At 33.2% G+C, this 53,710-nt stretch overlaps 5 protein-coding genes and 2 pseudogenes across 6 annotated transcripts; 3 read left to right on the forward strand and 4 right to left on the reverse strand.

The window, feature by feature from the left end:
* Window positions 1-13,586: 13,586 nt before the first annotated feature.
* On the forward strand, window positions 13,587-17,305 carry LOC120213392 (annotated as a pseudogene).
* A 499-nt stretch (window positions 17,306-17,804) lies between these two features.
* LOC120213175 (transcription elongation factor SPT6 homolog) lies at window positions 17,805-26,765 on the reverse strand. Of its 2 annotated transcripts, XM_039211315.1 has the most exons (19): window positions 26,607-26,765; window positions 26,419-26,502; window positions 25,849-25,981; window positions 25,610-25,676; window positions 24,999-25,149; window positions 24,780-24,909; window positions 24,443-24,689; window positions 24,164-24,349; window positions 23,950-24,075; window positions 23,453-23,839; window positions 23,277-23,384; window positions 22,406-23,185; window positions 21,874-22,015; window positions 20,576-21,753; window positions 19,897-19,956; window positions 19,619-19,828; window positions 18,770-19,265; window positions 18,070-18,362; window positions 17,805-17,984 (listed from the first exon to the last, which is right to left on the reverse strand). In XM_039211315.1, exons 1-18 carry the CDS (start codon window positions 26,635-26,637, stop codon window positions 18,070-18,072), a joined length of 4,809 nt encoding a protein of 1,602 aa, XP_039067246.1. In that variant the 5' UTR covers window positions 26,638-26,765; the 3' UTR covers window positions 17,805-17,984. The 2 variants fall into 2 exon arrangements, with proteins under 2 accessions (XP_039067246.1, XP_039067247.1); XM_039211316.1 differs by lacking the exon at window positions 19,897-19,956 and having other exon boundaries at window positions 17,806-17,984; window positions 26,607-26,763.
* Window positions 26,766-27,824: 1,059 nt separating this feature from the next.
* On the reverse strand, window positions 27,825-31,392 carry LOC120213176. The gene is made up of 9 exons (XM_039211317.1): window positions 31,337-31,392; window positions 31,166-31,261; window positions 30,934-30,979; window positions 30,751-30,805; window positions 29,672-29,767; window positions 29,163-29,216; window positions 29,031-29,096; window positions 28,115-28,193; window positions 27,825-28,035 (listed from the first exon to the last, which is right to left on the reverse strand). Exons 1-9 carry the CDS (start codon window positions 31,388-31,390, stop codon window positions 27,958-27,960), a joined length of 624 nt encoding a protein of 207 aa, XP_039067248.1. The 5' UTR covers window positions 31,391-31,392; the 3' UTR covers window positions 27,825-27,957.
* Window positions 31,393-36,381: 4,989 nt separating this feature from the next.
* LOC120213393 lies at window positions 36,382-40,169 on the forward strand. Its single transcript, XM_039211555.1, has 3 exons — window positions 36,382-36,799; window positions 38,356-38,498; window positions 40,059-40,169. The coding sequence occupies exons 1-3, from the start codon at window positions 36,610-36,612 to the stop codon at window positions 40,167-40,169; spliced, it is 444 nt and encodes a 147-aa protein (XP_039067486.1). The 5' UTR covers window positions 36,382-36,609.
* Window positions 40,170-40,306: 137 nt separating this feature from the next.
* Window positions 40,307-42,500, forward strand: LOC120213394 (probable serine/threonine-protein kinase PBL23). The gene is made up of 6 exons (XM_039211556.1): window positions 40,307-40,490; window positions 40,566-41,213; window positions 41,321-41,469; window positions 41,560-41,787; window positions 41,958-42,143; window positions 42,342-42,500. The coding sequence occupies exons 1-6, from the start codon at window positions 40,307-40,309 to the stop codon at window positions 42,498-42,500; spliced, it is 1,554 nt and encodes a 517-aa protein (XP_039067487.1).
* A 375-nt stretch (window positions 42,501-42,875) lies between these two features.
* Window positions 42,876-46,759, reverse strand: LOC120213177 (transcription factor MYB33-like). The gene is made up of 4 exons (XM_039211319.1): window positions 46,629-46,759; window positions 45,431-45,842; window positions 43,842-44,847; window positions 42,876-43,414 (listed from the first exon to the last, which is right to left on the reverse strand). Exons 2-4 carry the CDS (start codon window positions 45,791-45,793, stop codon window positions 43,107-43,109), a joined length of 1,677 nt encoding a protein of 558 aa, XP_039067250.1. The 5' UTR covers window positions 45,794-45,842; window positions 46,629-46,759; the 3' UTR covers window positions 42,876-43,106.
* A 2,457-nt stretch (window positions 46,760-49,216) lies between these two features.
* On the reverse strand, window positions 49,217-53,171 carry LOC120213178 (annotated as a pseudogene).
* Window positions 53,172-53,710: the final 539 nt, after the last annotated feature.

The following is a 53,710-nucleotide window of genomic DNA, read 5'->3' on the forward strand; positions in this document are numbered from 1 at the left end:
AAGAACTTGCCCTTGAAACCATTTCATCCCATGTCAAGATTGAAGACTTCATCCCATTAAGATTCAAAATAGAGTTCCAGAGTCCTACTGCTAGGGGACATTGCGAGAAGATGTGATCCCTTGTCTCTTGAGAAGTACTGCAGTTGACACAAAGATCTTCTGTGCATATTCCCATTCTAATAAGTCGATCTCTAGTAGGCAACCTGTATAAAACAATATATTAACTGATTAAAATCAATTACACAAAAGTTATAAAAAATGTGTAAAGTTGTATTTCTTTACACCAAAATAAATGAAATTATCTGTCATATAATTTAATAATAAATATAAAGTTATATACGAACCTATAGTTAGGAAATTATTGATATTTTTTAATAATAAGAAGATTCAGTAAAGTAATATATTATAATCAAAGAACTATTTGTATACTTTATTTTTAATTTAATTAATTAATAAACTGTTTTATACAGGTCTTGGGACCTTGACGGTATTGTAGTGTGTGAACACTACGTAACCAACCAAAAGATCTAGGAGGATCTATCCATAAAACCAAATAGTTAAAGGAGCATAATATTCATGGTTTATCTTCATCCACTTAAAAATATATATATTACTTTTAGGATTTAAATTTTTTAACTTTATTCTTATAAATAATTTATTATAATGACAGTTGGCACTATTTATTTTTTTGAAAAAATAGTTGGCACTAAATCAAAGGGAAAATGCATGAATTATATTCGTCTTTACTATCAAAGTGTCTCTCGAACTCACGTTCTTTGTACGTAATTGTTGGGATTGTAGTGTGTGTGAACACTACCTCACCAACAATGTCGATTAAGTTAGTAATAAATATTTAAAGGATAAAAGACTTATTAAATATTTAAATTTAAAATTTGAAAAGACAAAAAAATTAATTAATTAATATTTAAACTTTCAATAATTTAAAATATTATTCTACCAACAAATTTAGAGAGTCATAACCCCTCCCACTTATTAAAGTGAAAAATGATTTCACCAAAACAATAATAATAATAATAATAAATTGAAATTTGAATAAAAGAGTAAACTAACTATTTTTGGTACCTTCACCAAAGTTTGTATTTATGTTTTGATATTTTTTGAAAGTGTTTATAACGTTACGTTTTTTTTAATATCACATTATTAATAAATAATATTTTTTTTTATAAATTATAAAAAAATATATATAGTTTGTCCTATTTTTTCCCTCTTTTTCCACAATCCTCATTAGTCTCTTTTCTTCTTCATCTTTGTGATATACCATAGAACCAGTCTTGGTACTGATCGTCGATCGCAAGTTTTCATTGTTTTCCTTTGTTTTGGTATAGCGTATCTTTATTTTTTTCTTATTTTTTATTTTTAATAATTCTACCTTTATTGTAACACGCTCAACCCGTATCCTACCCGGATACAAGTCTGATGTGTCACATTGACTTTTCTAACTTTAAACTTTTAACGAAAACCAATGAAATTTAAAGCTTTTATTAAAATAACATTGTCATTGTACACGAGTTAACCAAAACAAGACAAAACTAATCAGAACATTTGTAACTACCACTTTTCTTACATGCCAACACACTACATACAACAAAATATCTACTGTGACTTTACTTCTGATCTGATCGCTGAGTAGAGATAGGTTGATCTGCAAATTCCTATTCTTGATTCTCCTGCTCTTCGAAACCTACGTGTAAAAACACTTACACGCTAAGTCATAGACTTAGTGAGGCATAATTACATAATAAAGAATTACTAAAATATAAACAGGTCGTCTACTATCCAAACACAATTATACTATCATACCATCATGTATTATACCACATATGAGCCAATATAAATCATAATAATACCATATTAAGATACAATTATATACATCCTCGTTATGTCTTATTTAAGCCCATATACACTATTGAGAACCCAAGGTATACGAGTATTATGAGGTTGTGCACACGTATTCTGTCACCACAGCTCAATGAATGTTCCGAAGGACCTATCCAGAGGTCATAAAGATCCTCGGTAACTATCCAGAGGTCATAAAGATCCTCGGTAACTATCCAGAGGTCATAAAGATCCTCGGTAACTGTCCATAGGTCCCGAAGAACCTAGGTAAACTATCCATATGTTCCTTAGAACATAGGTATACTGTCCATATGTCTCGAAAGACATAGGTAGTTCTTTGACTCTTGGCATACCAACTATACTTACAGTTCTCATAACTCATATCATGGCATTGTCTTTTACCTTATTACATATTCATACATCATATCACATTTTTCTTTTTCTATAGCTCTTTATCACATGTTCATATGATCATCTTATTACCTATACCTTCTCATATAACCATTACATACATACATACATACATACATGTCATCATTTATGTTTTTATCATACTCCTATAGTATTATCCTTCATCTCTTTTATCTCTTGTTCATTTTTCATCCAATAACTTATATAAATGTATATATATCACGTATACTAGTTCCTAGGTCCCATCACACTAGCATATTTTCATATATTTGTAATCATGTAGTTTATTTTTTTTTCATATAATTCATGTCACCCCTCATATGATTTCATATTCATATTCTATATATTTCATATTCTTTCTTATGTCCTTTTCATACTTCTTATTTCATATTCTTATGAAATCATATTGATCCTTTTAACTATTTCACATATTAACACATTTATCTACCTATTTACACAACTCATATAATATATATATATTGTAACATGTCAATACATATGCTCATTCATACATATAAACCATAACAAACACAGCACACACACTTCATATACCTAATATAGATATCTCGTAACTCATTCATATATAAGCTCTAATCTGGAAAATAGACTTATCGCAAGTCTAAAACTGAATATACTAACATAATCATGTTATGCACATGCACTCACCTTAGCCTTGTTTGAATTGAATCAATTCTAACCCTTCGATTACTTTGAAGCAAAGTCACGTTCAATAACTACATAAGCATAATTTTCAAGATGATTATCAGATGCCTAAGTCTTGAAATTAACCTCTAATAGCCTACCAATTTAAGGGATTAATAGTTTAGTCTCTCTTCTTTCTTCTTCTTTTTTTCATTATGGGGGAATCGGTTCCCCCCCTGGGGTATCGATTCCCCTCTAGCATTCTGGAAATTCATATTCGTTTGAGGGGGAATCGATTCCCCTTGAATGGGTACCGATTCCCCTAGCCCAGAAAATCCCATTTTGAGCTCGAAAATCACCTTATTTCAGCTTAAACCTTCCTATTTCACTTCCTTTAATACTCCTAACTTTAATACACATACTTAAACTTATTTCTATTCCCTAATCACTTCTTTAACTTCAAATCTAGTCATTCCTATGTAATTGCAAAAATTATACTAGTTTTGCAACATGTTCAAATTCATATTCTAACACTTCCTATCCCTTAATTAACTTGATGACAAGTCAAATTCAACTTCCAATTCTCAATATAAACTTTATTTCGATATTTCATTCAAAAACTTCAAATCTTTAAATCCTCATAAACTCTTCATTTTGTTATTTTAAAGCAAATCAATCTTTCCTTAATCTTACTTAGCATCTAATAATCAAAACTAAACTTAAATTTCAGCACATAATCAGCTCAAGAGAAAACTCATCTTTGCTTGGCTTCACACGTGAAGAAGAAGAAGAAAAAGAAGGGGAACTCTGGAAACCTCTAAACTTTGTTTCCTTCCTTCCACGTGTATCTATATATACCATATATTATTATTATATTTTTCTTTTCTTTACAAATGACCATACCATCCTTTCATTCCTCATTCTTTTCAATTTGATCTTACACCTCATTTCTCATATAAGTCTTTAAACCACTCAATTATTCTAATTTAAATTACCAAAATTTTGAAACCTTACAATTTAGTCACTAACCCGGTATTGAGGATGTTACATTTATGACATGTCTTCTTCTTTTTTTTATGACACGTTTTTATCTGCCTTCATGCAACATTTTCAGTCGTTATTTTCGTTTATCCTCTTTTTCAAGGTTAGATTTGACATCACCACGATTGATCTAGATGAAGTTTATTTGCTATCATGATGATCTTCCATGCTTAGGATCCTCGGATTGGATTTGGATACGCGATTCGCGTTCGTGGATAGTATTTTCATGTGGCTCAATTCTGATTTGTGGTTTCTTTGTCGATACGGTCAGATCAGTGATCAGTTCGTCTACCTTTTGTTCGAGTTTATTTAGTTAGATATTTTAACATTTTCCTTGTAATTTGGATATTTTATATTTTTACTAAAATTAGCGGGTTCTATAAGAAAAATGATCACATTATTAATTTTGACCATTCACTTAACGAAAATAATGATATAGCCTTTTATAAAAATAGTTTTACTCCCCAAAACTTGTACATTCTATCAATTTGACCCTTATTTTAATTTAGAATAATTTAATAATTCAATAAATTTAACCCTCCAATAAGATGATGTCACTATCAAAAGTAAAGTGAATTTAATTCGAAGAAAGAGTTTTAATTCTTTTAAAATCAAGGATGAAATCTAATTAGATAGTAAGTTTAGGGGTAAATTCTATGAAAACTTGAATTTGTAAGGACTCATTGAAATTTTGCCTTCTTCTGAAACCTTATCCCTGTCCCAAAATCCTAATCGCTCATCACTCACTTCCTTCTTTCGAAAACCCATTTTCGATCGTCCCTCCTCCCCAACCGTTCCACATCACAAACGGAATCTATCATGAACCCTTTTGACAACGCTCAAAATTAACAACAGAGTACCAAAATGGAAACAAAATATAACATTAAGTATGATTTTATCAAAAAAATTAATTGAGATGTCAAAACAAAAGCACAAGAATAAGTGGGGTACCAAATAAGTAGTTTACCCATAAATATATATATTGTCTTTACAATCAACGTGAGTCTCGCAACACTTGTCCTTTGTACGTAATTGTTGGGACTGTATTGTCTGAACAGTGCCTAACTAACAAGGTCGAGAAGATATATTCCATAAAGCATCCAAACAATTTCTTGACACTGAAAATTGACACTGAATCAAAAGGAAAAAAGAATGGTTAAACTATGTATTTAGTTATCCAACTATTTTTGTGGTTTTATTTTAGTCATTCGTATTTTTTTTTCTCAAAACCATACCTAAACTTAGGCTTTTATTCCGTTTTAATCACTCATCGTTAAAAAATTAATGGTGATGTTGATGTGTCACCATAAAATAATATCACATCATCGTTGAAAATAAGAAAATATTACGTCAACAATTATGTTTGTTTTTTAACGAGAAATGAACGGAATAAAAGCACAAGTTTAAGTATGATTCTAGAAAAGAATAATTGGATGGTCAAAACGAAATCACAAAAAATAATTGGGTGACCAAATCCATAGTTTACCCAAAGAGAATATATATTTGTCTATACAATCCATATTAGTCTCGCCAGCTCTCGCCGTTTCCACGTACTTGCCTTCTTAAGGCCCTTCCCCATCAATGCAATAAAAAATGACAAAATCCCAGTTGCCCTTGTCCATATATATGGTTTGGTTTTCGTAGTTACCGTAAGAGATGATTATAGATTGGGTTAGGTTCACATTCCATTTCAAAATTTTATTAGGTTCGTACATGATTATCTTGTTTGGTTCGTTCAAAATAGAATGTAATATTTTATTATTTATACTAACATCTTTAATATGATCACAATTTTGAACCCATTGTATTTAATGATAAAGAAAATGTTATTCTCTTTAAAAATCATTGATTCGAAAAATTATGTCTACAAGGGTGTGCATTATTAATTAGTTAAAAAAAATTTGAACATATTGATATTCGTTTTGTTTTATGTAAATTTTGATATTGTAAATTTAAATAATATTTAGATTTAAATGATAAAGTTTATTGGCATAATGTTAAAATTAGCTCCCAATATTTGTTAAAATATTCATTTTTGCCTTTATTATATTTTTGGAGTATTTTGGCCTCCAACGTTTTATTTTGGGACAAAAAACAACTCTCTATGAATGAAAATTATTAGTTAATAAACAGTTAACGTTTTAAAATAGAAATCTTTTTACCCTAAATAAAATGTTAGAGACCAAAGTGATTCATAAAAAGTAATAAAGTACAGAGTGATTATTCAGTCAAACGTTAGTGTCTTCTTATCTTAAAATTAAACATTGAAGGCAAAATGCTCCAAAAATAAAAAAATAAAGACTAAAATGACTATTTTAATAAATATTGGAGCTAAATTTAACATCATGCCTTATTTGTTATGCATGCATTACGTAATCGACAACGATTGTAAAGCATAATGTGAAACTGAAAAGAAGGAAAAGCAAAAGGTGAATTTGAGTGATATATCGACACCCTTAGAAAGCAGCTTGTCGTTTTATGGGTGGATACTAGTATATAAGCATGTGTGGGTGCAAGTTTGGGAAGCATGAACAAAAGCGAAACAACATCCACATAAAACTGTGTAACCCTAAACACATATATCCTCCTCCCATGGCTGCCCCCGCCTTTAATCTCTCAGTAGTATCAGGGTTCCAGGTCCGAAGAAATTTGGCAGTGGCACCCAAAACCGATCTCAACCCACCACTGAGCCATGCATCTCCGAGTTTCCTACAATTCGGCCATCGTGGTCGTCTTCACCGTCGTTCGGAATCCAAGAGAGTGGAAACCATCACTGCTGCCCATCCATCAGGGACATCAGGTATTCCAGTGCACACTGAAATCACGGTTGAAAACAAAACCGGCGGAGAGAACCTAACGCTGACGGGTAGGAGATTTCTTGATGGGCCTGCACCTACGCAGAATGACCCAGAATTTAATAAACTTGTGTCCATTGAAAACGGAAAGGCAGGTACATATGAGCACGATGCTGACCCTAAAACCGGATCAAGCGGAGCTCTTGAGTACCAAATCGGAACGGCTCCGAGTCACTCCAAGTGGATTATTGCCTGGCAGAACACCAAAAATGAATACAACACGGTATCATTTTTTCCTTCTAGTATCTGTTTGAAAGACTCTTAACCATTTAACAATGAATGCTCAAACATACTTATAGACAACGTGCTCGAACCCGACACCTCTAAAGATAACAATCATCCCTTTAATCACTAGGGTGGTTTAGTTCGTGCGGTATCATTAAATCCGTAAAATAACATTATATATCTAATGAATTGATTAATTTCCCATGAACTGCAAGCAAACAGGTGTACTCTGAGATCATTAAAGGAGATGGAATTACTGACTGGAATCAGATCGAACTTGAACTTTTCAAATCTAGCAACAAGTTAAACAAAGATGAAGGGGAATTCCATTATGAAGTTAAAATTGATAAAGAAGAGCCTGGGGCGGAATTTACTGCAACAATTAAGAAGAAGACTTGAAAAACAAGGTCAAACTGGATGGACCAGTACTTAGTTATGTAGTTTAAGTTATCCCAAGGGCCTTGAACACTTGTTTCATTGCCATCTCTCTACGTATATGGATGGCTAAATAAAACGAGGTCAAATATGTAATATTATATGGAATAATAAAATGATGGTTTATTTTCTAATCTTGCTCTTGCTCTGGTTTAATTAGATGTGTTAATGGACCAGTCCATGCAGGAACAAAGAGAACACTGGAAGCTGAAGTTGCTGCAACAAGAAAAGAAAAACACCTTTCTGTTTTTCGCATAACAAAAACACAATGTATGGCTTAAATTACTATTAAAGTTCTTAATTTTTATATTACATAAAAGTGAATGGAGAAAGATTGGAGATAGTAACAAAAATCTCCTGCCCCTCTTCTATGTCCTACGTATTTAATACATAAACTATTTTTTTATATAAATTTTAGTCTTTTTCAAAATCATATATAACATTTAGTTTAAGTTTCAATTTAATACATCGTTTAATTTCACTTTCAAATTAGTCTGGAAACTAATTGTATTAATTTTTTAAAATTGTATTAATTATTATATAAATTATAAAATCAATTAAAATACAATAATTTCATTAAAAATATTTATAATCCATGTTATAAAATTAATATTTTCTAAGTTTGATGTAATTAGTTTCAAGACTAATTTGAGATAAAAAAATATTTATTGTCAATTATGTATCAAATTAGCTAGTTTGGTACAGTGGTTACAACTTCTATGGTGGTTTGTTGGGTACAGTTTGGATATGAAGGAAGTCGAAATATATTTTTCCGAACGATAAAAATTATGAAATGAATTAGAAGTACAACCCATTAAAAAATAGAGAGAACAATAATTAACAAAAAATCATATATAAAAGTATAAAACAAAAATATCAAACTCAAAGATATGAAGAAAAACAAAACTCTCCCTCAAGAATGACGCCAATATCTAAAGAACTCATTAAACTTCATAAAAACTCTTTGTTTTTATTTAACGATACGTTTTACGTAGTGATAAAGGAGTGGTAAGTGAACCATAATATTTGTCAGGCTACTTCAATACTCAATTCTAATTATAATGAGAAATAACATTTTAACAAAAGATAGATCTGATTATATGTAATCACTGACAAACCAATTAAAAAATAAATATCGTGAGCGTTTTTGTACGAGCACCAAAACGACCGCAAATATATGTGAAAAATGCACAAAAAATCATAAGGAACGTGCCACAATAGTAGAGAAAAATGTGTTACAATGACAAATATTCTTATTATTTAAAAAAACTTAAGAAAAAATTAAATCAAATGATATAGTATGAAAAAAAAGAGAAATAATAATCACAATCGATCGACAATCAACATTCATATTAGTGATGTCGTCTGCTAAATAAAAATGAAAGGAAAAGAGGAGGACAACATAAAAATATTGAAAAATAACCATAGATGATAAATATAACATTTAAAGGTAACAAATATATATAAAATCTCGATAAAATGTAACGATGGATAGATAAATTTTATGGATTAAATAAATAGGAGACTGAGAGATCAAACAAAGAGAGCAGCATTCATAAGTGGTGTAACACTACTTGGATCAATATTAGCCACCGTCATGTGCCGATATTTGTTCACGGTATCGGGATTGGCGTCTGATATTTCATATTGCTCTACGCAACAACCCATCTGATTTTGTTTTTGATTGTATACGCAAACCCTCCTTTGGAGCATCCAGTTTGAGAATCGGCTTGGTGCTTGAATTTTCCCGGCAATCGTGCATGAATAACCAGCGGATAGTCTGCAGATCCATACCAATTATAGCTGTCATATAGGGTGAGAGCTTCATCGGTATCGTTGTCAAGAGTCACGTCTGTATATATTGCAGGACCCGGAATACCCATAACCTTGTGCTATTGGTTTGGTTGGGTTGTGCTTCGAGTGGACACCCATATATACTAGTTTGCTTTGCTGCCAATAACATGGCAAGAACCACCACACACATTCTTTATACAATTTATTATAATTACAGATATGAGCATTATTATGCATTACAAACTCAACTGCAATTTTTTTATACAATTTCTTATTAATTTTAAAAACCCAAAAAAAAACTTTTCGGACCATCAAAGGCCACTGTCAAACATCCACCCACTTGTCTAAATTTCAGATACGAGTCACGTTTCTAAATTTAAAAAAAAATTAATAAACTTAGAATTATTAATTTTAAAAAAAATCAATTTTATCTATAAAAAAACTCTAAAACCCTTAATCTCTTCCCTATCACTGCCACTGTCAAACATCCACCCATTTATCTTCGAACCATCACTATTGGCCATTCTCATTGTCATTGACTCAATTCCCTATATCCCTAAATATCCCTAAATCACAAAACCTAAACCACTAATACCAAATCTCTTCCCATCTCCGGTCACCACCACCATCGTCGAACGTCCACCCAGTCGTTTTAGGACCACCACTGTCGACCTTGTCGTTGCTCTAATCTCCTAAATCTCTAAACTTTCTCTAAATCTCCCTAAATCGTTAAATCCCAAAATCTTAAATCCTCAAACTCATAATCTCTAATCTCTTCTCATCGTCGATTGTCACTACCATCGCTGAAAGTTGACCCACCTGTCGCCAGATCCCCTGTGTTGATCGTCTCTCCTTTAAATACCACCACTGTCGATCATCTCTTGTTGTTGCTCCAATCTCCTAGATCTCTAAACTAATTCCTAATTTGTAAATTTTAAATACTCAAACCCATAATCTCTAATCACTTCTCGTCGTCGATTGTCATTACCATTGCTGAAAGTTGACCACCTGTTTTTGGATCCTCTGTTGTTGATCGTCCCCTTGATATCGTTTAAATCCTTTAATCTCTAAACTTAATTAGGGAATTAGGATTTTACATATTTTGAAATTATGAATTTTAGGATTTTTTTTGTGAAAAATAGTAAAAATTAAGTTTAAAAAAAAAATTATAGACTGTATTTTTCTTATAAAAGTTAAAATAAATTAAAAAATTAGGAATAGCCTTGGTTTGGTTGTGTGTGATGGGCTTGGGGTGCTGTATTGGACACTCGTATATACTAGCTTGCTGCCAATAACATGGCAAGAACCACCAGACTCATTCTTTATACAATTTATTATGATTTCATATATAAGCATTATGTATTACAAAGTCAACTGCAATTCTTTATAAAGTTTGTTATTAATTAACGATTGGAATATTGAAAACATTGAAATTAATAAAATTAGTCGGTTTCCAACAATTATACTTTCTTTATGTATTTCGACAGATGTTAATATTGAGTATTTTTTGTATAAAAATTTAAAATTATAATTAAAATGTTGGGTACATATATATATATATGGAACAAGTAATGACTATAAGTAAGGGTGAATAAAATTGGATTTGACTGGTAATTTTATAAAATAGTATACAATTATAGAAAGTAATTAAAATTGAAATAAGTTAGTGTCATAAAATTATAAATATTTATAATTAAATTTAAACAAAAATTCGAATAACTCGACTAAAAAAATCTCAAATAAAGTTTGAGTTATGAAATAAGACTCATCAACTCGATTAACTCAAAACTTTTTGACTTGACTTGATTTGATCAAATATTCACCCCTAATTGTAGGGATATGATCTATTTATACTATATAAAATTAATGAATATGGTCATTAGATGAACTTAAATGGATTGTTGAGATTAAAATTTTATTATATTATTTTATTTTATGGAAATTGAAAAAGAGAAAATAATAATGTTGATGTACAAAGTTTTAATCAGTCGTCCATTTAGGTTTATAAAATACAACTAAAATCATTTTAAATTTAATAATAAAAGTATGAATTAAATATGCGTAGATATTAATGAATTATTTTTTAATTGATGTTGAGTCGATTAGGAATTGAGATTAATGTCAAAATCTTTGTGCCACGCTATAATTAAATATTCCGACTTAATCAAATCATCCGTTTTAAGATTTTTTTTAAACTGCCATATAAGTTGTTTAATTTAGAAAATTATAAAATTATTGAAATGATCCGCCTGTTTGATTTGACTTCAATTTTTTAATATATGGGTTCTTTTAATATGTAGTTATTATAACTAATGGGTTCTTTTACTATATAAAATATTGTAATTGTTTAAGGTTTACATAGAATGGTGACATGTACTATTACCCTTGTGGTGTAAATAAGGATAGATCGAGGAAATATCGCGGGTACAATTTTACTTTTGAAATTTTCATTTAATTTAAGTATTTTTTTATATTTTTATTAATAATTTAATTTCGTACTTTTTGTAATTTTATATGTATAAATTTTTAATATAAATTCTTAAGTTTACCCTCTCTAAAATAAAATTTTGTGTTCATCCGAAATTTTAATCGTTGAATTATATTAGAGAATATGTGTGCTTCTATATACCATTTGACAGCTAAAATTCAAATGATGTTCGCTACAGAAACTGAAACCAATGGTCTCTTACGAAACCACAAACCTAATGATGCCCTAATCTCTAAAACTAAACAAGGGTAGATCTCCCCGATCTTGAGAGTCCTTGACCATCTTAGTTGAAGAATGAGATGGTCCCACTAAAACAGAAACCCTCTTACTCTGAACACTCTACCATCATGCTCGTTCGCATACCTTGGACCCTCTCCACAACCTTAGCATGGTGTGTCATCTCAATGAACACTTCAGGCAAGTATGCCACAAGCTAGGTATGAATTTCAATATAGAATCCCTCTCAGAACCTCATGTATCATAACTCCTCTATCGCCACTAACTCATGAGCATATCGACTCAATCTCAGGAAATCTCTCTCGTACTCGTATCGTGTCATCCCTCTGTACCAGCTGGGAGAACTACATCATCATATTGTCAAAGTTGGGAGAACTGCATCCTGATATCGTCCCTAAAACTCTCTTAGAAACTGAGGGCAATGCCCTCAAATTTTGATGGTATAATTACTTTTTAAGTCATTGTAGCTTTGAACCATTACAATTAAACCCGCCCCTCCCAAATTTTTTTTAGGACAATATCATTTTTAACGTTAATGGAATTAAACATTAATCTTAAATTTATCTGATTTATTTACTTTTTAACACCTTTGAATTTTATAATTAATGAAATTAAACCTCTTAACTTTTATGGTTTGATTATTTTTTAGACCCAGTTTGTTTTAAAATTAAACAACTTAGCCCTCCCCCCTCATAGTTCATCTTGACTCCATCTTTGCTACCATCTCCCACCAATCTATAGTGTCACCATTGAGCAAAGAGGTGGTGCACTCTTAACTTATCCTCAGGGTTAAGGATAAGTTATCGCAAGACCCTCATGGTCTTCCTCAACCACTAGGCAACATCAATCGGGTCATCATCGTCCAAACCATAGAAGTCAGTCATCTTGCACCTCCTAAGCCTGTCGACTGAAGACTCATGCGGTACGATAACAGATGGAGCAGCAGGTGGAGCAGTCTGTGCCCTCGGGATGGTATCAACAATCTCTCATAGGATTATGGTCAAATCCCTAAAGAAGGTCGTCTCATCAATCTCAGCATCTATCAAAACCTCAAAATCATCGGTGTTTGATACGAACACATCACTAATATCATCTGGGTCTCAAAGAATCGACTTTGATCAATATTAAAAAATTATTGACTAATGGTGATTGATCATTGATTGATTTTGACTAGTTGTTGATTAATCATTGTCTAGCATTGGTTGATCATTAACTACTAAATTTGAATTTGAATTTCTTATTTTTTTAATTACTTTTAGAATAGATGTTTTCATATTTTTTTTTAAAAAAAAATTATTTTTAGAATTCATATATTTTCTAATTTTTGAAAAAAATAGCTTTTTTGCCCTCTCGATTCCCAACGCGCTAACTAATTTTTTTTCTTTAATAATGGTGTACTAATAGAGCAATCAAATTACACATTCCAAGAGCAATCCTCTATTATAAAAATTGATTGGCGACACCTACTTGCTTCAATAGTTACAGTGAACGATGAAATGACGTTTTTGTTCATTTGTAATAATAGAGAAAAACTATTAATGTCTATCTATTTATATCTATTCCTCGGTGCAATATGGTCTCCATGAGTAAAAGAGGTAGACATGGCTTGCCTGTTTAGTTCATTCCCCATGTGCAGCTTCCCCAAGCAGCCACAAACGAAACGCATCTCAAATAAAAGGTCAAGCTTCCATAGCTTAAACATTGTTTCTTGTGCTTCACAAAGTGGAGCTACAACCACCAAAACTCGTGGTGAAGACGTCGTTGTTCAACGATCGGCTAATTACCATCCTCCTATTTGGGATTATGAGTATCTTCAGTCACTTCGGAACGGTTATCTCGAGGTATGTATGTGTGTGCCTCTGCGTGTGTCCATACGCGTGTGTGTGTATATATGACTCATTTCTTCCCTGTGTGCTCATAGGGTGAATCATACAAGGAACGGGCAAGCAAACTGAAGGAACAAGTGAGGATGATGGTTCATAATGCAGTGGATCCATTGGAGAAACTTGAGCTCATTGATACCTGACAAAGACTTGGATTGTCCCATCACCTTGAACATGAAATAAACAACATTTTCAAGAATATTATAAGGACTGATCCAAGCATTCTTGCATGGAAGAAAGACAATTTATATGCTACAGCTCTAGTTTAGACTGCTTAGACAACATGGATATCAGGTCAATCAAGGTAAATAGTAAAAACTACAAGGCATAATGCAACTAATTAGTTGTTTCGGCTCTTATTCTCTTTTTCTTAGAGTATTTTGGTACTCAACTTTAATTTTAGGGTAAAAAGACTTTAACGTTTGATTAAATAGTCACTTTAGCTCTTATTCTTTTGAAATATTTTGGCTTTTAGAGCAAAAAATCATATTTTGGATCGTTACCATTTGTTAATTAAGAGTTACCATCCAAGGCAGGGTCTTTTTTCCTCAAAAATGAAACTTTAGAGGCCAAAATGTTTTAAGAAAAAAATATGGGTCAAAATGACTAACCAGTCAAACATTATGGACATAACATTATGTGAAACAACAGCAACAAAGATCAATCAAACTCGGATGTATTTTGATTTTGTTTTTGGTTTTTTACATGTAATAGATGCTTTCTATAGCTTCATAGATGAGGAAGGAAACATTAAAGCAAGCCATTCTCATGATTGCAAGGGACTGCTCAACCTGTATGAGGCTTCATATATACCTGTTAGTAGAAGGTGAAACAAAGCTGGAGAGTGCAAGAGAATCAGCAGCTAAACTTCTCAAACAATGTTCGAAGCCGGACGACGATCGATATCTTTCGATGCTTGTGGACCATGCCTTGGGACTTCCTCTACATTGAAGGATGAAAAGGTTGGAAGCCAGATGGTTCATAGATGTGTATGGGCAAAACAAGGACAAGAATCCCATTATTTTAGAGCTCGCTATATTGGATTTCAACATAGTCCAAGCTACGCACCAGGAAGAACTGAGATATGCTTCAGGGTAAGTACATATGCCTACTTCATGCTAATTACAAACTTTTTCGAATCGAGTCGAGAATCGAGTCGAGTTTTGCATATCCGTATATCTAGATAGCTTTTTGAAGTAAATATTGATTTTGGTTTTTGAGTTAGATGGTGGAAGGAACTTGGTCTTGGCGAGAGAATGACTTTCGCTAGAGACAGGCTGATGGAAAACTTCTTATGGAGTGTGGGAATCATAATTGATCCTATGTTCCGAAAAGGTGGAAGAATTCAAACAAAGATCAACGCGCTAATAACAACTATAGTTGATGTCTATGATGTTTATGGCACCTTAGATGAATTGGAGCTCTTCACAGATGCTGTTCAGAGGTTTGTCACCCTACTGCTTTTAATAAACTGATATATATAGATTGACAGTGTTAGATTAAAATATGTAATTGCGAGAACGTATACTTAAGATACAATGATATCATAAAATATGATACGAAATTAAGTGATTAATTATGTTATATGTGTCATATGTGTTGAAGTGTCATGAAAATAAAGTGTAGATACCATAAGTTGTATTTATAATTTGACGAGGGACATAATTATAAATACTTAAAAGATTGACATAGTATTCAATCTATATGGAGAGATAATGATCCCCAAGAAACAGATTAACTTGTATTTTCTCTTACCAGTCAGAGAGTTATATTCAATAAAAACCTATCTTCTCAGAGATTAAAACTATCTTTTGAACTATCTCCAACGATAGATTTAGATACACTTTAGCATATAACATTTAGTATTTCATTTTTGATGATTTGACACAATAGATGTTGAGATATTTAATTTATATCATATTATTATGATTATATTAGATGATTCATCAAATACAAACCCAAAATGTATGTTGTGATTTCAGATGGGATATCAATGCAATACACAAGCTTCCAAACTATATGAAGATATGTTTCCACGCTCTTTACAATTCAATAAATGAGGTGGCTTTTGACACTCTCAAGAACATGGAATTGATATTGTTGCCTTCCTCAAGAATATGGTATTTAATCAATTTCTCTTGATTTTTTTAGGGTTAATGTAAAAAAATATTCCTAACGTTTGACTAAACAATTGTTTTGGTCCTTATTCTTTTCTTTAGAGCATTTTGTCTCATAAAAACATCTTATTAAATAGTTACTTTAGTCTTAATTCTTTTTTTTTAACATTTTAACCCTCTAATATTTCATTTTAAGGCAAAAAAACTACTATTTTGAAACGTTGACCAACAGTTTTCATTCATAAGAAGTCCATGCATCTAATTTCGGGTATTCACTGTTGAACAACGAATGTTTTAGTGGGCAAATCTTTGTAAAACTTATGTAACGGAGGCAAGATGGTATAACGCGGGATATAAATCAAGCTTGCAAGAGTACATTGATAATGCCTGGATTTCAATATCGGGTCCTCTACTCCTTGGTCATGCCTATTTGGAAACAGATTAAAAGAGGGATTGCAAGGCATGCAGGAATATTACCCTCGTATAATCCGTTGGTCTTCCATGATTCTACGATTGGCAAATGATCTAGCAACAACATCGGTAACTCTCTTTCCTTTTCATTCCAGAAATCTAGTCTCTATCTGACTAAAAAAATAGGTTAGACGACCAATTAATTACAGGGAGATTCTAATTTTATCACCGATCTTTTAGTTTTACTAGTCAAATCACTTAACTATTTAAAGGATGTTAATCAAGTCACTCGTAGCTAACATTTAACGAATGAGTTGACATGACGATTAACAAATTTGGTATAATTACATATTTGGTCATCAATACTTACATAATCTATCGAATATCTAATTGATAGAATGTATAAGTATTAAGGACCAAATGTGTAATTATATTAATTTAGTTAACTGTCACGTCAATTCCTCCATAAAATATTAACGATTGGTGACTTAATTAATATCATTTAAATAGTTTAAATCATCTGATTGACAAAAATGAAATATCGATAACAAAATTAGAATCAGACCTTAATTAGTCTAATAATTTGCTTTGGGGACTGATTAGAATGAGGCAAGAAGAGGTGATGTTTGTAGATCAATCCAATGGTATATGCATGAAAGTGGAGCATCCGAAGAAAAAACATGTGAGCACATGAGAAAGTAGATTGATGAAGCCTGGAAAAAGATGAATTAAGATCAAATGGATGAATCTCCATTGTCTCGGATGTTTACTAAAACTGCTATGAACGTTACAAGAGTTTCCTTGTTGATATATCGGAATGGCGACGGTCATGGTATTGAAGATAACCTCAAGGATAGAGTGTTACCGCTATTTTTTCACTCTATTCCTACACCAAAATTGATTAAATGAGACCCAACACTTACCATAAAATATGTTTGTGCCAAATCATGTCATGTTATTGTACTCGTTATGCTAATGTAAAACTATCTTATCACATATCATCGAATAAATGTTAAGAAATGTTATTTTCTTTAGAGGTAGTTACGTCTGTAAAATAAAATAAAAAAATATATATTATTTTTTTAGAAAATCTAAATTCGAATAATTATATGCATTGAGTATACAGAGAATTTTAATATTTAAGAAAATAGTCTATGAAGGCATATGAAAACTCTCTCTCCATTATACTTTATATTTCATCCGTTTTCAATAGAAGAACAATAATTTAACTGTAAACAATATTTTATTATTGCAATTGGCAAGTATCAATTTCATTGTATATCTCGAATTCAATGAAATTATTGAAGAAATCTCAACATATTTAAAAGGTGATTTTTTATAAATAAAAAATAATAAAATACATCTTTAGCTGATGCTGAGAAGCAATATTCAGAACAAAAAGGAAGTAAAAGATACATTGGCCGTATGTAGGATTCAACATGTCATTTAGCCACTCAGATTTATCTGCGTTTAAACGGAACATGGATAACATTACATATACACGCTATGAGTACAGCTACATGTTTTCATTGTATTATTCAGTCAGCAACTCCCACACTTAAATCAAAACTAAACCCTGCACCTACCAAGGATATTACATTACTCACCTCTTCAGTCTTCACCAACCACCGACACCACCTTCGTGGACAAATCATCACCCGGACCATCATCAGTCATTGCCAACCACTACCACTTTCGGTTCCAGCACTACCACTCCAGCCACCAGGGAAAGCTTCCCTACCTGGAGAGTTTTGAACTTTAGCACCTGGGAAATTACCCCAGCTATCTTCCCCTTTCTTGTTACCTGAATCCCGTTTCGGAGTTTCATCGTATGATGAATCCTGTCCCTCGTTATGTCCTCTGCTGCTGTTGTATGAACCCCTACCACGTCCACGCCCACCATAGGGCCGGGGTACACCACTTGGATGTCCGTCTCGACTACTGCTATTTCTGTAATCGTTTCGGCCTTATAACAACAAACAAACCGGCTAAAGATTAGGCAAAAAGGAGCAGACAAACAACCCAGACGAGGAAAACACCTGAATGTACAAAATGCATAAAATAAAAGCAGTAGTATCTAGATGTTTCAACTTTTCTTAGTTGTTCAAATCAATGTTTGTCCAAAGAACAAGCAGAACTTCACAGTTATTCATGATTTTCTTGACTAGGAATGACTTTTTTATCATTATTAATAATTAATAGTTTAAATAAACATTTAAACAAATAATATTTTTAATATTTATCTCAATATTTCTATTCAGAAAATGAAAAATGATATTTCAACAATAATTCTCCAAAAAATAACCAAACAAGATACATTTTATCAATTTGAATAATTGTATCACATCCAAGATTGCAACGTTGAAAGATTACCTGTTCTTGACCCTGGGGTGGAAGATTGACCCCTGTCGAAAGATTGGCCTCTCCAACCAACTTCATTGGTTGAACCACCCCAACTACCACCAGTAGATGCCCCTGCAGAGCCTCCAGCAGCAGGGCTCCGAATTGGTACCATCGCTGCAACTGATCTAATTGATGGAGCTGACTCCTGCTGTGGATCATCAATATGCCTCTGGAAATATGCAACTAGACGATCAATGTCCTCAAACATCCTTTTTCTGAACTTGAATCCCTTGGGATATAAGCCGACATACTCGTGATGCGGATTTGTACTCCGTATATAAGTAAGAATGAAAGTGCCTGGATGTTCATGAGAAATACCAAAACAGTACACAATCCTCATAGGATACTCTGATTTCTCAATCCTTAAAAGCTCATCAACCTCTGCTTTAGTTCCCCTCCTGAACTTACGATAACTCAGCATTGCCTTCAGATGAGAAACAAGGGGATCAACATACCGATCCATTACCTGCAATTTAAATTCAATCAACACATCCATTACATTGATTTTGATGCATCTACAACATATAATTAATTCCAAGTTTAGAATTCTCTAATGGAACTCGAGATTTAAAGCATGGACTGGCAGAATTTTTGTCTGGTGGATCAAAAAAATAACAATTAGTCTTTGAGCCCCTGTGGTCAAATTCAAAAGTTCATCCTTTAGTTTATGATTAGTTAGTTTTACAACTGGAAAAGTCTCCCACTGCAACCTAACTCTCATTAGGCACCATGCTTATTTGCTTATTTCCGCATAAATCACATCCCTTCAAAGTTTAAGGGTTATACCAGGAAAAACAAGCATTTTAAAGATAGACTTACCTCATCCAAGTCCTCGAAAATGTCTTCCCCAAGTTTTAATGTCTTCCCAATGCGAAGCAGGCTGGTGACATCCTTGTGTTCTTTTCCACCTTCAACTATATCTTTGTGAGCATAAACACCATCATAAACTTTGAGAGTTAAAGTCAAATAAGAAGGTCCACGAGAACTGGGGCGGACAATACTTTCTCCAGGCTCCTTGTCAGATAAAAACTGTCCAACATATTAAAAGCCTAAATAAGCATAAGTATAAAAAGAAGAAAGTATTGAGAATGATTCACAAACTGAAGCAACCAAAACTCACAAGCAGGCTTGGATAATAAATTCATCCAAAAGGCTGCCTGATGTGCGACAGATTCACAAAAGATTCAAGTCATATAGGGATGTGCAGTGTTGGTGCAAAGCACACCCTAGGTGCAACAACATTAATATTACCTGAGGCACCAGATGCAAAAAACAGCACTCGTCCTTAAGATGATGCATGTATATTAGTCTATATTTGTATGTCTCAGGTATATACATGATACAATAAAGATATATAATTATGATTTTAACAAAACAAGCTAGGCATTCTTTTCTTACATTGCCCAGTATGCATGGTTTCCTTATGATCCCATGTCTATTGTTGAATACTCAAGAAATGATTAGTAGATTTTGATATTATGCCCATTCTTACTAGTAAAGGTATAATTAACAAAGAAAGTAAAACTAAAATAAATTGAAGAGCTTCAGTACTGCAGGTTTTTTACACTTGCAGTCTTCTATGCACCAAAATGGGTTTAGAGATGCTTTTGGTGCATTGCATTAAGGCACAAATACATTGTCTGTGCACACACTCCTTGACACAACTTGGGTGGGGGAGGGGTAGTTTTGTATATTCTACGGGTGTCTTAATTTTCTTTATATAATAAATTCAATTCAACTGAATCTACGTTAAGAGATCCATTACTTGTTACATACCTCCATAGCTTCATCAGCAGTAATATTTTGAAAGCGTGGATGGACAATCATCCTGGGCTTAAAATGCTTCTTTGCCAGCTCCTTCTTTTTACGAGCTTTCTCCTGCTCACTTTGTAGGCTACTTTGCTCCTCATGGTAGTAGGGATCCAGGTTCTGGACATGCTGGTGTCGATTGCTTCTCATCTCACTATCTTTGCAAACCAGGAACACCTGATACCTATTCTTCTGAATTGATTTAATCTTACAGGTCAATATGTCACCTTCATGCAGCCTGTCAGATAACTCGACTATATCTCTCCAATCATCTGCATAGTCTTCTTTCATAATCATCCCAGTCAATCCAGATTCAAGTGCACATATAGCTCGTCCGCCTTGCAATCTGCGTACTGTAGCTTGCACAATTCGGCCTTCTGCAAGGGTATCCTCAGTTTCACCTGAAATCATGAAGAACTCCTCATCCTGATTTGGCTCCTTATAAGGGGTACGCCAATCCTGGAAACCCTGAATTAATTCCCTTTTTATATCATAAAAAGTCTCCCTCTTACTTTGTCGCTCCTTGCTTTTGCTTTTAAGATAGTTATCAATTTTAAGCCTTCTCAACAAACCAGGCCGATCCCTAACATGTTCTATTGCCATCTCCAATGCATCCTCATCGTCATTGTCGCCCTTAAGATCCTCGTCATAAACATCTTTGGCCAACTCTTGGGCAACAAGATAAGATTCTGGATGTATTCTCGTGTCATCCAACAAATCAATGAACTGGCTGCTGTTGGCAGCAAGCCCACTTCGTCTGACGCGCAGAAAGGCTACCCCATTGACAAACACCCTCCTATCAAGTCCATGGGTAGACAGAAAGTCCTTCCTAGTAAAAATTGTTCCAACTCTTACCAGTGATCTCTGCAGTGATGCCGCCTTTCTAGGCCCAAGACCAGAAATGAATTGCAAATGTGCAAACAACCATTCATGACTTGCAGCCAAATTAGCATCTAGGCCCACCTGGTTTGTGACATCAACCAAAACCTGTTCAACCATGTTATACTTCTCATCAGCCGTGAGAAAGTTTTCCAGTGGATTAAGCTTCCAGGAGAGTATCTCCTTCCCTGGTCCACACAAAGTGGCAAACATTGCTAACGGATTTTGGAGATAGCGCCCAAGCCCAACAGCCCGCCTAACAATGCCTGACATCATTCATAATAAAAGATAAAACATCTTCAACAGACAAAGATGGATAAAAAAATTACTATGAAAAAGTTCCACAAAGATGGGTATTATTTTGTGAATATGAGAATCTATTTTACCTGACTGTCCAGGGAGCTGATCTGATGAAATCCTAGAATTTTCATAGAGCCGGGGTAGAGATTCATCCCCATATACAATGCTCAGCTCATCCATTTCATGCCCAACATCTCTAGGATTTTCCTCCACCATCTTAAAAATAATCTGGTAAAGAAAACAACATTAAAAAATCAACCAGCTATATGAGAGATATAGTACATTGATCACTAAACATTTAGTCACTCAGAGCTCAATGAAAGGTAATCTACCTCCTCAAGGCTTTAAGAAATTAGACTCAGAATCCGACTGAACCATCTTTAGTAAAAGACAATTATATATTCTAAAATGATTCATGCACTTGATTAAGGATATTCTACCTCCTCAAGGCTATATAGACTAAAGGCATATCAAAGCAAAGATTAGCAACCTAACAAGTAGAGACAAAAAACAATAACTTTTGTATATTACTAAAGAAAACAAAACTAAAAGATAAGGGCCTAAATCATTTTAGATGCAAGGAGATAATACCTAACATCCCAACAATGATAAGCATACCTCATAGATATCATCCTTCAATCGAGTACAAGACAAATTCACAGCTCCAAGAACAACAACATGTGGTTGATGATCAGTCATGAACTTCAAAACACGTTGCTGATCATTTTTTTTGCGTTTCTGGTCATGTACATTTTGAGACCGCAATGTAAGATTAGCAGTATAAAGCACATCAAGCACCTCCCCAGATGAATCCAACATCACAAAAGTGGTTGCTGGCTTCCCAGGGCCCCAACAGCAAGCCATGACTCGTGGAGCAATTTCCTCATCGGAATTAACATCATTTTCTTTCCTTTGATAAGGCCCCACAGAAACTTTATTCCACAAGTCCTTGCCATACTCCAAAAGTAACCAGTTCTTAGCTCGACTCGCCAACAAGGATCTTGCTTCTTTCTCCATTGAGGGCAAAAGAAAACCAAAAACAGCATCATGTAGTATCAGCTTTCTCTGCTCATTCCATTGTTGAGCAGATTTGCTAACGCCATTACTAAGATAATTTTCGTTACATTCTTTAATCAAATTGTTTAGATTTTTTTCAGGCAGCTTAATAGTTACTTGAAGAAGCTTCTCCTCTTCAGCCTTCTGGATAAGGAGCCATTGAGCATCATCAAATCTGATCAAAGGTTTTTCACGCAACCACTTCACACTGGCAAACTGATGGAAAGAATCAATGGCTATTGTTCCATCAGGAGTAGGGCTGGTTGACACTACAGCATGATCCATAAAGATATTGCGAACACATCTCTTGACAGACGGCTCACAGCTAATCTCAACCACAGCCTAGGAAATTAAAACCATATATAACTATACATGGTACAAGATTTATGATCAACAAATAGTACAGTATTTTCTATAGAATAACAGTGTATACCATATGCCTGGCTCCTTTAAGGACAGCTTGTGGAGTCTCAAACATAGCACATGTAAAGTTTGAAGCTATCTCCTCGGGTGTCTCTTTCGCATCTTCAAATTCATCTTCCTACAATTAAATGAAGCAAGATCATTAAATCTCAATACAATACAATGAGAACTAAAAATCATACTCACCATCTTTTCCAGAGATAGATGCGCCCCAAGTTGCTCAGCGCTGTATCCAAACTTGTTCGCAACCTCCCACAGGCCAGCCTTATTGCAAATACTATATTGAGATCTCCTCTTGGGCCTCTTATATTGACCTTCATCAACACCAACCTCCCCAGGTGGGAAATGCAAGTTAAACTTGGCATCAACATCATCGACTTCCCTTTCTGACTCTGCACCCTTGAGATCTTTAAGAATTGACTCAAAAAGCTGTTGGTTCAAGTTAAGTCTTGTTTCATCGTATATCCGACGAGATTCTTCTTCAAACCGCTTATTATAGTGTGACTGGAGACCACTCTTTCTCTTTTGAAGAAGCAGCCATTTTCGGTCAAGGTCCTGAATTGCCCAAAGTACCTAAATAGAAGCATTGTGGTTGTTATTCACAAAAACAAACCTACTCCTAAATTATGGCTTGATTAGATACACAATAAACATATTCATAGTTCCATGACAAGTCCAGTTACCCTGTGCCACTTTATTGTAGGAGCTTTCTCAGATTTATCCTGATCAGTATCATCATCCTCGTGTTGCTCAGGATCTTGTAGAAGACTAAGGCACTGCTCCTTGCGATACATTGCAATAAAGGGAATCTGCAAGCAAGAAAGAACGCTAGAATACAAAGAAAACATAAACCAAAGTAACAGATTAGTCATTTCAATAAAGTTAGTAAGTACTAACATCTAACTTCTGCACATGTGTGAGATCCAAAAATCTCATAATGTCATCCTTGTCTATAAAATGATCCTTCCTTTCTTTACCAAATAATGGTACAGCACCATTTATAAGCTGATTATATATCCAGGTGCTCTCTTCAATTATGCTGAGTTCATCTACTGGAGGAGGGCCAGTGCTTTCTTCTGAAATCTGGAAAAATAAATGTAAAGCCAATCATGACTTGTATTAGGAGTGATAAAGGAAAATATATCTAGAACATTTTTTAAAACATTCTCAACAAACCTGCATTCTTTCTGGAATATCAGTCATCCGAATTTGGTCATCCTTTTCCGTCATGTACTTTTCAGAGAGAACAGTAGGTTCAAATTGATCTTCAAGTTTCCCTTCTTTTTGCTCAACAGAATCTAAGCCCTGTTTCCGTAGCAAGAGGAGTTCATCCACATCACCAAAGATATCTATAGCTTCCTTTAAAGCAGATGATGACACATCCGGTGCATGCCTCGACTTCTTATTCTTCATCTTCTTCCGTCTATAAAACAAGTTATAAGAGAACTCTAAAGTCCAAAATTAATATAAAAAGGACAGTATAGGAGCATATCATGAAGTACACAAGGTGTACCTAACAGAAGCTCCATGCTCCTCATCTTCTTCTACAATAAAGTCCGCCATTTCATCTTCTTCACCCATGTCTCCATCCTCTTCCTCTTCTATGGGCTCTTCATCTTCAGCAATATCTTCAAGTGGTTGTCCTAAAACATTACGAATGCCAACCATTAACAGTTCTTCAAAACAGCATCCAAATAATAATGATCATGGACAATATGCTCAATGGACAAACCATCATCATCACCAAATAGAGTACGACTAAGCTTTTCCTCAGCAGTTGCACCCCCTTTCATGCTTCCATCAAACTCATCATCGGATAGTCCAAACTGATCCTCATCGAAATCTCTACGAGCCTTTTTCAACCGCTTAAATTTCTTGCTTCCCTGAAAGAAAAAAACACCATAAACCTCAAATAAATAGTTAATCAATTCATGCAAGAAAACATCATTTGAACCATTATCTTCAGTTTATTTTTTATTATTATAACGAAATTCATTCAACAGGGATAAAACCAATCAGTAGAATTAACCATAACATTATTTCAACAACAACGAAAATAACTTAAATGATGTAAAAATTCCCATTTGGAAACTTAGATGATTAGATAATTTAGAAATTAGCAATCATTTTTTTTATAGGAATTGAAGGCCTCGTTAAAAACCTCCTTCTTGATTAGAGGGACTTATAGATAAGCTCCTTAATCAGCGGAAGGAGGAAAAGAGTGCCTTAGGATTTCATTAAACATAAAAAAACCAATATACATCCAGAGATCGACCCCCTACATAAAACAGAAATTAGCAATCATCATGTCTTCATTAAGGCAAGGGAACAAAATCTTACAACCTTTGGTACATTAACGTCATTCTCCCGGAGGAGCTCATAGTCATCTTCATCAAGGTCCTCAGCTTCCCTGAAAACATTGATACAAACATCATAAATTTGCGATGCCCAGCTGTAAGACCTAACAGCATCGTATAAGTTTCTTTAAAAGAAAAAAAAAGAAGAATTGCAATAAATAACATTCAATCTTTCTTTCGGATAAATGTGGCAACCACATATCATAGGAAGGAAAAAATATTAACTTCTTCTTTCTTTTTTTCTTTTTCTTCCGCCTCTCCTCGTCACTATCTTCCCTCTCTTCATCTTCATCTACCTCTTCATCCTCCACATCATCAACTATGAATCCATCATTCTCATACTCATCTTGACCTTCTTCTGTTCAAATAAAAATAAATAAATAACTACAAAGAATTCAAGAATCATAAAAAAAAAACAGCTAAAAAAATCCGAATGTAAAACCCATCATGCCATTTAGCCCTAATTTGCTTTTCCTTTTCACTATTTCTCAAAAAAAAAAAAAACTAAACAATAAGAACTCAGAGTTTACAAAATTATTCCCAGTTCTGAAACCACAAATTAGATCTACTAACAAAAACCAAAAATAAATAAATAACTACAACGAATTCAATAATCATTACAAAAAGCCTTATAAAGATCCAGATAGAATACACATCGCGCCATTTAGCCCTAATTTCCTTTTGCTTTTCATTATTTCTCTTAAAAATTTTAGTTGAAAATAGCAGAACCCAGAATTTAGAAAACCATACTGCAGTTCATAAACGAGAAATTAGATCCAAAAAACGAAGAAATACCGTCTTCTTCATCCTCATCAGGGTCGCGGTCATTGAGACCTTCTCCTTCAATGGGCTCTCCTTCCTCATCGACCTCCAACTCATCTGCAAGAATTGAACACCAAAATAAAATAAAAAATATCTTCGTTAGCGAAAATTAAAGGGGGAAAAGCTAGGGATTTGATATTAGGTCAAAAGCAAAAGGGAACCTTCTTCATCTGAGATGACATTTCTTCCCATGCTTCCGAGAGAATCAGCGCAACAAAAACAAAAGAAAAAGGGGAAATTGAAAGATTTCTCGATAGAAATTTTAACCAGCTATCTGCTTCATAAAAAACCTAGTAAAATAATTGGGAAACCCACACTTCTACTGTTCCAAAATAAAGAGAGAAATTTTGTTCAACTATTAAAATATATACTCCATATAACGACGGCAAAAAAGGAAATGATAGTTGTAAGATACTAGATTTTGTAAGGACAATGCTCTAGTTGGTCTATATTGGTCTAGGTTTGACCTCATTTTTAGTAAATATATCTAATTGGTCATCAAATTATAATGGTGCTTTTACTTTAGTTTTTAAACTATTTTTTATTTATATTAATAAGATTATATATTTATTTTATTTTGATCATTAATATTAATTTTAATAGTTAACAAAGATTATGATGTTGTCTAAAAATAGACATTCAATTCAAATTTGACTAATTTCGATATGATCTTATAAAGTTTGACTTTTCTTTTGAAAATTCAGGTTTTGATCATATTTTTTTTAAAGATAAGATCGAATCAGGTTGAATTCAATTGTATAGTAAAAAACTTAATCCAACGACCCTGCCCAAGAAAAATAGTATACTTATTATTATTATTATATATATAGGAATATTTGCATTATCCCTGTTTGTATATTTTTTTTTAATTAGATCCATATTAATAAAAATGAAAATTATATATGTCAATTCGAGTTATCAAATGCAAGTTGAGAGATGTAATATTTAGGTCGAGTTCATGTACTATTTTTAACATGACCTGATATAATAATTGTTTTAATCTTAAAATTTTTATATATTATCAATTTGATCCTAATTCAATAAACTCAACTTTTAATAATAAAAAAATCCTGGCATTCCCACGACGACGAACTTTTGCAAAGCAGTAAATATAAAGAATAAAGGAAATTTAAACAAAAGGAACTTTTGGTGAATCTAACATTCGGACTATTAAGTTAACGCGTAACGTTAATTTTCTTTAACGGAAACTGGGGGCAACAGTCATAATGAGAGTGAATTAAAAATTTAACGATTGTATCACAAATTTTAAAAGTTTAGTAACCAAAATACAAAGGCATTAAAAGTCCGGGGACTATTTATATAGTTTACCCTAAAGTAATCAAATAGCATCAACTTTTGCATATATTTATAAACCCATTTTTTCATAATCTTCACAACACCTTATAATACTTTTTAAATACACTTTTTTCTTAGCTTCTCTCAACGGCAATATGAAACCAAAATTGTGGAGCTACTAAGATCTTTACTAGGAAGTAAGGCAAACCGAATAACCTATGCCCAGAGCACAGTCACAACCAAAAACAGCATCAAAGCCAACCCAAAACAAAATCCTACAATCACCATGGAAGCCTGGAGACATTTTGAGAGGATTCAGAGATGCTGGCTGACATGATAATAAAGTAGAATTTCAAAGTGAAGTGTCGGGTACCTTTCCCTGTGAATCGAACTTAAATCTGAGGGTGAACCATGACAACCCTCTGTCAACAAGGGGGGCAAGAGCAAGGGCCCTGCAATAAAAACACCAACATAGAATTAAATGGATTTTGATGTAGAACAATTCTCTTTAAATGGAATATACTGTAGTGATCTCATATTTACAGTTACAAGAGAGACATATAACAGTTTTTGGACCCATTAAGAACAGCTAAGAGACTATGGAACTATGGTCACTCAACAAGAAGCAGCATGGGGTAGGTACTCTTCATTACTTGAAATACCTATGTCTGATATAATTGGACATGCATACGACGACATAAATCCAAGGACCCTCCAAATACATAGAAAAACTAGGAGAAAACTGAACATACGTGTATCCGACACTCAAACCCGAGTCTAAGTAACATACGATACGGCAGAAGCACAAGGAGCTGGCATATGCTAGATCAGAGGTTATTAAAACATATCCTAAGCAGATCAACTAAATTCCTGCATTTAGCACGAACCAAGCGACCTCAGTAGTAAAAGAATTGTTGTTATTCCTTGAGGTCCCGGGTTCGAGCACCATAAATGCAGGGTTGTGAGCATTCAATATCAAATGGTTGAGAGTTAACTTTTAATAGATATTAACTTATATTTATCCCAAATTAATCAAAAAAATAAATAAATAAATTCCTGCATTTGGCTCAGTAATAGAATGCCCAAACCACTATGTACAGAAATGACCCATTTACATGATAAAGGTCCATCATTTCCTCCCATCCCCACAAAATCTAAAATGATTAAATAAAAGGATTTAATTAAAAACAAATTACTTGCAATAGAGGACTAATTGGGAATTATCGGTTCCACAGAAGATTCTGAACAAACTACTTTTAGGGAAAAACATTTAAATTCTATCAACTCACCCTCCTGCTCTAATAAGCTTAGTCACTTGGCTTCCGGCCCAAACCATGGCCATAATCTTGAGAAGTCTGCAAGGCCGGAGAGTGCTCATATCATCTGCATTCTCATAAACAATGAAAAGGATGAGATATTACCTCTCAACGGCTGCCATATAACCCATTCTTCCTGGTACTGGGGCAACATAAAACCTAAAAAGGAAGCATAAAGACTTCTTGTTACAATAACTACATTATAATGCATGCAGAGCACCTAAGTAGGGTGACTATATATGAAACAGATAACTGTTTTATTGTTACTCATTAAAAAATCATCTTAGCCCAATTATGGATGTGTACAAGAGCAACTTTGATGTAGCTTGGCTCTTGTCAAATATTTCCTTTCAATGTGTACGGAACATGAAATCTACTCAGCATGCAACACAAATAAACATGGTTGATTAGATAAGTAAGACACATTGTGCCCTCAGAGTGAATAGGAAAAGAAAGATGCCGATCAAACCCTAATAATGTTCTAGTTTTACACATGCCAAATGACCAGTGAAAGGCAATTATGAAGTAGAGCTTAATTCTATAATGCATTATACATGCCAAATGAAATCGTGCAAGGAATTCATGAATTAACAAAGAAGCAATATTATACCTACCATACAACAAGAAAGGTAGTAAGGTAGTAAGCTGTATTCAGTAGCCCATAAGACAACACTCCGGCAACACCGTATCTTCTCAATCTCTTCAACACACTGAGAACCCAAGAACAAGAGCAAACCAAAAAATTAGATCCACATGGCCTAAGCCCTCTTCTTTTTATCATAATAAGGTTCATAAATACACAAAAAAAAATGAAGACGAGATAAAGTATTTGGTATGGTTCTCATTCTGGTGTAAATCCATGTCATATGGCTAAATGATAATTGCATTTTGGTGTTAAATATCATTTAGAGAGAGATAAAAAAAGAAAGGAAGAATCCATACAATGGATATAAATCTAGTACAGAAAATATTATAGTTTAAACTTTAAAAGCACAGTTTGCGGTTATCCAACAGTACTGCTGAAGCCAAAGCAAAACTAGGATATTAATACGAGCACTCTTTTTTTTAAGTGAAAATGAAACCTCCAAGGTTCACAGGATTTGCAAAATGTTCCAATATATGAGCAGATCTGTCAATAATATACATATGCAAAGATAAACCCGGGAAATCATCTTTCAACAGATGTCACATGGGCCAGCTTTGCAAGTACAGGGTGGGGGCTTAAGTTTTAAATACCCCAGAATCTGAAAAATTGCAAAATCTTAATCCTTCTATTACCAAGCACTCTTTTATCAATACTCAATTCTTCAACAAAAAAGCATGCAACTTGCATAACAATGACAATGACTATGGTGAATGGAAAATCATGCAGCAGAAATGCATGTATCAATTAGTTGGAGACTATCAAATTAAGTGATTATAGTAATATATGTTACCCGGACTTAAGGTGAGTGTCAGGTAGGATATGTATTTGACACTAAAAAATACTCAAATTCAAACTCATATCCGAATAAGATGGAAACTTTAGGAAAAACGAAGAGCCCAAGTAACATAGACGGTTTCTGTGATGAACATTGTACTTAATCAAAATTAGCATAAATGGGAGCAACCACAATAAACCATGTAACCAAACATCCTAAAAACGCATAAAAACTCGTTTTTAGCACAAATTAGAAAGGCAAGTTGTAAATACTCCTTAGGTGAAAACGATTCTCCTTGACTACTCTCACTCTTTCCTGCCGTCGAACCTTTAAATCAAATAAACAACAGAGCAATAAACAAATCAATCTCATTCTTATTTTAAGCACAAATACAATTACATGAATAAACAACAATCCGTTCATTATACAAATGTCTTATTTCCAAATTCCAATACCTTCATTGTTTGCTGAGTAGTTGCCATTGTCAATTGGTCCATTAACCTATCAACCCACCAATACACTATAAATAAAAAATATATATGGATTAACAGGAACCAAATACCATGAACTAAATTTGATACCCAAACAGATAACAAATCAAACAGCAAAAGAAATTCGTAATCCAATAAATGGGTTATTATAACTATGAAAAATTATACATAAAAATGGAAATTGAATTGAGCTTACAGTGTTGCGTTCATTGTTGATTGAGCAAGATAGTTTCTTGAAATTCTGGGAGATAAGGCCCGTAGAAAAGGTTAAAGATGGAATCTGATTGAAACCCTACAGGGGAGAAAAGGAAATAAATTATATTAGTAAATTAGAGATAAAATCATTTTGAATAGAAAGAAATTTTACGCGATGAGGGACGTGGAGAGCGAAGCTCGGCGTAAGTTTGAGCGAGATAGACATGGCTTTTACAGTCGAAAATGGCGGGTTATTACATTTTATACGGGCTTAATAAGTTCCCAAATTATATCTTTTTTCGAATAGGTTATTCACACGTTACAAATAAATGTTATTATTTTAGGTATTCGAGTCGTTAACGGTATTAATTTATTTCATTAAATGACATGTGTCATAAATTGATAATTTTAAAAATATATATATATTTGTTATAAAGAGTATATAAATTTTGAAATAATCCAAATTGTAGACATCATTTTTTTCATTTAAATTTATTATTATTATTAAAATTATTATTATTATTATTAGTATTATTATTAATATTATAATTATTATTATTATTATTATTTATTATTATTATTAATATTATATATTATTATTATTTAATAAATAATTACAAACAAACTGAACCGGCCCAGTTACAAACAAACTAGAACCGGCCCAGACTAACCAGAAACCCTAAACATTTGGGGTTTCAGCTAGGGTTTCTAAACCCTAGCCCCCCCAGCCGCCTCTGATGCTTCCAGAAGCCCAGCCGCCGCCTCTGCCGACACTCCCACTGCCAGGTGACCCAACCATATGCTGCCGACGATCCCCTGCTACCACGACTCCCATGAAGAAGTCTCCAGAACGCCACGAAGCTACCCACACCGAGCCCTACGGTGAGTCACCGCCATAGCTATGGTGACTCACCAGAAGTCCCCACTGAAACCGGTCCGACGAGAGCCTCAATGGTGGCTATAAAAGCCACCACACCTGCAAGAAAGAAGAGGACGGCAGAGAACGAAAAAAAAACAGAAAAAAAAAGACAGAGAAAGAGAACACAGCAACCAACAAAGCAAGAACTACACCAACGATCCCAGAAAATACAAACCGAAAGAAGAGAAAAAGAGACTTACCGAGGAAATCGCCGTCGTGAGAGCCTCCACAAGTCATCAGAGAACCGAAACGTCGAAGAGAAATATCCTAGATCTACGACGATTGGTAAGGTTTTAAGCTAAAACAACCTTAGATCTAGATATAGAAAAATAAGGGCTTTGATTTGGGGTGGGTTTTGTAATTTCCGGCCACCGTTAACGGTGGCCGGCGGCAGCGATCGGAGCCCGACAGCGGTGGCTGACCGGGACGGCTTCTCTCTAATTTTAGAGAGAAGCCAGAGAGAAATCTTCTCTCTGTTTGAGAGAAGAAGAGAAATGAAGAAATGAATGGTTGGCCCGAAGGGCCAGCCGGTTTAGGGTTTATAAACCCTCCTCCATACGACGTCGTTTAAGGGGGAGGGGTATCTGTGTAATTAAGTAAAGGTTAAACCCTTTCCGCATCCATCCAAACTTGTAACTCTTACATTTTAGTCACTAAATCAAATTTATAATCCTTTTAATTCGGTTCTTTAATTTTAATTTTATTTATTTTAGTCCTTTCTATTAAATAATATATTTAGGATAAATACGTATTTAGTCCTTTAGTTTTAATAAATAATATTTTAATCCCTAGTTTATATTTTTAATTTATTTTATTATAATATCCGAATTTTAGATAATTTTATTTTAGTCACTAAATTATCAAAAAAAAGAAAATAGCATGTTTAATCCCTGTAATTCTGATTAATTATGAATTAGGTTTTTTAATTTTAATTTCACTATATTTTAGTCATTTATTTTATGTATTTTTTTATTGCTTTTAAATATATAGTTAGAATTGTATTTTTTTACTTGTTTATATATTTAAATATTGTATAAATATATAATAAATAAATATTTAATTTAAATAAATTATTTTAATATTTAGTTTTCAATATCAAAGAAAATGACAGTCTTAAAACAACTGGATGTCATATTCTGATATTTTAAAATTAAAAATTAAACAATATTATTTAAATTAATATTTATCAATATCAAAGAAAAGAGCTGTCTTAAGGCACTTAGAAGTTCTTTTCTGATATTTTTAAATAAATAAATATTTTTTATATAATTTTGAAATAATAGGGTTATAAATTAAATATATTTTTGAATTTTTAAATTTTAATAATAAGAGACAATTTATAATTAATAAGTACCAATTTTGGGCGTTGTAGGGGTGCTAATCCTTCCCTAAACGTAATCGACCACGAATCCCTTTTTATTATTAAAAAGAACGAATTTTTGGTTATAAACGCAGATCAGTTCATCTTTTAACTGATGTTTTCTTAAAAACTCTGTTAAAAGATAATTTTTAGGTATTCGACCTACCTAACCCAAAAGGCCGATGGCGACTCCCAAATTATTTATTTTCAAAACTATTTATTCACTTCAATTTTCCCGCCAAATAAATATTTCGTGCCCGGACGAAAACCGGTTACGACACAAATCTTTAAAAAATTTCATTTCAAAACTTAAATCCACGTCAACCGTCACTCTTTGCCGCCACCGAAGCTCCAACCAATCTCACCTCCCTTCGACGACTAAAACCTCTATAAAATCGTGATCGATCAACGCGAATCAACGTTTTATACCACATGAATCCTAAAATAAAAATTGTAATCCTACTCAATTTCGATGACCGACCGACGACAACTATGACGATGTATAATTAGGATGATGACAACTAAGTCGGCGGTGGCAGTCGTGATCAGAAAAAGGCGACAGTAACGGGTTAGTGTTAGGATTTGAGAATTTTAGAGATTTTGAGGGTTTTTGTAATTTAAACGAAAATATGATTTTATTTTTATAAATATAATAATATTTTAATATTTTTCAAAAATAAAATTCAAAATTATCATATTGTGACACGTGTCACTTAACAGAGAAAACTAATTGTCGTTATGTTCTGGGCACCAAAAGTGATCACTTTATAACGTTAGCTACCCAAATGGTCAAAAAAATATTGTACGAGCCTATTTAGGTACAAAAATATATAGCATGAGCACTTATTTGGATATCAAGTCCTTTCTATAATTATATACTTTTACATGTAAAATAAATTATTTATTTTAAATTCTTTCAACCTCATAGTTTAGCATGAAATTACTTAAATAAATAGCTTTTCATAATCCATTTTTCGATCACAACTTTATTCGTTTGTTTGTAACAGTTTATGTAATGTTCGTTTGTTAATTTAAATGAACGAGTATAGACAATTTTTATGTTTATTTAATAAACGAACGAACACAAACAGATGTGTCTTCTGTTTGTTTATGTTCATAAACAAACTCGTTTATGATCTCGTTTATCGTCTCATTCATTTATGCTCATGAACAAACTCATTTAATGACTCGTTTTCGTTTTACTTTTTACATTTAAAATATTGGTGTATGTAATGACTAAATTGAACATGTGGTAAAATTTAAAGTTTAAACTATAAAACTTAAGGAGTTTAAGCATTGATGGTGTAGTTTTATCATTTTTAGCTTACAAATGAACATGTTCACAATCATATAAACGAACACTAAACGAATATATATACGGACATGTTTACAAACGCTAAACGAACATATAAACAAACATATTCGTAAACGTTAAACAAACGAATATGAACACCTTCAAAAATAAATATGAACATCATATTAAAATTAAACGAACACAAACCGAACATAAATCATTTCTAAAAATAAATAAACAAACACAAGCCAAACATTATCACCTTTAAAAATAAACCACTAAACACGAACACAATTATTCAAATTCCATTCATTTACGCTTCTAATTTATGGTTAGATAGTTGAGCTGAATTTAAATATTCATAGAAATTTTTTTATCAAAATCAAAACAAAATAAGGAATCTCAAACACAAACAAATAAATTTATAGATATCATCAACCAATAAATTAAAATTGAATATTCATGTCAATTTTCTTCATCTATTGTGTCATTTTCAGAACAAAAAATATCATTAATATTTAATTTGTTATGCAATTAACATATATATTTGACCAACGAAGTCTATATTATTGGTATAATATAAGTAGTCTTCATGTTTTCTTATTATTTATAAAAATAAGTTCTTTTAGAGTTATTATCGGTTGTTGCTTTTAACGATATTATCAACTAAAATTCATTTTAGTTCTTAAAATTTATTTATTTTATTAAATTGAATCAATTAATAAAGAAATAAGTATAATAATAAAAAATATTCTTAATATTTAATAAAATAATCATTTTAACTCCTATTATTTTAAAATATATTAACTCTTAATAATTTATTTTGAATCAAAAGATGCCGTTAAATAAAAGCGGTTAATCGACTAACAATGTCTAGTAAAATCATATGGACAAAAAAAGGTAGACAAAGATATTAACGTGACATTCCCAGATCATATAAGGTGCTGATGTGGCAGACTTACCACGTCAACATTTTTAACAAAAATAATTACAAAAAATTAAACATCTAAAATTAAAAAATCCATAATCATACCCAACCTTTAAATTAAATTAAAAAAACAATAAACTAATCTCATGGAGTGGATTCTCCAAGAGAGCTTCGATTTAATCTATGAACATTGAATCTCTTGAAAATTTAGCAATTTATAATTCGAAGAAAACATAGTTTTCATCAATGAAATAGCAAAGCCCAAAGCTATAATATACTTCCAATACAACCAGAAACACCCAGGGGCCATCCATAGCTTGGATATGCTTAAGAATATACGCTTGGATTCACCACCCATCTCTCTATGATCTCCTTTTGAACCATCTTCTTCAAATTCAAAGAACCTTTTTTTTATTCTATAATATTCGTTTCTCCCTCGTTTTTCTGGTAGAAAACTGCAAAGGAATTGGATTTGATGCATGCATACCATGTTTTTGTGAATATTTCTGAATAAAACTTTGAGCTTGAATTCACCACCCATCTCTCTATGATCTCCTCTTGGACAATTCTCTTCAAATTCAAGGAACCCATTTTTTAGTTTCTTCTATAACATTCGTTTCTCTCTTTTTTGCTGGCAGAAATCTGAAAAACAATTGGATTTGATGCATGCACACCATGTGTTTATGAATGTTTCTGAATAAATCTTTGAGCTTGAATTCACCACCCATCTCTCTATGATCTCCTCTTGAACCATCTTCTTCAAATTCAAGGAACCCATTTTTTAGTTTATTCTATAATATTCGTTTATCTCTTTTTTATGGCAGAAAACTGAAAAAGAATTGGATTTGATGCATGCACACCATGTGTTTGTGAATATTTCTGAATAAAACTTTGAGCTTGTATTGTTTGATTGTGAAAAAAAAAATTGAAACAAGAAAGGCAAGATGGGAACAACAGAGGCGGGGGAGAGAGTGGTGGTGATCCTGGACGGGTCGAGGGAGCTAAATCCAAGCATAATAAAATGGCCCCTGGTGGGTTTATCACTCAAATCTGGAGACAAGCTTTGTGCAATTGGAATTCTTCACCAGGTTATTACTCCTAGTACGTTTTCTTTCATGGGAGCTCGAAAACTCAGTAAGAATCCATGCTTGCTTTCCTTTGTTTCCATGAAAAAAGGACAACGGAATGAACTCGGATTTAATCTGATTGCTCCATTTTATTATGCTTGGTTCATTTAGTGATTCAATTTTTTTTTAAATTTTTTTAAGTTTATATTAATTTTAAAATTTAGCAAATCAGTCCCTCTTAAAAAAGTCTAATTTATTCCGTGTATATATTTGAAAGTGGATGAATAAGAACAATCCATGATTATGTTAATCTTTTCGCACATGTATTCAATTATAATTGGATAACTTTTTAAATAAAATGAAAACAAAAATTATATATTTTTTCCTTCATAATTTTATTTTTTATAATTTAATAAAATTTTATTGATTAATTGTATCATATGTCTTCAAATTATAACCCTCATTGTAAATTGGTCCTTAAACTTTTTAATCTTCCAATTTCATCCCCAAATTATCCAAATATGTAATTAGTTTCGATCATAGTTTAACTTAAATTTTGATTTTTTTTTCAAACATATACTAATATAACTTGGCCTATCGATTTTATTAACAAATGATGTGATTAGTATATACATATAGTTTGGGATAAAATTAGAATGCTCAAAAAGTTTGGGGATTAATTTAGAATGAAGGTCATAGTTTGGGATGAAATTGAAATACTTAAAAGTTTAAGGACTAATTTAGAATGATAGATTGATAGTCATAGTTTAGGGATGTAATTGAAATATTTACAAGTTTAGGGACCAATTTAAAATGAGGATCATACTTTGAGGACATGTGATGCAATTAACTCAAATTTTAAATACTTTTATGATTTTTGTATAATCTTCTTTTTAGTTAATCCTTGCTCTTACTTATTTCAAATTTAAAATTTCAAATAAAATATAATGTACATTTTTCATGTAAACATTTTAATCTTTTTATGTTTTGGCCTTTAAACTGTGGCATTACTCTAATTTAAGACAACAGAGGTGAGAGTATGAATTATTTTATATTTAGATTTCATAAGTGTTTAAAAAATTATTTTGAGAGATTAGTTTGCTCGAATTCAAAATTGAAAGTGGCTTAAAAAGTATTTGAACCAAAATATTTAAGCCAACAAACAATAAATTTAGTGTTTTGGACCAAAATTTTAACTTTTCAAACATATGTAAATTAAAATGCTACTTTTTATAATAGAGAGACTAAAATGAATTTTTAAGTATAGTATAAAAGCTAAATATTCATTTTTATAATGGGAAAACAAAAACGAACTTTTAAATACAAAATAAAGATTGTTATAGACATTATCTTTTTTTAAATAGTCTGATGTGATTATATATTTAATCTATTGACAACTCACTTACACTACAGATGTAGTTGTTCAAACCCAAAATTTTTAGAGAGAACAACATTTACTTCTACTATTGAAACAACTTAGTTTAACTTAAAAAAAATTATATATATATTTTAAATCACAATATAGGTAATTATTTTGATATTTTTCCAGATAATGATATTTTATGATGTTCCTTTCGTCAGTTTCTTTCATCTTCATTAATGGTTTCTTTCCCTTATGTTCAGTGGGATTTAGATCTAAGCTTGAAGTGGGGTCAATTTTTGGACCAAACAAAAAGATTGCCGAGGAAGAAACGAGGAAGAAGTTAGAAGAGCACAAAAAGAATGGTGAGATTGTGAGAATATCCCGGCAATGCGAAAAGGAGCAGGTATAGCTTCCTAGATAAATATATATATAGGGTAAAGTACACAAATGGTCATTGATTATAGGATATTGTTTTGTTGAGTTTCCCGACTATTAAAAGTTACAAAATAGGTTTTTTACTATACGACATTGCTTTGTTGAGTCTTTTTATTATTAAAAGTTACAAAATTATCACCTGACTATTCATATGTTCCAAACTTATCCTTTTTTGTTAAAAAAATTGATGGTCGTCTGAGATACGTTATATATTGGTTGAGATATGATAGTCGTTTCAGATTCTGGGATCAGATTTTATCATATCACAGTCAGCAAATTAACGTCAAACTGCCTTCAAATTTTTTAACGTGAAATAATGACTTTGGAACATATGAATAGTCGGGTGACTATTTTGTAACTTTAATCGTCGAGGACTCAACAATGCAACGCCCTATATTCAAATGGTCATTTTGCAACATTTAATAGTTGGAGAACTCAACAAAGCAATACCCTATAGTCGAATGACTATTTGTATACCTTACCCAAAATAATAATACATATGACCAAATTTATTTTAAACATTTAAACATTTGATTTTATTTAAATAGTCAAAGCACTGTATAAGTTATGAATGGAGATATTTAAATATTTGATTTAATTTATTTTTTTGAAATTAACTTCTTTTTTAAATAATTCTACCTAAGAGAGGGAAAGTAGAATTTTGATCGAGAAGAAGTAGAGTTTTAATTGATATTAAAGTTGTAGTCTAAAGGAGATGAGAGGTGCCAACTAATAACTTTTAATCACTTGCTCTATACATTATTGACTTGAAATTGACCTGCTCCGTCTAAAGTATATACACAAATGTCATTCTATATATTATTTACGTCAAAATTTTCAATTTGATGAATTTCTTTTATTTTCGAATGTCATTTTATTTACCTTTTTGTTTATTCTTTGACTTTCTCTTTTCCTTGGACGATCGACTCTCAAGATAAAAAGATTATGAAGGAATTTTCTTTTGATTAGATCTAAATATTAGGATCACATTTTAGAGATTATAGATCTATATTGTTTTGAACCATTTTTGTATCGTTAGAAGCAAAACCTTACATAAGAAATGAGCTATGGCCTTCCTTTTCTTATTTTATTGATATTTTGACTAAAATATTTCAATCCATCCCAGTCTGTTACCACCGCTAATTATGACCCCGAGCTCAAGTAATAAAAAACTTTATGAAAAACCCTTGAAGCTCATAATTTGGCTGGAGTTCATTGAGTTTCAATTTTTAAATTTTGAGCTCAAATGTTTATTAAAGTAACGATGAGCAATAAATCCACATTAACATCTTAAAATGTAAAGTGTTTACTAGATTCTTAAACTAAACAAATTAATTATTAAAATACTTGAATTTGATTCATTTAAACTATATGAGCTTGACTCCGTAATAATCAGTAAAATTCAACCTTTTCTAATCAAATCTGATTAATCTACAAGCACAAATTATTGATTTAAAACTATATATATATATATATATGGTTAAATGTTGAATTTATGGCATATTTGATGTAGGTTTTTGTTTTTCAGATACAATTTCGGATAGAGATGTTAGCAGGTTATCCATTAAAGGAGGTTGCTGCAAGATTTGTCAAAAAATTTCGTGCTACTTGGTTAGTACTTGACAGGTATGTGTTTTAAACTCGAAAAATTACATGAGAATTCGGATATTTATGGATATTCCATCTATTTTTTTTATACTTAAATAATATAAATTGTTTACTACTGAAATAATTCGAAGTTAAATTCGGATATTAATCTATCTTCGAGACAGGCACATGAAGAATGACCAAAGGTACTTTATACAGAACCTATCATGTAATGTTGTAAGATGGAAGGAAGACTGCAATGTTGTAGAGTTAAGAGGACCAAATGTAAGGGATAATTTCAGACTCCCGGCTGCGAGTCGAAGTAACGTGACTTATGCGGAAATGGTTGCCGATGATGAATCGTCTCCGCGGAGTAAGTTATTTGGAATGCAATGTGAAAATATATACTATTTTCCTATCAAGAAATCGTAATGTCATTTTGTTGCAGGACATGGAGGGGAGGGCATTAGGAAATCCGTCTCACGTTCATCTTCAGCACCGAGTATTGCCGGTACTAGAGCATCGGTTTCGGGTTGTAACGAACCAAAGTCCTTGTCCTTGCATGTTCATGATGAAGAACACGGTACAACTACAGGGCCAGAAACGGGAGGAGAATATTCCCCAGTATCCATCGATGAAAGCGGAGACCAAAAAAACCAGCATAGTCCGGATGAAAATTCGAAGCAACATAACCAAAACGATGATTGGATGGGGGGAAATCCAGTGGATCAAGTTTTCAAAAATTCCCTTTGCTCAATATGCAAAAATCTAAGGCCGAGGATCGGATGGATGAGAGACTTCACGTATGCAGAGCTCGTAGCTGCTACAGAAGGGTTCCATGCTAAGAACTTCCTATCCAAAGGTGGATTTGGATCCGTCTATAGGGGAGAGATCAATGGGATGAAAATTGCTGTAAAGCAACACAAGTACAACACAAGTCTCCAGGGTGAGAAAGAATTCAAATCCGAAGTTAACGTGCTTCGGACGGCGAGACACGAGAATTTGGTCATGCTGGTTGGTTCTTGCTCCGAAGGAAACCACAGGCTACTTGTCTACGAATACGTCTGCAATGGTTCACTTGACCGTCATTTATCGAGTAATGATTCATTCTACACGACACCTCAGATTTTTACCTCTCTTTTGCGATTAATTATCAACATCTAATCGATGTATGTATGTTATTTCTTGCTGAATTACTTGCAGAGCACTCAAGAAGAACTCTTAGTTGGGAAAAGAGGGTTAAGATAGCACTGGGAGCTGCAACGGGCTTGCAATATTTGCACGAAAACAATATCATCCATCGAGACATAAGACCGAACAACATCCTCGTAACCCACGAGTTCGAACCACTGGTAATAATCAGACTGCATTCATGTCTTCTGCAAGTACATTTGTTGTTTTACCTCAACTTATCGAAGCCCGTAACCGATTCACTATTTCAGCTGGGAGATTTTGGCTTGGCAAGAACCCAACATAAAGGTTCAGATAAGTCATCGGAGACGATAACAAGAGTAGTTGGAACATTAGGATACTTGGCACCCGAATACGCTGAATGTGGTAAAGTGTCGACCAAGACAGATGTTTATTCCTTCGGAGTTGTGCTATTGCAGCTCATCACCGGAATGAAGACCACAGACAAAAGGCTTGGAGGGAAAAGCCTTGTTGGATGGGTAAAACTCTCAATACCGGAAAGATATATACTCGTATCTGACACTGATACAATCCGAAAAACGTAAACTAGGTCCAACTTTTACCAGCTAAAGAGTAACACCAAGAAAACGAGTAATACATAGAAAGGTCACAGAGTTATTCTATTACTGAAATTTTGATCTTCATGCAGGCAAGACCACTACTGAAGGACAGGAACTACCCGGATTTGATCGACGAAAGGATCCTCGATTCACATGACGTTCATCAACTGTTTTGGATGGTTCGAGTAGCCGAGAAGTGTCTCATCAAGGATCCTAAGAAGAGATTATCAATGGATAAGGTAAGTTTTCAACAAGTTTATTCAAATCATGATTCAGTGCTACAATTGATACTTAAGACATCAACATACCCAGATACCCTGTATTCATGTATCAAACGAGTGTCGGACAAAGATACTTCAACAAAAATGAAAAGTTCGAACAAATAAAGAGCACTAACAGATCAATCTTTACCATCCTCTTTGAACATAGATCAAAACAATCTGAATCTTTATTATAAGCAATAATCATTGCAGGTTGTTTTTGCCTTGAGCTACATAACGAATCCTGAAAGCACTTGTAGCATCAAAGATTTCTCACCTGCACAGTCAGATACTGTGAGCAGGGCTCATGTGATTCACAACCGCAATCACGATCGCAATCTCCCGGTGATGAAGATTCAGTCTTCACCATAGAAACTGCCCCTGCAAGTAACCTTAGTCATTTTAATGTTAGACTTCCGCCATCACCGCAAATTTGGAAAACATCGAGCACTTCTGCCTTTTTCGCTAAATCTGCATCCGGCAGTGGGCTCGATCATGAAAGATATTCGTAATGACAATCTGTTTATCTTGAATCAGATTCGTGTCAGTTACGTCGAGGGATTCAGGGAGTTTGATAAGCAATGTTACACTTCTGTGTTGGAAAATTCTACATGGTTCTTGATTCACTGTCAATTAGGACCTTTTTCATTGTTATGAATTAGGAAACATGGATTCAAATCATATCAAATTACCATGAATACTTCAAGAAATATGAAGAACACAAGCAACATGATTGTTCGGATTCCATGCTAAAAGTGCATAGTTATTCCAAAATTATAACAACAGCTTGAATACATTTGTATACCTGAAAGTTCCTGAATGGCATACAAGTATCCAACAGTTCAAGGAAAAAAACTCATCAAAAACAATACGCCAAACATCCATGACTCACGTCATATTAGTCTCATCCCAAATGAACTTTGGTATATCGGGCTCGAATCGAAAACAATTACTGAATGAATGAAACAACAGCAGATCTCAAGGGAGTTTGGGCATTGGACAGACAAAAGGCATATCATTCCATGCACATGAACCAAGGTCCCATTCTGGACTTGAAATAGATGTTCCAGCCGCCATATTCTTGTACTCGCCACTCAAATCATCACCAAGAAAGGTTGCTATGGTATCAGCCATGACTGTTTGGTCCGGATCGTAACGAGAACCCTGTTCAAGCCAATCAGAAGCAAGTAATGTATCAGAGTGACCACTGTCCAACTGAATACGAGCCTCTTTCTGTATCTCTGGTATCAAGACATTGTTAGCTGGTTCAGATTTTCGACGAGACTCTGAAAAAATCAAATTCAAGTTAAAAAAATCATTGAAAAACAATTGAAAGTTTTTTATCATGCATGATTCACTCTTTCACTAAACTTGAAATATTAGTTCAATGACTATCATTAACATCTGGTGAAAAATGTAATCAATTTTGATTATATAAAAGATGGAGCAAAATGAAAATAAAGCATGGTGATAGTGTTGTTAAACCAAGATTTCCTACTAATGACTCGATAACTAGGGCAAGAAATAGGGAAACTATATTAAATTCTCTGTCAATTCAAATAGTTTAGACATCACTGGAAGCTAAAGGATATAAGTTGCTGGAGGCAAATGATCAACTTTTAATAGCGTTAAAGATACTTCTTTTTCTGATAATGAATGAAAAGTGTAAATCGAGTCTCCTTTTTAACAAGTCCAGATCAGAGAGATGCTCACCAGTAAAGGTTTCACCAGATGACGGTTCATATGGCGAACTGCCGCTCGCACTGATACTCATACACTCACTGAAAAGAGAAGAGGCTGAATGACCCAACGGAGAAATAGGCTCACCACAGTTTTCCCAAGCTGTCTTGCAAATGTTGAAATCTGAACCTTCGTTTATATCACCAGGAGTTGTAGAATTTGAACTCTGGTCAGATGGATGATTCTTTGCACCGCTTAGAGTTTTTGACTCGTGAAATATAGCATCCAACAGACCACTATTATGGGGTGAAAGACTATCCGACTCCAGTCCACCGCTTGGTGGTGGTGACTGGATAAAAGCATCAACAGACTCGAGTAAAGGTGGTGAGTAAGATAAAGTGCCCCAGCTACCGAAATCAGTTTCTGGATCTTGGAATGAAGGGAGCTCTAACTTCACAGCCTCCAAAGTGGGCTCTGAAGCAGAGAAATTGCCATTTGGAAGGGAATGGCTTCCTTGGAATACACCAAATGACTGGGAGTTCTTAGCTGCAGGATCTTGTCCAATGGGAAAGGATGCCCCAAAGGACTGAGCAGCCTTGTTTAACATACCATCCTCAAATTGCTCAAACAAGGGGCATTCACTTTTAACAGCACCAGTATAACCAGGGAAAAACGCTGTTGGTCCACGAAGACGCTTCTGGCAATAGATAGTTGGTGACATGAAACTACAATATTGAGAGGAACCTAGGTCTTCCATTAGCATGCCACTGGCTGATATACCAGGAAGTTCAGGGACATAAGGCAAGACATTTTGATTCGCCTTTAAATTGTCAAATACAACATCAGGTATCTCATAGCTGTCGTTCTGCAAGATACCATGAGGTCCTTTATCCCCATCAATACCTGCACTGGTACGGTGACTCTCCTGCAATGCTTGCATGCACACTTCAGGAGGATACAGAGGTAACCCAGCACGTTGACGTCTCTTAATCCGTGTATTCCAATAATTTTTTATCTCATTATCTGTACGACCAGGCAACTGCAAAAAAATAACAAAGCACAGAGAAACTTACTTCAGACACTGAAGGTTGGAAAGATGTCACAGAGCTCTGGAAGGCATAAATTGATATTACTCTGCATCTAGCACAAACAGACTACAACGTGATAAGGAGCAGGATTTTTATAATGTCGACCACTGCAACTGGCCAATAATAGCATTGCTCTTATGTATGAAGACACATTGAAACTCTTAATGAACTTTAATTCCTAAAGACACTAAAAAATACCATCTCCGTTTAATCTCCCTGAAACCGAGGATACTAATCAAAAACACTTTCAACATTCCACAGTGAGAACATAACTAAACCTTAGATCTTTCAGTTAGTTCATTGCTTAAGAATAATGATGGACATATGCTGCAACGGGAGTTCAGATAGAATGAAAAAGTAAAGTATAACTACATACAAAAGGGCAGGGTAGTTCTACAGATATATCTTGATTTGATACAAATTTTAAGTGTCCTTTTTCTCAATGTAATATTTAACTTTATATGAGTTCAATAGTTTTTTATTTAACCATTTAAGAGAATTGCCAGATTCGCAGTAAATGAACTGAACACTTACATGAGCAGCCATCCGAGCCCATTTATTTCCCATCTTTGCATGGAGTTCAATAATCAGTTGTTCCTCTTCTTGAGTAAATGCCCCTTTCTTCAAGTTCGGCCTCAAGTGATTTGCCCAACGTAACCGACAACTTTTTCCGCAACGAAGTAGTCCAGAGTGCTTCTGAACAGCATTCCAGTTGCCTTCCCCGTGTTTCTTCACATAGTCGATCAAAATTGCATCTTCAGCAGCTGTCCATGGGCCTTTCTTCAATGCAACTTCCCCGTCTGTAGATGCTTCGAAGTCACCACCATCGATTAATGGCGATAACATTTGATCCTTAGGGAACATTCCATTTCCCCTCTCATTTTTTGTGTGATCCATCTCTTTGCAATCACACACAAATTGTTACTGACAGGTAACCGTCTAAAACCTAAAACCAGAAAAAGCATTGAAAAGTCAAAAAATTAAAACAAATCGAATAATTAAAAGAAACAGCTCATTTGTTACTACTTTTTATGCATCAAAGAAGAACTAAAAAGCGAGCAACAACAACACTACTCCATTCAAATGTTGATATAAGAATTGCAAAAGCATGCATAAACAGATTAAAATCGATAAAAGGAAAAAAAACTCGCCTGGATAAAATAGGTGCAACCCTATAAATAAAAAAATTATAAATGACAGAGAGAACTCATCATACAGAAAGATTAAAATCAAGTACTCAGGAAACGAAATCACCCTAAAATTCAGCAAACGGAGTCTTAAATCGCTTATCAAATACGAATTCTATTCTGAAAAGGGCGAAATCGTTCCGTTCTTTGGAACTTAAATTAAACCCTTTTGCCTTATATGGAAAGTAGAACATACCAAAGAGACCAATTTACAGAAACAATGAAATAAATAAATTCATTGAAAAATGAGAGTAAAATCAAAATTGCATTTAATGCACTATAGTTCTCTCACAAATAACACCAATCATATATCAGTAATAAATAATTTTTGCAGATGAGTGACTTAGACTTCAAGCTTAGTTAACATTTTATTTATACTAGTGTATTCTTTCAATAAATACAGTAGTTGAACATTAATTTGCAATTGAAACTGATTAGCAACAAAACTATTAAAAAAACTAAATTTACAATAAATTAACCCAAATCTATCAATTTCATTCAAAAAGCACAGAAAAAGAAATTAAAAGAAGTAGTAATTCAATTACCATGCCTTGACAATTCTTTTGGGAGAAACTTCTCAAAATAAAAATCCTTTGAATGAGTTCAATTATGATCCATGATTGAAGTGAGAGCTGAGACAAAAGCGGCAATGGAAACCCTGAAAATCAACCCCCAAAAGAACAGCAGTTATAGAAAATTCGTTGATCTGGAAATAACAATAAAAAAGAGCAAACATTGAAAACTACCGAATCGGCAAAATAACAAAAAGCAAACCTCTTCCTTCTTTTTTCTCCTTTCCCTGAATTTTAAGGTTTTCTGTCTGGGGAGAGAGAAAATGGAAAATTAATTAACAAAAGGAAACTAAAAAGATGAGATAATGAAATTTTCACTTTTAGATTATAATGAGATATTTATCTAATTTGTGTAATTTTTATTATTGTGTTTAGATAATTGTGTACTTTTATAAATTTTGAGATAATTAATAATTTCGAGATTTATTACGTAAACTGCTCTCAATCTAGTGTTGGGGTCATCCTACTATTCTACCTCCCCTTACCCTCATTACATATGGGAAAAATGATCAGTTAATAAGGATTGTAAAAAAAAATCAACAGGTTGTAATCCGATCAAACCAAATTTTCTTAATTGAATTTGAGTTTTTTTTATGGGTAAGACAAAAAATTTAATTTGAATCGTATCAAAGTTAGATTTAAAGAAAATATATCTCGACACTAAATAATTATAAAAATATTATTTCTAGCTACTTATATATTATTAGTTAAGTTTTGAAAAATATGTACAACAGATAATTAATATATGAGATACTAAAATATAGTATCATATTAAATTTTACTTTACTTTTATAATTAGAAACTCTTTAGTTCGTGAACCACACATTAATAATAAACAAATATTAATGTTTCAATTATATTTATATAAACTAACACCAATAATATTTTCAATTTATAAAGCCAAATCATAATTCTGGTCTCTGTAATTTTTTTAAAAAAAATTAGAAAACTAATCTTGACTAAATGAGTTTTTTTAGTCACTTGTTTACTAAGTTGTCATATAAGATTAAAGCGCGTCTAATCAAACGTGTTTTTTAAAAGCACGATTGACTAAGTACGTCTTAGAAATGACACTAATTTTAAACAGGCAATGAGAAATAATTTTTAAATGGTGATATTCGAATAAATATAGTGCTTTTATAAATCAATTAACAATATATATACATTTTATAAATATAGTTGTTAAAACTAAAGTTTTTTAAATATATATATATTTTCTTTTATTATTGTGATCATTTAATAGATTTATCTTTTTATAATTAGTATTTTAATAATCTAACCGTTAAATTCCTCGATATAATTATCTTTATTATGCAAATAAAATTTTGAATCCGTATTATCTTTTATCATGCCGATAAAATATTATTTTTATTAATACATATTTAATGATGGTTAATATTTTTTGTAGTCCTCCTGGTTACTCAATGTTTTGTTTTGACTAATCCGGAACAACTCATGTCGCACGCAACAACATAGATTTTTTATATACATAAAGATTTGAATTTGAGATCTGTTTAAACGATATCAAACAAATTATCACTTGAACCAACCCTGTTAATAATCATAGTTAATTTTTACCTGAAATAAATAAATATTTTTAATTTCCTTTAAATTTTAGACGCATAATCTAAATATATAAAAACATAGTTAAAATATTCAACGGTTGAACGTATCATCACATTTCCAAGACTTGCAGTTTATCAAAAATCACGAGATGAGAGGTACAGACAATGACTCAGTTCGATCGAATTTATTAGATACATTAAACCGTCCATTTTAATTCGATTCAATTCTCTATACTTTCGTACTGATCTTTTGTTTCGAATTTTTTACTTTATTTTATCAAAATGATTTTTTTTTTTTTGCGTTTTTTCCAAGACTCCTACTTAAACATTTCTAAAATAAATAATTAATAATTTTATAACATATATATACTTTTTATTATTTGAAATACATACCGCTTAATTTCCGTTATAAAAAATTCGATTTGGATAACTAAAGTTTTAAAACTTGTATTTCATAAACCATCTAAACACTTCGGTTCGGTCCCATTTTTTTGCTTATCCCTGGGAGTAGTTCAAATGTGAAATCCATTACTATGTTCGAAGCATATTCTACCAAATCAAATAAAACTCGGGATGGTTATCTTCAAACTTAGCCTAATTGGTTCATACGAGCACAATAAGTTCCAAGTTCGAATCTTTGCATACTACTACCTCTACCACAAAACTACAACTAGAGCAACAAAGAGAAGAATATTATTCCTATGTTGTTCCGACTTCTCATTTTTCGGATAGTACTCGTGTCCGACATATGGTAAAACTTTCTATTCCGGATATCATACTTCTAAACTGAACAGTAATGTTAAGACATGAATCATATCCGACACTCACACTTGCTTGGAGTTCGAATAAAATAAATGTAAATTGAAAGCTTTCCAATCCTTGCCCTTGCATATGAAAATAGTCAAATTTCACAAATTTAAGTGATTGAAACAATAAAGACTAAAATACCAACGTTTCCCATCTACAAAGAAATCTTCTAGCATTCACCATTAGAAATTCATCTCTTTGCCAGCTTCAGCTTCCGAGTAGGAAGCTGCCTATTTACTTTCTGGTAATTTATTGAATCATGATTCCATTAACAATGAAGATGAAGTGGGGAGAGATGAAATGCTTACGATTGTCAAAGTTGCTCGCGAATATGGGCCATCGATCTTAACATCGAACCCAAAGTATCTCTCGATACTTGGAATTTTACTTCTTTTTTCCCAGAAGCTGTGTTTGTATCTTGGAGCTGGAAATTTCAAATCAACAAGCAATAAATCCAAAAGATACAAGTTAGACTTGAACTAAAAACAAAAGAATAAGCACTTGAAGCAAGAAGAAGGAGCATAAATCTTACTCCTAAACTCATCATTTGAACCTAGTTTCTATGGGCATGGGCAATATCATCAAAGTGTTGCTACCCAGTGGACCGATTAGACCCCCAATTCTTGCTCCAAACGGTTAGACTGGCCAGTTTGATCAAAACCCATTTTTGAATACACACACACACACATCTAATCCAGCATAGTATAACATAATACATAAACCCCCAAAAAATGGCCAGAAACAAGAAACATCCATAATCAGGGAACAAAAGAATATATAATTATGAATTTTTTTTTAGATGTACAGTATAGCATCTTATATCATCATGATAACACTAAGGTAATTCATATAAAAAGAAATCATCACCAAAAGCCAACTCATTCCAACCCCCCCCCCCCAAACAACAATATATTTTAAAGGAAAACAGGTTAGGGTATGAAGGGTCAAAAGTTAACATTTTCAAACCTTCAAATTTATTACAGCAACTCTGTTGACTGGCGTTGAGAGCTGTTGACTGATGTAAGCCATCGACCGCAACATAGGCTCCAGAGTTACCTTTGTGAGCCTAAACTGCACTTCGGTCTCTCCTGAAGGATTCATGCCATAGTCATGCATCTGCAACAGAGATGAAAGAAAATTATAGCAATAAAAACAATCAAGTCATTGGTGCTTGTTTTGCCAATTTGAAACATGACTGCAAATTCAACAAAGTGAAATGGCCTTTTAGGATGGCATTAGACTAACTACAATTAGTTGTTAGTTTTACGTATACGGTATACCTGTTGTCAAAGAATCTTATATGTGATATATAATTGTATCTTTAATATATAAAGAGAAGCTGAAAAGGAACAGATAAGGAGAAGATAGTTAAACTAGCCTAAATCATTACTCAAATGGGAGTATACGCCGACATACCTTCAAGTTTATAACAGCTACTTTACAAGCTTCCATTGCTTTTTTATTTTCTATAACCCAAGTCATGGATTTAAAATAAGTGAGAACCACCTGCATCCAACGGAAATATAACTCTCACACATTTTTATTAATAAAACATCCGTTAATGCTGAATACAACAATAATCCAAGACATGTATGTCTGAGCTGGTGACATACATATATAATGTATATTAATAAGATATATATAAGATTCTTCTACACATACCGTGCTATCAGGGTGATCAGTATCCTGATGAATAGATGTAGGGACCATGCTAGTTTGATTCAAGTCAGTAAGTGGAGCCTCAATCTCATTAAGATTAAAGCAAGGTGGCACTGCATCCTGCCATGGCCACAAAGATGGGACCATTTCGGAGACTGGAGAACTGTTTTTTTGGCTACCATCTTCATGACTATTTCCACTAGTAAGAGAGCCATTTGTATGACTTTAGCTACATTTTTCTTAGCAAAAGCAATCTTTTTCCCAGCCTCTCTAAGAGCATTGATAGCTGCGTTATATGTCTCTGGGACAACTGCACCTTCTTCTGCCAATTTGAAGGTTTCCCAACATAGGTTATTGAAACGGTTGGTTAGAGTCTCAATACCTTGAAGATCGGCATTTTGCTCATCCAATCCAACCCAAGATTTGGCACTCTTGGTCCACCGCTTTAATATGTAATGGGTTGGGAGGGTAAGAACATTTGTCACAGTGAACACTGTCAATATATGTCTACAAAGAATACCAGAGTATTCAAACATCAGACATGTACAATTTGCTTTCATCTCAGAAACATTTAGCATTACATAGTATGCCTTATGATCATGTTCATATTTTGCAACCCTGTATTTACTGACAATGCCATCACCCTCAACCTTGTTTGCAGTGTACACAAAAGTTTCAACAAGTTCCTCCTGAAACTTTGAGAAAATTTTCTTCGTGTAGAGGTTTGCTGCCTGCTGTTCCATAGGTGATGGTGTCTTCAATACTGGTGTGGTGCAGTTTGTACCACAATCTGCTTCTATTTCCCTCTCTAGAGAATGTTCTAGAGCCCTTTCATATTGCTTAAAGAAAATTAGTATAGTTGTCTGCTGATTTACGTACCCATCAAAAAAGGAGTTAACCCCTTGCTTTGAAGAAAGACTAGCAAAGAAAGTATCACGAAAATAAACTGGTGCCCACTGTTTACGAGCATTATATACTGCCAGAAGCCACTCATTTTTATGGAGGTTGTACTTATCAAGGAGTGTGCACCATGATGATTCAAAATCCTCAATCGACTCTGAAAAGTTTATGCAGCTATAGAGATCGCCATATAATGAAGGATGAGCAAGGTAGACATGAGCCAACCTTTCTTGTCCTTCCCTCAAGATGTGCCACTTGCAAATGCAGTGGCGAGTTTCTGGAAAGACCTGTGCAACTGCTGCTTGTATTGCTCTATCTTGGTCCGTGGTGATGGAAACGGGAGGTCGACCATTCATTGCGGATAACCATGTCCTGAATAGCCAAGTAAAGGACAACTCAGATTCATCTAGAAGTAATGCACAACCAAACAATATCATCTGACCATGATGATTTATGCCTGTGAAAGGAGCAAATGGAACCTGATACTGATTTGGTTGATACATTGTGTCAAAAATAACTGCATCTCCAAAGTGATTGTATGCTGTCCTTGATCTTGCATCAGCCCAGAAAACATTAGTCATTCGGTTATCATCATCAAGCTGTATCGCATAATAAAAACCTGGGTTTTCAGCCTGCATCTTCTTGAAATAGTTCAGCAGATTTTGAGCATCTCTCCCCAGTGTTCTCCTTTGGCTAGGAGGTCCGACATGGCCTAAAGACCCTATATTCCTCACAAGGTGATTAGGTTTGACACATGAGGTATTCCCGACCCTAGTGGCATCACAGGAAGTATGATTTTCATCCACCAAAACACAAACATCAGTAGAGGCATCCAATGTTTCTGAAACATTCTTAGTGGCTCCCGCAAAATGCCTACGAGGTCTAAGGTAATGAACCTGACTAGGAGCAACCATTGAATGATTATGATCCTCAACAAACTTTGTTGCAACCCACTTCTTTCCATCCTTTCTCTCGATCCTAAACATGGCATTACAACTTTCAACATTTTTCCTCTTTAAAACCTCCCTTGAACATGCAAAATTCCACGTCACAATCGGACCGTCAGGCTTAGTACGAGTAAACTGACCAACATTGGTACTAAACCCTAACCGCCTAGCATATCCATCATAAAAAATCTTGCCTTCATCCTCCGACTCGAATTCCATCCCCACATACGGCTTACTTCCGGCACCTCCATCATCGTTCGGATTAACAATCACCTCTGTCTCTGTCGAATTTCCGATTAAATTCCAACTATTATCTCCACCCTTATCAGACTTGACGTTTATGCCCCGGACACTACCCCCTTTCCCCCCTCTCACATCCATGTTATCATCACATACAACAAACAATTCACATGATTTTGCTTCTATTCAGTAAATCTAGCTGTTTAAATACATGGTGATCAATTACAAGCTCATTCAAAGCAATGCCCTATCTAGTAAATGATATAAACTACTGAATTCAAATAAACAAATTAAACCAGTTATTCAATTCTACAAAAGAATTGATGGAAGCATTAATGAAGTGGCAAATGAGATGAGTGACGAAATAACTAAGAAATGGGAGGAAATAATGTGGAAAAAGAAACCCAAAAAGTATTATGAAATCGAAAAGTTGATTTCAGGCAAGAAACTTACAGTGATAGAAAGGGTCTCACTGAAATAAGCTTTTTGATTGATGAAAACTGTTGTTGGTGGGATTGAAGAAGCAATGTTATTTGCTTATTTTATTTATTGGTCTAGTCCTAGAAATTGGGGGTGGAGGAATATGCATTAATTCCTAAATCATAGATCTTAATAAGTTATTTTAGGTATAATTTTTAAATACACAAAATTTAATCAAATATATAATATGATACTTAAATTTTAGTTTGGCATAATTATATATATTTAATTTTTTTTGATAGAAGTCTTTATTTTATTAAAAATAAAAATATTTAAATTATAATAAAAATTTACAATCACAATAGTAAATTAAACACATAATGATGAATCAATAACACAAGAAACTAGTCACTTAAAATTACACAAGGACCGTATAAGAAAAATGTTAAAAACATGACTAAATAAACTCGAACAAAAGATAGATTTGAACAGATCTGACTGTATCGGTAAACAAACA

This window comes from Hibiscus syriacus, unplaced genomic scaffold (genome assembly GCF_006381635.1).
Source record: "Hibiscus syriacus cultivar Baekdansim isolate YM2019G1 unplaced genomic scaffold, ASM638163v2 tig00110020_pilon, whole genome shotgun sequence".
NCBI lineage: Eukaryota > Viridiplantae > Streptophyta > Magnoliopsida > Malvales > Malvaceae > Hibiscus > Hibiscus syriacus.

What these genes read in the sequence shown, in the direction of transcription:
- LOC120213175 (XM_039211315.1), bottom strand. Translation starts at nt 26,637, where the DNA reads ATGGGAAGAAATGTCATCTCAGATGAAGAAG. An exon ending in TGATGAGGATGAAGAAGACG is followed by an intron (nt 25,982 to 26,418) that starts GTATTTCTTCGT and finishes TTATTTGAACAG; the next exon opens with AAGAAGGTCAAGATGAGTAT. An exon ending in ATGACGTTAATGTACCAAAG is followed by an intron (nt 25,150 to 25,609) that starts GTTGTAAGATTT and finishes TTTTTCTTTCAG; the next exon opens with GGAAGCAAGAAATTTAAGCG.
- LOC120213176 (XM_039211317.1), bottom strand. Translation starts at nt 31,390, where the DNA reads ATGTCTATCTCGCTCAAACTTACGCCGAGCTTCGCTCTCCACGTCCCT. An exon ending in TCAACAATGAACGCAACACT is followed by an intron (nt 30,980 to 31,165) that starts GTAAGCTCAATT and finishes GTGGGTTGATAG; the next exon opens with GTTAATGGACCAATTGACAA. An exon ending in AGTTCGATTCACAGGGAAAG is followed by an intron (nt 28,036 to 28,114) that starts GTACCCGACACT and finishes AAATGTCTCCAG; the next exon opens with GCTTCCATGGTGATTGTAGG.
- LOC120213393 (XM_039211555.1), top strand. Translation starts at nt 36,610, where the DNA reads ATGGGAACAACAGAGGCGGGGGAGAGAGTGGTGGTGATCCTGGACGGG. An exon ending in CATGGGAGCTCGAAAACTCA is followed by an intron (nt 36,800 to 38,355) that starts GTAAGAATCCAT and finishes CCTTATGTTCAG; the next exon opens with TGGGATTTAGATCTAAGCTT. An exon ending in GGCAATGCGAAAAGGAGCAG is followed by an intron (nt 38,499 to 40,058) that starts GTATAGCTTCCT and finishes TTTGTTTTTCAG; the next exon opens with ATACAATTTCGGATAGAGAT.
- LOC120213394 (XM_039211556.1), top strand. Translation starts at nt 40,307, where the DNA reads ATGAAGAATGACCAAAGGTACTTTATACAGAACCTATCATGTAATGTT. An exon ending in TGATGAATCGTCTCCGCGGA is followed by an intron (nt 40,491 to 40,565) that starts GTAAGTTATTTG and finishes ATTTTGTTGCAG; the next exon opens with GACATGGAGGGGAGGGCATT. An exon ending in ACTTGACCGTCATTTATCGA is followed by an intron (nt 41,214 to 41,320) that starts GTAATGATTCAT and finishes AATTACTTGCAG; the next exon opens with AGCACTCAAGAAGAACTCTT.
- LOC120213177 (XM_039211319.1), bottom strand. Translation starts at nt 45,793, where the DNA reads ATGGATCACACAAAAAATGAGAGGGGAAATGGAATGTTCCCTAAGGAT. An exon ending in GGGCTCGGATGGCTGCTCAT is followed by an intron (nt 44,848 to 45,430) that starts GTAAGTGTTCAG and finishes ATTTTTTTGCAG; the next exon opens with TTGCCTGGTCGTACAGATAA. An exon ending in ATCTGGTGAAACCTTTACTG is followed by an intron (nt 43,415 to 43,841) that starts GTGAGCATCTCT and finishes TGATTTTTTCAG; the next exon opens with AGTCTCGTCGAAAATCTGAA.